The following is a 72,089-nucleotide window of genomic DNA, read 5'->3' as shown; positions in this document are numbered from 1 at the left end:
GTGAGGGCATCAGTGGCAAGGCCTGCATTTATGTCTGTTCCTAATTTATGTTGCTGCTCATTTATGACGTGCACGTCTTTGGAATAGTCCTGACTTGTGGTCCAACATGACATCTAGCTGATGTTCAGTATTTCAGCTGTTCAGATTTGTAATATTCAACAGCTTGCCTGTACCCTAACTTTTTTGGCTTTCCAGTATGACTTTTGCAAACACTTAGTTGCCTCTAGCTGTAGAATTGCATTGGCAACAAATTTTATAGAACACCACTTCAGCCTATCAAATTCATCTGCCAAAACAATAATCTACATTGGGGAAAACTAAGCATAGACTTGGTGATCGCTTTGCAGAACATCTAGATGCTGCCAGCAAAAATGACCGAGCTTCCCCTTGCCTGCCAGTTTAAGACACCACCCTGTTCCCTGGCCAACATCTGACTCAGGCTTACTGCAGTCTTCCAGCTTGAAGACCCTGCAGCCCTCTGGCCTCAATGGAGAGTGCAGCCCCTAAATTTATTGAACTCAATATCCTGCCCCCCACACATCAGGCCTTGTTATCTCTTAGTTTGCCATTATGCACTAGCCATTATTAGCAATTTAAAGCTATTCATTCTCCTTTCCAGATCATTATCAGCTCTTTTTGCCCAACTGTTCTTCTCTCCTGTTTGTTTGAACTCTAATCCCACCTATTGTTTTACTCCTTACCTCCTCCTCTTACCCTATCTTTTGCACATACCTGATGATAACTAGAAAAATCTCAGTTTGAGAAGGGGCACCAGACCCAAAACACTAACTTTGATTTTTTTTTCTTCTCTGATACTGTCAGACCAGCTGAGCTTTTCCAGCAACAACTGTTTTTGTTCCCAGTTTACACTTTACTACACTAGGTCCAAAACTTTTGAATGTAATGAAATTTCAGGTGCTTGTGCTGGAACTTCTTATAGATTTTTGTGCCTGTACTAACTACCCCCTCCAGGCAATGTATTGTAGATCCCCATCATCCTGTCAAAAATTTGTCTCCTCAAATCTATTCTTGACCTTTTTTTTGGCTTTCCACATATCTTAAAATTCCCCTTGTCATTTCCCCCTTAAACTAAGGAGAACAAATGCTTTTTACCTACCCTGCCCATGCCCCTCAAACCTTTGCATCTCAATTAGGATACTCAACTTTCTCTGCTTAAAAGAAAACAACCTGCTTTATCCAGAAATAGTAGGAACTGGAGAATCTGAGATAACAGGCCGAGCAGGAAAGCTCGTCTGCTGCTTGGCCTGCTGTGTTCATTCAGCTCTAAACCTGGTTATCTCCTGAGTTTATCCCGCCTCTTTGTAGCTGAAGTATTCCATCCAAGGCAGCATCCTGGTGAATCTCCTCTGATACAATCACACTGTCGTCTAGTGTGGTGACCATCCTGCACACTACTCCAGCTGTAACCTAACCAAAGTTCTTTACAGCTCCAAACATAACATAACCGCTCTGCTCTTAAAACTCATGTTTCAACTGATAAGGCAGTATACAGGACACACCTTTTTAACTATTAGCCTACCCTGACACCTTAACAAATTTGTGAACAAATACCCTAAGATGTCTCTTTCTCTGAACTTGACTGCCCTACCATTCTCTTGAGTGCTCCCCTTGTCTTGTTACTTGTATTACATACTACTTATCAGGGTTACATTCTATTTGATCAATACACTTATTTCCTTTTGAAACCTAAGACTTTCATTACTGCTAACAACCACAAACTGAATTACCACCTCTTTTCCTTATCTCATAATCCCTGTGCCACATGACCTTGTAATTTATAGTGGTTGCATATATTGTGACAAATAAGGAAACCAGGAATGATCTCTGGTGTGCTGTTGGACTCTGGCTTCCAGTCACACAAACAGCCTTCTGCCCGCTTTGGATCCATCCTGCCAAGTTATCTTGGATCCCATGAGTTTTTACCTTCTATATAATGTGTAGGTCCCAGCAAAAGCCTTAGTGTAATTGATATGGATTCCAACATCATCTGCACACTGTCATCACCTCCTTTGTTAGGCATGTCCTTCCTCTAAAAGCTATGCTTTCCCCAATCAAACTTTGCCTTTCAAGTTGAAGATTAATACTCTCCAAATTTTTTTCAATTAGTTTACTTCCACTGAGAGACTCACTGGCCCATAATTCCCTGGTTTATCTTCACCACCTTTCTTGAAAGTGGAATTGCACTAACCTGTTCTCCAGTGCTTTGCCACTTCTGTTGTGGCAAGAGAGGAGTTAACAATTTGGGTCAGGGTCCCCAGGGACTTCCTCCTTTGTTTACTGGCATATAGGAAGTAACCAAGAAGATTAATGGATCCGGATAGATGTAAGACATTGTTTAATTGAACTTAAGTGGAGCCTTTGAAAAGGTCTCAGACTTTTTAGTAAAGTCTGATTACCTGGAGTATGGGTGAACTTGCTAATTCGATACAAAATTGACTTAATGGCAGGAGATTGTGTGATGGTGGAGAGTTTTTTTGTTTTGGGACTGAGAGGCCTGTGACCAGTGGTGTTCCATGGGGATTGATAGTGGGGTCACTTCTTTTCTTTGTCACTTATAAAATGATTTAGATGAGAAAATGAAAGGCATGGTTAGTAAGCTTGCAGATAACAACAAAATTGATGGTATAGTGAACTGTGAAGAAAGTTATTGAAAATTACAAAGAGATCTCGATCAATTGGGTTGATGGGCTGAAGATTGGCAGATGGGTTCAATTTGGATAGATGAGCTGTTGCATTTTGGTGAAACAAATGAGGACAGGACTTGTACAATTAAAAGTAGGGCCTTGGGTAGTGCTGTACATCAGAGAACTAGGCGTTCAGGTGCATTATTCTTTGGGGGTTTGCATCATGTGGGGTCATTTTAAGGTGTTTAGTATTGCCTTCATTGCTTCAACCTTTTTTAGAAATTAGGACATTATGTTGAGGTTGCACAAGATGCTAGTGAGGGCTCTTCTGGAGTACGGTGTCCAGTTAGAACATAGAACGTTACAGCACAGTACAGGCCCTTCGGCCCTCTGTGCCGACCTGTCATACCGATCTGAAGCCCGTTCTGGATGCCTTGTTTCGGGAAGGATATTATTAAGCTAGAGAGGGTTCGGAAGAGATTTACCAGGAATGAAATGCTCAAGTTATAAGGAGAGGCCGGATAATCTGGGATTGTTCTCACTGGAGCATAAGAGGTTGAGAAAAGATTTGCCTTTTTGAGGAGCTGTTTCCAGTAGTCGGATCAGTCTGATTAAAATAAAATCATCTGCCTTCCCCAATCTATAAAAGCTGCTTTTTCCACAGATCATCTTTCTCCATTACAAATCTAAAATGTGCAATGTTGTGGTTGTTATCGATAAAGTGCTCACCTACTACCACTTCCAGCTGCATTCTCCAGAATGAGGTCCAGCACTGCATTATTCCTCATCAGACCAACATGTAATGAGGAAAGCTTTTTATATCCATGTCAAGAAATCTGTCCCCTTTGACCTTTTGTTATCGATTATCCCAACTAATGTGGGATGTTGAAATCTTCTAATTACCCTAATTGTTTTCGCATACCTCAGTAAGTTGTCTGCATATCTGCTGAATTGCCTGCTGATAGTCTGGGGGCCTGGAATACATTTGAAAGTGTGACTGTCCCCTTTCATTCCTAAATTCTACCCACATAATCATCTAGGGTTATATTGCTTCTTTATTCCACTAACTAACTCTTTATTAATGCCATACCCTCCCTCTTTCTGTCTGACGATTCTATACTCCAGAATTTTGACTTGCCCATCCTGTCTCATTCAATCACGCTGCTCTGGTAGTGCATTGCAGTGCAATGTGTCAATCATCTGTCATCTTAACTCCTCTGTCTTTATTAGAGAAAACCTTTTGGTTCTGGTATTGTGTGGGTCTGTTTCTAATTCAATATTTGTTTCTTTTTATTCATGAAATGCTGGGAGAATTCCAGTAGCTGTGTTTTTTTGTCATAAACTTCAACTAAGTCCCTTCATCTTGAGTGTGTTTAGTGAATTGGTCATAGAATCCCTACAGTGTGGAAACAGGCCCTTCAGCCCTACAAATCCACAGCGAACCTCACAGCATCCCACCCAGACCCATCCCCCTAATCTACACCTTCCTGAATTAAGCATGACCAAACCACCTAACCTGCACATCTTTGGACTATGGGAGAAAACCAGAGGAAACCCACGCAAACACGGGGAGAATGTCTGCGCGGAGTTTGCACAGATGCCAGAGGCTGGAATCAAACCCGGGTCCCTGGCGCTGTGAAGCAGCAGTGCTAACTGCTGTGCCACCGTGTCTCATCTAGGCTAATCATGCATTACAGGTCAGTTATCTCAGTCACAAGATATCAAAGCTAAGAATGTATCCAAAACTGAATTCTATACTCTAAACACCATTTGTTTTAATTAGAGTAGCCCTTGCTAGTATGATGAAGCCCAGAAAAATCCAGAAACCCTGTTTTTGTAGAGCTTATCTTTAATGACTGTATAGAAGCAATAGATCTTCCCTTCCACCCATTATTGCTTTCATATTTTCATCACTACATCCAATATACGTTTACAATTTTATTAGGTCATTACCCCTATCTTGCACTTTCCTGTATCTATGAAATAGTGAATTGGAGTAGGCCATTCAGCCCTTAAAGCCTGTTCTTTCGATGAGATCATGGCTGATCTGTGATCTAACTCTCTCTACCTACCTGCCTTTGGCTCATTTCCCTTATTACTTTTTTGTTTGACAAAATTATCCATCTTGCAGTTAAATTTAACAAGTGACCCAGCATCCACTGCCATTTGTAGAAGAGTTTCAAACATCTACCACTTGAAGTAGTGCCTAATATTTCTCCTGTATGGTCTGGCTCTAATTTTTAGACTATACCCCCTAGTTCTAGAATCTCCAACCGGTGGAGGTAGGTTCTCTATCTATTTTGACGTTTCCTGTTAGTACTTTTTAAATCTTTGATCACATCACCCCTTAACCTGCTAAATTCTAGGGAAAATGGGCCTAATTTGTATAATCTCTCTTCTAATCCCTGTAGCTCAGGCATCATTCTTGTGAATTCATTGCAAGGTCAATATATCATTCCTAAGGTGGAGTGCCATATCTGTTCCCGGTACTCCATGTCAGCTCTAACCAGATATTTATAACTGCAGTGTAACTTCTGCATCCTTGTACTCCAGTCCTCTAGATGTTAAGGCCAGTATTCCATTAGCTGCCTTGATTATTTTCTGCACCTGTTCGTGACATTTAAAGAGCTATGCCAGTGAGTGATGCAAACATACCTGTCGGAGAAAGGTGCTAAAAAGACTAAGATGGTCACAGGTGCATGTTAGTTGCAGGAGTATGTCACTCAGCCCTTCAAGTCTGTACTGCTGTTTTAATAAGATTATGGTTGAATGATTTGAAATTTTCTCTTCTTTTCCACCGACCCCTGATAACCTGTTTTAACTCTGCCTTAAAAAATCCAAAATCTATGCTCTCACCATCCTTTTTAGAAGGAAGCGTTCCAAAGATGTTTGACACCAAGAAAAAATTTCACCTCAGTGCCTTAAGTGGTGACCTCCCATTCTAGATTCTCCTACAGGAAACATTCTCTCTTTATCCACCCTGTCAAACCCCTCAAGAATGCATCTTTCAAGTGAGTTTTTTTATTTGTCTAAACTGCAATTAGTATCAACCCAGCCTGACTAAACTATCCTTAGAAGGTAACTGTCCCATTCCAGTTAATAGCCTAGTAGCTGTCTTCTTCTTTGAAAGCATTCTGACATACTTGAGTGATTGCTAAAATAAAGATGACCAGTATTGGGCTTAGCACTTCAAACGTGGTCTCGTCAGTGCACCTCATAGCTGAGGCATAACATCTTTTATTCAATTTTCCATGCAATAAATATAACATTGTTATCACAGAATCTCTATAGTGTGGAAACAGGCCAGTCAGCCCAACAAGACCATACTGCCCCTCTGAAGAACATACCACCCAGACCCATTTCCCATGTCTAACCCAAACATACCTGAACATTATGGGCAATATTGCATAGCCAATCCTCCTAACCTGCACATCTTTGGACTGGGAGGAAATAAGAGCACCTGGAGGCAACCAGTGCAGACTCAGGGAGAATGTGCAAACTCTACAAAAACAGTTGCCTGAGGCTGGAATTGAACACAGGCCCCTGGTGCTATGAGGCAGCAGTGCTAACTGCTGAGCTACCATGCAGCCCCATAGTTTAACTAATTACTTGCTACACCTATGCACGAACCTCTTCTAATCCAGGTTTGAGGGCATCCAAATCCTTCTGCATTTCAGAGCTGTACAAGTTAGGGGTTTTTTATTTTTTTTGTTTATTCTTAGCAAAATGAACAATTTAATATTTTCCTACACTCTGATTTGTTGGTCAGTTTGTTGCCTACTTACTTAACCTGTCTATATCTCTGTTGTCTCCTGATTTCCTTTTCGCAACTTACTTCTTGGCCTTTACCATTTTTGTGACCATATCTGTGTCCCTTCATTATTTGTAAATAGTTGAGGTCCTGGCAGTCATTACATCTTACCTACAAGGAGGCAATCCATTTATGCATATTTTCTCTTAGCCTGCCAACAATTCTATCAATGGACAACATGCTACCCCCTACGTTGTAACCTTTTGTTTTCTACAATGACCTTTTGTGGCACTTTATCAAATGCCTCCTTGAAATTTAGGAACAGTGTCCATTGTTTTCCTTAGCCCACAGTACAAATGAGCCCCTCAAAGAACTCAAGTATATTGGTCAAATTTGATTTCCCTTTTACAAAACCATGTTGGTTCTGCCTGATTACTGTAATCTTATCCAGGTACCTTGTTAAACTTACTTAATGACAGCTTGTGATATTTTCCCTATGATAGATGTTAAACTAACTGGTCTATAGTTTATTAAGATTTATCATGATTCAATCTAATTAGACCAGTCTGAATAAAATGAGCTTTGGAAATATAAAACCAATTATACTAAATTTATAAACCAAGTATATTGCTAGCTACTTTTATTAAAAAAGACAATAGAAGGGCCTTTTGTCAATGTGTGGTTCTAACAATTTGCTCAGGAAAATCACAATCACCAGTCAAGAGATACTGTGTTTCTCCTTTGTATTCAATTTCAGATTTATCTTTAATTTTGCATCTGCCATCGTTACAGAGCATTCAAACAACATGCCAGAAATTAAGAAATGACAGATGCGTTCAATAGATTTTCCATTAATAATTCTTCATTCTCACTTCCTACATGACTAATGCTAACATTGTTAATTCTTCAAATATTTATATATTGGCTCAGTCTTATATGGTTTGCCTTAGAGTCAACTGGATTGAGGTTTTGTTTTACTGTTTCTTGCCAAGAGGCCAAGCAAATTCTCTTGCCATATCTTAGTGTATTAGCTATGTATTTTGCTCCTTTAGTGTCTCTCTCACATGATTCTATCTCCATTGTACTGTGCACTATTCCCACAACAACACACCCTGCAGTAAATATCTGTTAAAAGACTGGCATCGCTGATATCTATGGTTTTTAAAAAAAGGCAGTTATGTACCCAGATAAATGTTAGTATGCCAGTACAGGGCAACACTGGATATGTAAATGCACAGTACATGTGAAGCTATGCTGTTCAGAGACATACAATCTTATTCTCTTGCTATTGCTTAGCCACCAGGCCACGTAGGTTGCAGCAAAAGACAGGTAAACTATCTAAACATCCAAAGTCATCACCATTTGGTTCCCCAGTAACCACAGGAGATCTGCAGCTCATCATTGTCCAGTGGGAGACGTCATATATAGGCACGCAATTGGACAACTCCAAACTGCTTGTATTTCCAGCCAGCAAAAACAAATACAAACAAAGAGAGGCTGAAGGTCACCCCCATAAAGCAATTATGATGGCCAACAAGAATTTTACATTCTACAGTGGCTTGCTGAACCAGCTTGAGGCAGCAGAAACTGGGTGTTGGGTAGGTTCTGTATGGTTTGTAGTGCCCAGTGCCATTGAGCTCTGCCATTTACAAGGACAGCTCCTCTCTCTCCCCAGTGTCCGTGTCTGCCTCTTAGAATGTTGCTCTGGGTCTCTCGTTTCATGAGCCTCTATCACATCACCATGTTGCCTGCCATAATTGTGCAGTGCACAGCACACCCAGGGTGATGACCAGACAGTGTAGCACTACTCTGACGGGCTTCAAAGCCAACATTCAACTTTTTACGTCATTCCTGCTAACTTCCACATCATTTGAGGTGCCAATATTACACTTGCAACCAAATTGCCTTTGACCAGCATTTGAAGCCTAAGCACAGTAACTCTGCGTGTGGTGCAAATGGTTGAAGAAATTGCAGGAAATTAAATGTAGCTGGAGTTTGCAAACAGCTCTTAAGGTACTTACTCATTCAATAGCTTAATGACTGGCAGATGTGGATTCCACATTCTCCCATCAAACTGACGCTGTCTCCACCTACAATTGGTGTTATCCCAGCCATTTTCCAGTTGCAGTTAGCACCTAGTAAACGTCAAATGTCAGCAGGAAAGACAGTTTGCAGTGGATGTATCAGGACCAGTCCCATTTTGGTTGCCAGGTACACCTTCAGAGCTTCTGTGTCCCTTATCTTGCACTGTCCTGACAGTCCACTTTGAACAACCTTTTCACAACCAGCCCACCCACCCCACTCCACTGCCATTTGGAGACCTTTTGCATTGAACTTTGCCTGCTGCTGACCTTACTGTCACCTGATCCCCAGAATTATATTTTAATGATGCCCATCCTTATCCACCATGCTCCTCCAGTGGAGGTCACTGCTAATGAACCCCACCACCGCTTATCACACCCTCAGTTGCTGTTCTGCCTATTATCCTGTACCCGGAGTTACAATCGATTCCATCATTGTCCTTGTCCCCACCTTTTTCCCCTGCTGTCTTGACTGCCCCACCTCTGTTAGTCAATGCACAGACCCCAAAGACTATACTTGTTCCACACTTCTGACTTGATTTGACAGTTGTCTTTACAGCTCCGTTATGTGATTACCCTGACTTTGTGAGATTGGATATATGAGTGGAAGGATGGATTAGTAAGTTCACGGATGATACAAAGGTGGGTCAAGTTTTGGATAGCATGGAGGGCAGTTCTCCGTTACAAAGGGACATTGAAAGGACGCAGAGCTGGGCTGAGAAGTGGCAGATGGAGTTTAACCCTGAAAAGTGTGAGGTGATTCATTTTGGAAGGACAAACTTGAAAGCAGAATACAGGGTCAATAGAAAGATTTTTGGCAGTGTGGAGGAGCAGAGGGGTCTTGGGGTTCATGTCCACAGTTCCCTAAAAGCTGCCACCCAGGTGGATAGAGTTGTTAAGAAGGAGTATGGTGTATTGGCTTTCATTAATAGAGGGATTGAGTTCAAGATCCTTGAAGTTATGCTCCAGCAATGCAAAACCGTGGCTTGTGTATTGTGTGGAAAAGTTGGAAAATGTGCAGAGGAGATTTACCAGGATGTTGCCTGGAATGGAGGGAAGGTCTTATAAGGGAAGATTGAGAGACCCAGGGCTTTTCTCTTTTGAATGATGAAGGATGAAAGATGACTTGATAGAGGTGTACAAAATGATCAGAGGTATAGATAGAGTGGACAGCCAGAGACCTTTTCCAAGGTGGAGGTAGCTATTATGAGGGGGCATAGTTTTAAAGTGAGACGAGGTAGATATAGGTGAGACAGCAGAGATAGGTTCTTTACTCAGAGTGGTAGGGGCGTGGAATGCATTGTCAGAGAGGGTAGTGGAGTTGGCCTCATTAGAGGCATTTAAGTGGCTATTAGATAGGCATATGGCTGATAGTATAAGGTAGGGGTAGAGATTAGCTAGACCTTAAGTTTAGGGTAAAAGTTCAGCCCAACATCGTGGGCTGAAGGGCCTGTACTGTACTGTATTGTTCTATGTTCTAGGTAAATTTGCCCTCATCATACCAAACCATAGGCTACCTTCTTGTTACATAAGGATAACTAATGATGGTTTAACCTGGACTTTTCCAGCATCTAAAAATTGAGGTTTAACCCCAATGCATTCAGTATCTCTGTAGCTACTTCTTTTGACATCTTAGGATGCATCCCATTGGGTCCAGGTACCTTATCAATCTTTAGCCCCTGTTAATGTCCGTTAGACTTTTCTGTAGTGATAGTTATTGTTGTTATTTCCTCTCCTTTTGCCCTTTGATTGTTCAGTACCTTGAGATGCTATTGGTGTGTGGTACTGTGAAGACTGATGGGTAGTTTCATTCAACTCTTCCGCCACTTCCTGGTTCCCTGACTCCTCAACTATTTCTGCTGCTAAACCCCTTTCCCATTCCACTATGGCCAGCTTTGCCTTCATTTCTTCGCAATTGCCATTGTTTAGCACAGTTGCTTCCAACCCAAGTTCGCCCTTTTCAAACTGTTAAATTCGGTGATATTATGACACAGTTTCCAAGTGGATACTTTACTCTGATATCATTTTATTAAGCTTGCCTCATTACACATCACCAGATCCAAAATAGCCCTATCCCTAGTTGGATCTACCACATTATGTTCTAGGAAATTATGCTGAATACACTCTGAATTCTTCCTTATGGCTTCCTTTGCCAATCTGACTGTCTCAATCTACAAGAAGATTAAAGTCACCCATGATTTACCTACTCTTTGTTACATGCCCTCATTACTTCCTGATTTATTCTATGTTCTACCATTCTAGTTCCAGTTAAGGGGCCTGTAGACTACTCCTGCCAGTATCTTCTTGCCCTTTTTATTTCATATCTTCCATCTGGATTCTACATCTTCCAATTCAAGATCATTCCTTGCTATCATATGTACTCTATCCCATACTAGCAATGCTATTCCACCAAACTTTCCTCACAGCCTGTCCTTTTAATAAGTCATATAACCTGAACATTTAGTTCTCTTCTTTGATCTGTTTGTAACCATGTCTCTGCAAAGGCTATATTATCATACTCATTAACCTGGATTTGTGTGGTTAATTCATCTATTTTGTTTCAAATACTAATTCCAGATACTACACTCATTCAAATAAAGAGTCATTAATTTTGACTTTTTACCAGTATTTCCACTTTAAACCATATTTACTGCTATTTTTCAATGTTTGTGTCCTCTGGTCCATCCTGTCCCAATTTGGATTTCATTATCCAATTAGCTTCTCTGTCATTCTGCCAGATCCTCTTACTTTACACCGATCTCAAGCCCATCTAACCTACACTATTCCATGTACGTCCATATGCTTGTCCAATGACGACTTAAATGTACCTAAAGTTGGCGAATCTACTACCATTGCAGGCAAAGCATTCCATTCCCTTACTACTCTCGAGTAAAGATTCTGCAAAAAAAAATTCCCTAAAGGTTCTTGGAAGATCACTATCGATTTAAATTCAGTTTGTCTGTCATTTTTTCCTTCAACATTTTAAAATTTCTTGCAAGTTTGCCTTCATAATTTATTTTTTTTGTGGCCTTCAATTTTATTGTGATATTGAAAATGAAGTGTGTCCCCAAGGAAATCATACAAGTCTTTAGATAAAAACAGAAAGTATACCTAATGTCACCCTCGCTCATTTGGTTCAAGTGTAATTATTTCTGCCTTTTAAACCATTTACCGATTCTGTTTATACCACTTTTTTTTCTTTTGAGGAGAGAATTCCAAAAACTCATGACCCTCTGTGAGGGGAAAACACACTCCTTATCTCTGCCTCAAATGGGTGACCTCTTATTTTTAATAGCAACCTCTAGTTTTCCCTCCTCTTGCAAGAGGAAACATCCTTTCCACTGTTATCCTGTCAAGACCCTTCAGGATTTTGTATTTTTCAGTCAAGTCACCTTTTACTGTTCACTGGAGTTAGAAGATTATAATTACACGGGGGAGAAAAACAAGTTTTTGCTGCCACTCGAACACAGACCATTCGTGCTGCTGATGGTGGAAGAATCAAATATTTGTCTTTTGGGTGAGCACTAGTGATGTAAAGGTGCTGTACAATTGGTTGGCTAATGAGGTATGGATACTGGATTGGTGAACTAAGGTCAGAAAATTGACCTTTTTTTCTTTTGTATAGCCTTTTAATCTTGCATCCAGATATTAGCATTTTATTAAATTACATAGCAGCAGAAGGAGGCCATTTGGCCCTTTGATCCTGCTCCACCATTCATCATGATCATTGGCTGTTCAACTCAATAGCCTAATCCTGCTTTCTCCCCATAACCTTTGATCCCATTCACTTCAAGTGCTATTTCTAGCTGCCTCTTGAATACATTCAATATTTTGGCATCAATTGGTTCCTGTGGTAATTAATTTCACAGATCACCACTCTTCAGGTGAAGAAATGTCTCCTCATCGTTGTCCTAATTGACTAAGTTCAGGATGGTTACTTGGTTAGGCAGCCTCTGACTAATCAGCATTATACACAAAATAATGAACTACAATATTGGTTTAACTTAACAGAGCATTAAATAAATTGTTCCACAATACACTTTTAACTGACTGTTGCTTTGTAGATAAAAGTTAGAAATTGTCACTGTGTCTCTGCCTTTTCCTGGCTAGATTTAAAATAAAACAAACTTCTACAAACAGTCTATTTTTTAAAAGCGTTGTTGCCAATTGGGTTAGCTAGTACAATTACACTTTTTCAGCAGTCTGCCAAATGGGATGAAAATAGTCTATACCTTGGAAGCATGAAAGACTCCATCTTATATAAATTCACACCAAACTGAAACTTTTCAAATGTTTCTGGAATAGGACATCAAAATGCAATTACTTGTTTGGAAATAATAACTGTTGCTGACACCTAAGTAATAGAATCTTTCTCGGATGAATAGAGAATTTTGACAGCTATTTGCTAAGAAGGAAAGGGGTTAAGACAATGTTGTACTAACGAAAGGTTGAGTTGTTGTCTCGCTCTTGCTCTTTGGAAGTGGTGTAACTGGATCTTCAAAAGCTATTATCCCTGATAGAAACAACCACATCCAGGTCAATAGCTGAACAGAATGACCACAAAATCAAACTCACCGTATCAAGTCCAGCAAAGAAGCAGTTAAATGTTGACCCCTTGTTTTAACTCATGGCTTATAGTGACTCATAGTCTATCTTCTCACTCTGCCAACTTTACTTGTGCATGCGTGGGCCCAGATTTGTGTGAATGGTGTCATGTCACTTGATTTTTTTTTTCAATTTGGAACACTTTCAATAAATTTTATGATTTTTGTTGAAATTAAGGAAATGTGAAATTCTTCATTGCCTCAAAATTAAAATAATGGAATACTTACAGAACTGGCAAAATACGTTCTCTTTACATTCTAAAACACAAATCTGTTGCAATCAAACAAGCAGTGGAAGGATAAGGTAACGTAGTCATCTCATCCCTTTTCAACTGTTTGTAACAGTTTTCATGGACAAATTTTCATCAATTCAATTCAAATGTGTTTGAATGGATGTTGAGTGGAGTAGGACAATTTGTGTGAAACAAAGGGAGACTCATGATTTACTATCAGAGACAATGGGAACTGCAGATGCTGGAGAATCCAAGATAACAAAGTGTGAAGCTGGATGAACACAGCAGGCCAAGCAGCATCTCAGGAGCACAAAAGCTGACGTTTCAGGGCTAGACCCTTCATCAGAGGGTCTAGATGAAGTGTCTCGGCCTGAAACGTCAGCTTTTGTGCTCCTGAGATGCTGCTTGGCATGCTGTGTTCATCCAGCTTCACACTGTTATCTCATGATTTGCTTTCTTCCTTGTAAAGATTTATACTTAATTTTTGAAATGGAATAATTCCAAAGCAAATACATGAGTGAAATTGGTTATCGACAGAAAAAAATAAATAGATGAAAATAAAAATTGCTGGAAAAGCTCAGCACGTCTAGCAGCCTCTGTGGAAAGAAACCAGTTATTGTTGTTTTGGTAGAGTGGATTGGTTAGGCCACTTTTGGAATGCTGTTGCAATTCTGGTCTTCCTGCTATGGGGTGTTGTGAAACTTGGAAAGGTTCAGAAAAGATTTACAACGATGTTGCCAGGATTGGAAGGTTTGAGCTATTGGGAGAGGCTGAGGGGTGACCTTTTATAGATGTTTATAAAATTATGAGGGCATTGATTGGGTAAGTAGGCCAGATCTTTTCTCTGGGATGGGGGAGTCCAAAACCAGAGACCATAGTTTTAAGGTGAGAGGGGAAAGATTTAAAAGGCCTTAAGGAGCAACTGTTTTACAGAGTGGTTTGTGTAAGGAACGAACTGCGAGAGCAAGTGGTGGAGGCTGGTACAATTACAACACTTAAAAGGCATCTGAATGGGTATATGTTTAAGAAGGGTTTAGAGAGATACGCTGACAAATGGGACTAGATTTTATCTAGGATATCTGATCAGCATGGACAAATGGGCCTGAAGGGTCTGTTTCCATGCTGTGCATCTCAGAGTTCTGATGAAGGGCTTTCCCAGCAATTTCTATTTTTGTCTCTGATTTACAGCATCCACAATTCTTTTGGTTTTTAACCAAACAAGTGGCTATTAATTGGTGGTCAGCTGTACACCTTGTTCAATATTCTTCTCCATTTTAATGATTTGATCTTGTCCCTTTGTCTGACTACTTCAAACGAATTCCAAGCCTCAGTTTATTTGGACACTTGTCACCAGTGTGAACAACATTAACATAATTCTTTACAGACGTGTTTGAGTAAAATGAGTTAAAGAAATAATGAAATAATTTTAGAAGTAAATGCCTGAAAAGTCTCTAATTTTCTAAGTCATGATCCCGCAAGAAAACTGTAACTTCAGGATTCTGAGAGTTAAGAAAACCACATGCTGAATTGAGTCAAGCATGGAAGAAAATTTAGTAATATAGACATATCTACTTCAGATGGGATTCTCATACAGTTTACACTTCTGTACTGAGCACAGTCTTCTTCATTTAAATCTATAGATCAGTCAGTATTGTTTCCAGTTATCAGTTTTACAAGCTGCAGGGGGCTTGAAAGTTCATGCATTAGCTTCATGTTTCTTTACAAAGGAAAGAAATTCATCAACATCATCAGGTGATCCCATAATGAGTGGAACCCGTTGATGAAGAGACTCTGGCTTCACATCAAGTACTGGCTGGTTTCCTGTAGTGGCTTTTCCACCAGCCTGTTCCATTATAAAGGCCATTGGGTTGCATTCATACAGAAGGCGAAGCTGTGGTTAACAAACAGTATATTTAAATTATTTATTAAAACATTTGCTGTTATACAGATATCAATTATTATAATATGTAGCAGTGAGCTTGAAGCATATCATTAACTTCAATGAGGAGATAATAAGAGATTCAAGTTATTCCTGGAAATTACTAGTATATTCAGGGTACATGAAATATTTGGAACAAGAGCTGGGCAGTAAGACAATTGAATCTATCTACCATTCAATTAAGACAAAAAAAATTTAAATTGCAATTGAATATGCACACCTTAATTCACCATTCATTGACATCCTTTGCCTAGCCTACATTCTATCACAGTAGCCAAAATCATCAACAGCAGCCTTGTCTTTGACATTGGCACAAAAATATTATTGTTTCATTTGTGTCCTCATTAATGTAAATTGACATCCTTTACTTGAATAGAAACTTCAAGAGAACCACCTCCTTCAGTGGTTCTTGGCCTCCACGTGTTGTAGATCTCATTTATATTGCAGTAATGCTGATGAAGTCAAAGCTACTATCAGTGGTGAATTGAAATGGCTCTGTAATAATATTAGCAACAACTGTCAACTGAATGTTCTCTCATTGCAACAGAGTATGAATGACTTTCCTTGCAATCTAGGCAGTATTTGATGTGAGTGTGGCATCAAGGAGCCTTAGTAACTAAGAATTCAATGGGAATCAGTGGAAAGCTCTCCACTGGTTGGAGTCATACAAAGCGCAAAGGAAGAAAGCTGTGGTTGTTGGAAGTCGATCATACCAGCCACAGGAGTTCTTCGCATTAGTGCCCTTGCCCCAATTTTATTCTTCTCCTTAATCAATGGCCTTCCTTTGAGGTTGGAAGTGTGGATGGTTTGCTGATGATTGCACAATATTCATTACAATTCACAACTCCTTACATATTGAAGCAGTCAATGTCCAAATGCAGCAAGACATGGGTAACATCCAATCTTGAGCTGAGAAGAAGCGAGTAACATCTGTAGCACACAACTGCCAGGTAATGACTATCTCCAACAAGATAGAATATAACCATTTTTCTTGACTTTCAGTGGGATTGCCATTGCTGAATTCCAAACTACGAACACCTGGGGGTTACAATTAACCAGAAATGGAACAGAACCAGTCAAGTAAATGGTGTGGCTAAAAGGATCAAACAGGGACAAGGAATTTTACACAATAATTCACTTCCTGTCTCCCCAGAGCCTCTCCACCACCTACAAGGCACAAGTCAAGAGTGTAATGCAAACTCTCCACTTTCTTGAATGGATGCAGATCTGGAAACATTCCAGATGCTCACCATCCTCCAGGACAAAACATCCCACATGTTTTAAACCTCATCAAATGCCTTGAACGTTAATTCCCTCCACCACCAATTGGCAGTGACAGCTGTATGTAACTTCTACAAGATGCCACAATTTATCAAGGATCTTTAGACAGTCCCTTCTAAGCCTGCAACCTCTAACATCTATAATGACAAGAGCTGTAGCAAGAGCAGTAGATGCATGGCAGCACTATAATTGGCAAGTTTCCCTTCAAACCACACACCATCTTAACTTGCAACTATATTGCTGAGTCAAAATCCTATAACTCCCTTTCTAATAGCTGTGATATATCTGTCCCTGGTGGACAGCAGCTGTTCAAGAAGGCAACTCACCACCACCTTTTCAAGGGAAATTAAGGATGGGCAATAAATGCTGGCCTAGCCACATTCCCTGAACAAAGAAAAGGGCCGGATTGCTAATGACAGTTTGTAAGAAGGTGTGGGAAAAATTACTGCAATCAGAAGTACAAAAACACTAGTGAAACAAAAGCATTCATACTCCATTGACTCAGTGGATTAATGCAACACCCGATGCAGAAAGAAGCCACTTAATTTGGAAAGGATGCAGTTTTATGGCCTGTGCTAAATTGGCTGATCTTAGATTAATTGGCCATGTCCTGGTAATGGAAACGAATGTTCAGCCAGGATGAAAACAAAAACAGAAATTGCTGGAAAATTTCATTAGATCTGGGTGCAACAGTGGAGAGAAATCAGAGTTAATACTTTGGGTTCAGTAACCCTTCAGACTGAGGGTAGCAAGAAGGATGATTTTTATACAGAAGATGGGGGGTGTGGTGTGCAGAGTAAAAGACAGGTGGAGAAAGAGAGAGAGAAACAGATGGACAGCCAAAGGAGTGGTTAAAGGTCAGTCGGGGGGTGGATGAATAGCTGCTAATGTGGACAATTAGTAGCTGACAATGGGTAGTAAGTATTAACAGCCCAAGTAATGATGAACACTGTTGGGTAGCAGTGGGGAACAGCATGGGGAAAGGTGCTGAAGCCCTAAAATTGTTGAACTCAATATTTCAAGTCCAGAAGGCTTCAGCGTTCCCAAGCTGAAAATGAGGTGCTGCTCTTCCAGCTTGTACTGAACCTTGCTGGAGAAGTGCAGCAAGCCTGAGACAGAGAACACATGGGTGTGTTTAAGTGACAAGCAACTGGAAGTTCACAGTCTGATCTGTAGACAGAGCTTAAGTGATCTGCGAGGCGGTCACCCAGTTGACACTTAATTTTCCCAATGTAGAGGAGACTACGTTGTCAGCAACGAATACAGCAGACTCAATTGAGTAAGGTGCAGCTAAAGAGCTGCTTCACCTGCAAGTTGTATTTGGGAATTTGGATGGAAAGGAGAGCGGAAGTATACAGGCAAGTGTTACACCTTCTGCGATTGCTGGTGAAGGTGCTGTGAGGGTGTGGGGACATGTTGGGAGTGAAGGAGGAGTGGGCTAGGATGTCCTAGACAGAATGGTCCTTGCGGAAGCCTGACAAGGGAAGGGAGGGGAATATGTCTCTGGTGGTGGCATCCCACTGGAGGTGGCAGAAATAGCAGCCAATGATTCTCTAGATTCAGATACAGGCAGGATGGTAGGTTTGGACAAGGTGGGCTCTGTCGCTGTTGTGGGAGGGAAGATGGGCAGTGAGGTCTGAAGTGCATGAGATGGGTCGAACCTGGGTAAGGGTTCTGTCAATCACCATACTGGAGAATTCTTGGTTGAAGAAGAAGATGGACATTTCAGAAGCCCCCTTCTCATAGTTGGCGTCATCGGAACAGATAAGACAGGGATGGGGAATCTGGGAGAAAGAAATACAGTCTTTACAGGAAGTAGGACATGAGGACATATAACAATGGGAGTCAGTGGGTTTGTAGTGTATATTGGTGGCCAGCCTATGCCCTGAAATGCAAACAGAGATGTCGAGAAAGGGAGGAGTTAGAGATGGACCAGGTGAACATGACAGCCGGATGTAAATTGGAATTGAAATGGATAAACTTTTCTAATTCTGGATGAGGTGAGGAAGCAGCATCAATGATGTCATTGATATACCAGAGAAAGAGTTGTGAGTAGGGGCCGAAGTAGGAACAGAGCAAGGTTCTATGTACCCCAATAAGAGATGGCATAACTGGGGAAGATGCAGGTACCCATTGTCATCCCTTTGACCTGAAGTAGGCCAGAGGAGTTAAAAGAGGAGTTGTTCAAGGTTAGGGTGAGCTCACCCAGGCAGAGGAGGGTAGAAGTTGATGCAGATGGCTCATGCCTACTTGCCAGAAAGAAGCAGACAGCCTTGAGACCATCCAGGTGGGGATGGATGTGTAAAGGGATGGCACATACATGGTGAAGAGGAGGCAGCTGGAGCCTGAGAATTGGAAATTCTAAAACCAACAGAAAACATCAGTGGGATAGTGGATGTAAGTGGGAAGGGACTGGGCCAGGGGAGACAAAATCAAGTCAAGGTAGGGAGCAATGAGTTCTGGGTGCTGTGTTCAGGGTTAGGAACTGTGTAGAGTTCTGGGCAGAAGCAGGAAGAAACAATTGGTCTCCCCAGACAGTCCTGTTTATGGACTTTGAGAACAAGGTAGAAGAGGGCAGTGCAGGCTTGGGAGACTGAGTTTGGAGGAGGACGAAGGGAGATCACCAGATGAAATAAGGTTTATGATCATTATGGACATGTTCCATGGTGGGGTCATGGTACAAGGGAGATAGGAGAAGGTATCTGAGAGGTGGCACTTAGCCTCTTCAGTGTAGGGGTAAGTATGCAAGACAACAAAAACACCACCCCTGTTAGAAGGCTTAATTACAAATTCAGGGTTAGATTTGCGAGCATGGAGTGCAATCAGTTCAGAAGGAAACAGGAACAAAAACAGAAATTGCTGGAAAAGCTTAGCAAGTCTGGCAGCATCTATGAAGAAAAATTGGAGTTAATGTTTCGGGCCCGGTTCTGAGGAAGGGTCACTGGATCTGAAACATTAACTCTGATTTTTTTCTTCACAGATGCTGCCGGACCGGCTGAACTTCCAGCAACTTCTGTTTTTCTTCCTGATTTACTGCATCCGCAGTTCTTTTGGATTTTTTCAGAAGCAAACAGGAAGCAAATGAGGGAACAGACAGAGAAATTGAAGCAACCAATGTCGCGGCAACAATTCTCAATGACAGGTCAAGTGCAGGTAAAAGGCCAGAGGGAGGAGTACAGGTGGAGGGAGAGTGTTGTAGGTGGGTGAAGGGGTCTGTCGGATGGGGATAGGACTCTGTGACTTGATGTTGGACTCTTCTTCCATTGCCTCTGCTGCCATACCATTTCAGCATGGTGGCTCAGTGGTTAGCACTGCTGCCTCACAGCACCAGGGGCCTGGGTTCAATTCCAACCTCAGGTGATGTCTTTGTGGTGTTTGCACATTGTCCCTGTGGCTGCATGGGTTTCCTCCAGGTGCTCCAGTTTCCTCCCACAGTCCAAAGACGTGCAAGTTAGGTGGATTGGCCATGCTAAATTCCCATAGTGTTCAGGGACGTGTAGGTTAAGTGCAGTAGCCATGAGAAGCACAGGGGTAGAGGGGTGGGTCTGGGTGGAATGCTCTTTGAAGGGCCAGTGTGGACTTGTTGGGCTGAAAGACTTGTTTCTACAAGGTGAGGATTCAGTGATTTTGGAAAAGAAGAGCAAATCACTGCAGATGCCGGAATCTGTACTGACAACAAAAAACAAGAGTTCTCTCCTTGATTTCTGCTAACTACATGATGCAATAAATGTTTGTGTTTACAAGCCATATAAAGTACAGACATAAGAATGTGCAATTACAACAGGCGAAAATGTACCTTTCCTTTTGGACTTTTCTTGTTGGCAGGGTACATGAAGATGCCTCCATATTTTAATGTACGATGAACATCTGCCACCATAGACCCTACATATCTTGAACTGTATGGAGCACTGCCATCCTGCACAAAGGAAAGATAATGTATGTGAATGCAGTTAGCCTAAAGAATAGTTAAATACTCTGTAAATTCAATTTCAAATTAAGCCTCGATCCTTCATATGTTTCTCATTTATCACTAGAAGGGAATAGTTTTTCAGAAACCAGTTTCATGGGTGCTGATCTCTCTGCAGCACCTCCTTCAAATGATCATCCTTAGTTAATGAACTTAGATATTGAGATTGAGAACTTGTTCATTATGATTTACATTGAACTTTTAAAAACTGCGATACTGTTGGTGGAAAGAGAAACAGATGTATTTTCCTCATAAATCCATTGGTTCAAGTATTGGCGATATGATATCAATGCAAGTAACTGAGCCAACAGAAAACCTCTAAGCAATCTTTTAACGTAATGTGTTTTTCAGTCAAACATTGTGGAACATGCAGGCAAGACAGAATTGGTCATGCTCTCTCAGGTTACTTGATCCGACCAATTTTTTTTAATCACACTTGAACAGAATTCTGAGAATATATAAATTTTCAGGTGAACTGATCTGTTTTGATAGAAAATTTCCATGTAATGGAAATTAATAAGCAAAGTATGCAAAATATTTAAAGCTCACAAATCTCCCATTTTTACATGATCAGGTGATGCATACAGCATCACACAGATTTTCACATGTTTGAACCAGTGTGAAAAGGGGAGCTAAATCCAGTGACTGGCAGTTTGGAAGTGCTGTCCAATTAAACCTATGTCCCTGCTTTCCTTTCATGGTCCTAGAGATGTTTTCTTTTCAAATACATATATAATTCCCTTATTGAAATTTACAGATGAGCAGGTTTCCCCAACTCTTTAAGGTGTTGTATTCAAAAAGTAACATTATGAAAGAAAACCTCATCTTCCATCTGTTTCACAAGCGATACAAGTTAACTAAATTTGAACTTCCTCACTAAAAATTATTCCATTGATGTTCTACCACTTCTCAGAACAGTAAGAAATTCTACATTGAATGTTAAATACTTAATGTGGAGGGTACTCAACCCTAGCTTGATTCTGTCCAAGCCGACTTTGAGTAGCGTTTTCGTTGTGCAGTCCTGCGCAGCTACTGCCTCTGCTCTTTGATTTCAAGTACCTCTGGACATCAGAGTTCATCTCAGAAAAATAAACAAGTAGCAAAATTCACAGCTGACCTTGGAGAAGCCTGTAATGGCGAGCTCGTTGCAAGAGAACAGGTAAGTAGCTTTTTTTAAAAATCTACAATAGTGAGTAGAGTGGATTCTTTTTGATTATGTGTTTTTATTGAGGTCTGTCTCTTAGTGAAACTTTAAAAGTATTACTAAGTTAACCTGGAGCAGTTTTTTTTTAAAGAGTAGTGCTACTTCATGGGTCTATAGACTACCAAGGTAAAAGATGACCTTTAGTAGAATGATGTGCTCTTCCTGTCGGATGTGGGAGATTAGGGAGAGTTTCCATGTTACTGATGATTGTGTCTGCAGGAAGTGTGCTTGGTTGCTCATCATTTGGATCGTATGGATTGTTTGAAGTGGCAGTCAGAGGCAATGAGGAAATTACTGGAGCTAGGGGTGTGATGGATGACAGCTGCAGGAAGGGAGATAAACTGAAGATACAGTCTGGTAGATGGATGACCTCCAGCGAACATAAGAGAGGGAGGCAGGTAGTGCTAGAGTCTCCTATGGTTTTCCCCATCTCAAACAAGTATGCTGTTTTGGAAAATGTTGTGGATGATGGACTCTCAAGGGAATGTAGTACTAATATGCAGATTTCTGGTACCAACAGGCCCAAACATAATGAGGAGTATGTCAGGTTCCAAGCAGTCAATTGTGATAGGGGACTCTCTAGTCAGAGCACAGACAGATGTTTCTGCTGCTAACAAGACATCAGAATGGTGTGTTGTCTCCCTGATACCAGGACCGAGGATATTTCGGAGAAGGTGCAGAATATTCTCAAAGGCAACAGGGACCGGCAGGAGGTTGTTGTACACATTGGAAGTGATGTTATAGGAAGAGATAAGGGATGAGATTCTGAGAAGAGAATATAGGAAGTTTGGCAGGAATTTAAATAGGAGGTCCTCGAGGGTAACAAATCTGGATTACTCCCAGTGCCACAAGTGAGACAGGGTAAGAATAGGGAGATAGAATAGATGAATCAGTGGCTGAGAAGCTAGTGCAGTGGAGACTGATTCACATTTTTGCATTATTGAAATCTGTTTTGTAGTAACAGTGACCTGTATAAGAAGGGCAGTTTGCACCTAAAATCAACGGGGACTAATATACTGAGGGGGAAAATTGCTAGAGCTGTTTGGGTGGATTTAAAGTAGTAAAGCGTGGAGGGAGAACTCGGGGAGATAGTGTGAAAGAGAGCAGTCTGAGACTGACATATTTAGGAAAAGGGGCAAGCAAACAAAGCAGAGAATGACCTAGGACTGATAAATCAAACTGCGTTTAGTTCAATGCAAACAGCCTAACAGGTAAGGTAGATGACTAAAGGCGCAGTTGGGAACATGGCACTGGGATATCATGGCAATTACAGAGATGTGGTTCAGGGATGGACAGGACTGGCAGCTTAAAGTTCCAGGGTATAGATGCTGTAGGAAGGATAGAAAAGGGAACAAGAAAGGAGGGGGAGTGGGATTTTTGATTAAGGATAACGTTACTGCTGTACTTGGGGAGAATGTTCCAGGGAATACATCCAGGGAAGTTATTTGGGTGGAACTGAGAAATAAGAAAGCAATGCTCACCTTATTGGGATTGTAATATAAACACCCCCAATAGTCAGCAGGAAATTGAGAAACAAACTAAAAATGAGGACTCTGTGAGAATAATAGGGTGGTTATGGTAAGAGATTTATAATTATCCAAATATAGACTGGGACTGCCATAGAGTTAAGGACTTGGATGGGGTGGAATTTGTTAAATGTGTACAAGAAAATTTTCTGATTCCATATGTGGATGTACCCATCAGAGAAGGTGCAAAACTTAACCTACTCTTGGGAATTAAGTCAGGACGGGTGACCTGCTGAGTCAGTGGGGGGGCATTTTGGGTCCAGTGACCATAATTCTATTAGTTTTAAAATAGTGGTGAAAAAGAATAGATTGGATCTAAAAGTTTAAGTTCTAAATTGGAGGAAAGTCAATTTTGACAGTATTAGGGAAGAACTTTTAAAAGTTGATTGAGGGCTGTTGTTCATAAGGAAAATGATGGCTGGAAAATGGGAAGCCTTCAAAAATGAGATAACGAGAGTCCAGAGACAGTATGGTCCTATTAGGGTGAAGGGCAGAGCTGGTAGGTGTCGGGAATGCTGGATGACAAGAGAAATTGAGGTTTTGGTCAAGATAAAGAAGGAAGCATATGTCAGGTATAGACAGCAGGGATCGCGTGCACCCCTAGAAGAAGGCAGTAGGAGTATATTAAGTGGTAAATAAGGAGGTCAAAGAGGGGAAATGAAATTGCTTTAACAAATAGGGTCATTGAGAATCGAAAGGGATTCTACAAATACATTCAGGGCAAAAGGGTAATTAGGGAGATGATATTGCCTGCCCCTTAAAGATCAGCAATCACTGGAGAGGTTGGAGATACTGAACGAGTATTTTGCCTCAGTGTTTACTGCGGAGGATGATATAGAAAATATGAACATGGGGAAATAAATAGTAACATCATGAAAAATGTCCGTATTACAGAGGAGGAGGTACTGGACATCTTAAAATGCATAAAGGTGGATAAATCCCCACGACCTGATTAGGTGTACCTAAGAACTCTGTGGTAAGCGAGGGTAGAGATTGCTGGGCTCCTTGCTGTGATATTTGTATCATCGACAGCCACAGGTGAGGTACTGAATGACTGGAGGTTGACTAATGTTGTGTCACTATTTAAGAAAGGTGGTAAGGAAAAGTCAGGTATATATAGACTGGTGAGCCTGACATCAGTGGTAGACAAGTTGTTGGAGGGAATCCTAAGGCAGGATTTATATGTATTTAAAAAGGCAATGACTGACAAGGGACAGTCAACATGGCTGTGTATGTGGGAAATAGTGTCTCACTAACTTGATTGAGTTTTTTGAAGAAGTAATGAAGAAATTGATGAGGGTAGAGTAGTGGACGTGATCTATATGGACTTCAGTAAGGTGTTCAAAAAGGTTCCTCATTGTAGACTGGTTAGCAAGGTTAGATCATATGGAATACAGGTAGAACTAGCCATTTGGATACAGAACTGACTCAAAGGTAGAAGACAGATGGTGGGCTAGAGGATTGTTTTTCAGACTGGATGCATATGACCAGATTGGTGTTAGCTCCACTGATTTTTGTCATTTATACAAATGATTTTAATGTGAAAATGGGAGGTATGGTTAGTAAATTTGTAGATGACAACGAAATTAGAGGTGCACTGGACAGCGGAGAAGGATCCCACAGAGTATACATAATCTTGATCAGATGGACCAATGGGCCAAGGAGTGGCAGATGGAGTTTAGTTTAGATAAATGGAAAGGAAAATCAGGCAGGACTTATACACTTAATGGTAAGGTCCTGGGGAGTGTTGCCGAACCAAGAGACTCTGGAGCACAGATTCATTGCTCCTTGAAAGTGGAGTCACAGATAGATAGGATAGTGAAGAAGACATTGGTATGCTTACCTTTATTGCTCAGTGCATTGAGTATAGCAGTTGGGAGGTCATGTTGGTGCTGTACAGGAGATTGATTAGGCCACTTTTTGAGTACATTTCTGGTCTTCCTGCCTTTGGAAGGATCTTGTGAAACTTGGAAGGGTTTGAAAAAGATTTACAATGATATCTCTAGGGTTGGAGGTTTGAGCTGTAGGGAGAGGCTGAATAGGCTGGGGCTATTTTCCCTGGAGCTTCAGAAGCTGAGGGGTGACCTTATAGAAGTTTATAAAATCATGAGGGCCATGGAGAGGGAAATTGCGGGGGAGTCCAAAACTAGAGGGCATAGGTTTAAGGTGAGAGGAGAAAAGATTTAAAAGGGACCTAAGAGGCAACATTTTCACACAGAGGGCATTACGTGTATGGAATGAACTCCTAGAGGAAGTGGTGGAGGCTGGTAAAATTACAACATTTAAAAGGCATATGGATGGGTACACAAATAGGAAGCATTTAGAGGGATATTGACCAAAAGCTGTCAAATTTAAGCACCTATTAGATAGGCATATGGATGATAGTATAAGGTAGGGATGGAGGTTAGATAGACCTTAAATTTAGGGTAAAAGTTCGGCACAACATCATGGGCCAAAGGGCCTGTATTGTGCTTTACTGTTCTATATTCCATGTTCCAAATGGGGCTAGATTTATTTGGATATCTGTTCGGCATGGACGAGTTGGACTGAAGGGTCTGTTTCCATGATATATATCTCCATGACTCAATAGCAGTGTTCCTACCTCTGGGCTAGCAGTCCTGGCTTCAAAACCAAACTGCCCTGGATGCATGATATAACATGCTTAAACAGGCTGATTAAAATAACTACTATCCACTCAGGTACTTTTCCATGAGTGGTCACTTGACAGTGATCTGTAAAGGAAGCCTTTCCCCGCTCTTGGCCTGCATGCTCAAGAGAATGAGGACTATAAGTGAAAACAATTTAGCACACTTACATGATTATGTCTGTGGTTTAAAAGCACAGAATGCAAAAGCCATAAGAAGAGACTTTCGATCAATATTTTCAGAAGTCTGACGGTAACTAATTAATTCTACTTCCTTCAGTTACTTCGATTAGCTGAACAATAATAATTTATTAATCATCTGTTGTGAATGGTAACAATATCTAAATCCTCGGATGTAAAAACCCACATTCAGCATAATACCCAATGTAACTGGGTAATAAGATGCAAGCTACATGAAGGCCTTTGATTATCAACACGTGTCTGCAAGTTGCTCAATGATAAAAATAATTGCGACCATGAGTGGAACAGATATTCAGTGAAGGTTGTTTGTTTTTCATTTCTCCTTTTTCATGAAAGCTTGAGATTGCAAATCCACTTTGTGTCCATCTTCACTAGATTATGGATTATATAGATATGAATTTGCAAGGACTTACTCACCTTCTTCAACCTGCTCTTTCACATGACAGGTGCTCCCAGCATCGACTCTCATTGGCCTTTTATCAGGCTGTGCTTTCTCCCCACTCATTACAACCTCTATTCAAATATTCAGCTACCACCAGCTGAACAAAACAAAGCAGGCATTAAAATAGGGTCATAGACTCATAGAATTTTAAAGCATGCAAGGGCCATTGTGTCCTCACCAGTCACTGTCCATTGATGGATTCTAATCCCTTTTCCAGGACTTGGCTTGCAGCCTTGTATGCTATGTTGTTTGAAGTGTTCATCTAATAGTTCTTACATGTCTTGAGGGCTCCTGCTTCTAACACCATTTTAGGCATTGAGTTCAGATACCCATAACTCTCTGGATGAAAAAGAAATTTCTAAATCCCTTCTAGTCTCTAACTTAAAACTGTGCCCCCAGTTACTGAACCCTCTACTAAAGGGAAAACTTACTCCCTAATGACCCTGCATATGCCCCTCAGAATATTGTACACCTCAATCACATCCTGTCAGTCTTCTCTGCTCGACGGAAAACAAGTCCTGACCATCTAATCCTTCTTTATAGTTGAATCACTAGCCCCAACTGCTTTCTGTAGTAGAAAATTCCACAGGTTCACAACTTTCTGAGCAAAGAAATTCTTCCTCATCTCTGTCATAAATGCTTATCCTTTATTCTTAGACTGTGACCCATAGATCTGGACTTCCCCATCATCGGGAACATTCTTCCTACATTGAGCCTGTCCAATACCATCTGGATTTTTTACATTTCTATGAGAATCCCCCTCTTCTTTCTAAATTCCAGGGAGTACGAGCCCAGTTGGTCCAGCCTTTCTTCTTATGTCAGTCCTACCATCCTCAGAATCAATCTGGTGGACATTCACTAGCCTCCCTCAACAGCAAGAATGTCCTTTCTCAGATTAGGAGACCAAAAGTGGCCACAAAACACAAGGTGAGGGCTCACTAAGGCTCTGTTTTACTGCAACAAGACATCTCTACTTCTGTAATCAAATTCTCTCGCTATGAAGACCAGCATGCCATTAGCTTTCCTCTCTGCCTGCTGCACCTGCATGCCAACCTTCAGCAACTGTTCCACCATGACACCCAGCTCTAAACTGCCATCATTCAGATGATAACAAAGTGTGAAGCTGGATGAACACAGCAGGCCAAGCAGCATCTTCAGAGCACAAAAGCTGACGTTTCAGGCCTATGCTCCTAAGATGCTACTTGGCCTGCTGTGTTCATTCAGCTCCACACTTTGTTATCTTGGATTCTCCAGTATCTGCAGTTCCCATTGCCATTCAGATGATAATCTGCCTTCCTGTTTTTTCCACCAAAATAGATAACTTCACACATGTCCACATTGCATTGCATTTCCCAAGTATATGCCCACTCAGCCAGCCTATCCAAGTCACCCTGCAGCCTCTTAGCATCTTCCTCATAGCACACACTGCCACCCAGCTTAGTGCCAAGTGCAAATTTGTAGATACTGCATTCAATTCCTTCATCCAAATAGTTTATGTATATTGTGAGCAGTTGGGGTCCCACCATTGAACCCTGTGTTACCCTAGTCACCACTGCTTCCCATTCTGGAAAAGACCCTTGTTTCCAACTCTCCATCTCCTGTCTGCCTACCAGGTCTCTACATATCAATATATTACCAATGATACCGTAAGCTTTAATTTTGCTTACTAGTCTATTGCGTGGGACCTTGTGAAAAGCCTTTTAAAAGTCCAAATACACAATATCCACTGATTCACCTTTGTCCATTCTACTGGTCACATTCTCAAAAAAATCCCAGAAGATTTGTCAAGCATGATTTTCCTTCAGTAAATCCATGCTGACTTGAACTGGTCCTGTCATGGCTTTCTAAATGCTCAGTTATAACATCCTTAATAACTGACTCCAGCATTTTCCGCACCCCCAACATTAGGCTAACCAGCCTATAATTTCCTGTTTTTCTCTCACTCCTTTTTTAAAAGGTGGTGTTACATTACCTACTCTCCAGTCCATTAGAACTCTTCCAGGGTCTGTAGAATACTGGAAAATGATCACCAATGCCAATATCTCTAGGGCCACTTCTTCAAGTACCCTGGGATGCAGAGCATCAAGCCCTGGGGCCTTTTCGGGTTTTAATCCCATCAATACCCTCATTACTATTTCCTGACTAATAAGGATTTCCTTCAGTTCCTCCTTCATTCTTGACCCTCTATCCCCTAGCATGTCAACAAGGATACTTATGTCCTCCTTAGTAAAGAAGATCCAAAGTATTTGTTCAACTTGTCTGCCATCTCTTTGTTGTCCATTATGAATTCACCTGATTCTAACGGTAAGGGATCTACGTTTGACTTCACCAGTCTTCTTCTCTTCGCATAGTTGTAGAAGCTTTTGCAGTCAGTTTTTATGTTTTCTGCAAACTTACTCTCATCTTCTACTTGCCCCTTCTAAATTAAATCCTTTGTCCTCCTCTGCTGCATTTTAAATTTCTCAGGTTTGATGCTTTATTTGGCCAATTAATAGGCCTCCTCTTTGGCTTTAACACTTTAATCCCTGATTTCCCTTGTTAACTATGGTTGAGCCACATTCCCTGTTTTGCTCTAACATCTGACAGAGATGTACACAAATCTAAAAATATCGCTTGAAATTAACACAGCCTGAGATTGTCATAGTTATTAGTTGGTACAGAGACTTAAACACAAAGGCTATTTTTCTGGCTTGTTGGCCTAGTGGTCTGATGCTCAGTTCAGGAGGAGGGAAAGAAAGCATGAAGTTCCCACATTAAACTCCCAGATAAGTTCTCAAACAGGCTCTTGTGGCACAATGGTAGTATCCTTACCTCTGGGCCATCACGTAGCCTAGTTCAAGTCCTACCTACTTCGGAGGTGTGTAATAACGTCTGAGAATAGCTTTTTTAAAAATGTCTTTTTTCTTCTTCCTTCCATCACAGTTTTCTCCCTATTTCTTATGAAGGCACTGATTCTTGATGGCACCCAGTTTAGTATGTACAAGTAACTGTGTGAACCAAGACAGTGAGGGTTAACAAGCTTCGCAACTGTGTGCATCACACTCCCTCTGGCTTGTCTTAACAGGTTGTACACGTATCATTAGTGTCATGCATGCCTCTGAGTCAGAAGGTTGTGAGTCCATGTCCCACTACAGAGACTTAAGTGCATAACCTAGGCTGAGATATTACTGTAATATTGAGGAAGTTCTGCAATGCCAAAGATGCTAATTTAGATGGATATATTGACGACATTGCACAATTAAAGTGTGGAGGTTTATCGCAACATCCTGACCAAGATTTATCATCCGACCAATGCCTAAAATAGATAACTCATTCATTTATTAAGTTGAAGTTTAGCAGAGTTTGCTGTGTGCAAATTGCCTGTTGCATTTCTTTCATTAGAACTGAGACTGCATTTCAAAGGTAATTCATTGGCTCATGTGTTGGAAATATCCTGAAATTGTAAAATGCACCATATAAATGGACATTTTTCTCTCCACCTCTTCACAACAGGATCAATATCACACTGTTTCATGCTATCTGTAGCTCCATTTCTCTTCTTAATTCCCTGTTACCTGTGTCCTTATTTACACAGATAAAAAAACTTAATAAGACCATACTCCAACAAGAATGCTTGCCTTCAAAAGAAAAAAAGAGAACACTGAAACAAAATCATGGTCTTTTTACACAAAAAAGGCAATTTAAAGAGAACCTTTTTACTAATTTAGAAAGTCAAGAGAAAATAAATAAAGACTTATATCCGTCTAGCAAAATTCATGACCATTAGGCAGCTCCAACCTAGTGATTTCCAGCTAATGAAATACTTTTGGCATTGTTACTGTTGTGATGTAGGAAAAAATAGTTTGAATAAAGGAGTGCTTAATATCCTTTTATTATAAACATGGAGGCATCAGATAGGAGAATGAAAGACATTTTCAGCCTTTGTCCCCAGTTTCACTATCAAGCTCTCTTATATCAGGCATAACACGCTCCCTGGATTACACAGCACTCTTATAGACGAATCTACCAGCATGTGCTCCCAAAAAAAGTTACTGAAATTATTTTAGAATGATGTATAAGAATTTATTCCTCCCTTGCTGTTGCTGCTTGAGGGGTAAGAACAAACAGATCAGAGCAGCGGGATTAGAAACTACACAAAGAATTGGCAGTATTCGCAGATTATTGCATGGGTAATAACGTCATGAATTGGATCACATGCCCTTTGTTCAAACCTCCTCACCCTTTTTTTCTGCTGATGTCAATAGAAACCCCTCAGGGAGTAACATCCACTACTTAGACATACTTATGTAGAGAACTCTGCTTGCCTCAAACACTATTTTAAGAGTTATAATATTTGGAAGTCCATGTAGAAAGTTTATCATGACATCTAGGAGGAGCACTTCAGATGTGGTAAATCTTCCATTCATTAGCTCATATGAAAGGTTAACCTAAAGTTTTTATTCTGCCAACTGGTGCTCAACTATTATTTTATTTACATCGACAGCAGTAATTTCCTTTGAACAGCTCCTGATTGTTTTTTTACAGTAGCTTCACCGAAAGTATGGTGGAAACCACTTTGGAATGTGTATATTGGTTTTCCAATGTACTTCTGCCAAATATATGGCAGTGAAGTAAGGACAGAGATAACCAGTCTGCTGCATGGGCTGATTTAAACATCAAGGGCTGCATCTTACGACTTCTTGTGGATAAGTGTAAGTTGTGCCGAGTTATCTTGAAGGAATTATCATTGCAAAGTCTAGCAGGATTTTTCACTGTATCTTGCCAAACCTATAGTGTCCATCATGTCTGAGCCTATCCCCATCTTACCACCTGCAAACTCCCAAAACGACTTGCTACTCTCTGAATATCCGCCAATAGACCAGTGATTTTCACCTGCATCTTCTTTAAAAAGCCACTGTTCACATGGACAAACCAGAAAAAGAACCACACTCAGCTCTCTCAGGAGTCTCCACTCAGGATACTCCACACATGGTATGCCTTGGAAGTTATGCTGAGGCAGATCCACTTGCATCAAGCAAGAAGACCCTTGGCATGGCTGGCTCATCCAGGCACAAATGTTCCCAGGGTTTTCCAGACAAACTTCCAGTCCACTGGGTTCCACTGCCTAGCAGTTTCCCTTTATTGCTGCTGCAGAATCAAGGGCTACGCTAAGACATTGTGGGAGCGTCAGGCAGGAGGAATTGAGTCCTATATCTCCCTTATTCTTTCCTTGGCTTGTATGTCCAATAGTGTTGCAATGAATGAATCTGTTAACACTGCCTGGAGCAGGAAGGTGCACAGCAAAAATGGAGCAAATGGTCAGGGAATAGTTACCTCAGGTCAATATCCTATACTCTGTGTGGGTCTGTGCATAATTTCCTTTAGAAGGACCTCACATCAATGGATCCTGCAACCTCACCCCTCACAGGTCAAATGTCTGACCCTTCACTCTGAGTGTGGTCACAGTCACTTTCTTCTCCATAGTGTGTAGAACAATGAATGGTGGCAGTGAACACATTTCAGTCAGTAGCTTCTAGAATTCACCTCCAAGTGTTGGCGTGACCTTGAGCATCCAGATCCCCTTCCTGGTAATGCCTCCTGTGAATTCCATGCATTTCACACCTCCTTCCAGACTGCCACCAAACCCATTCTAATAAGCTTGCCCCTGCCAACCTATCCTTCCAACTCCCGACGTAGGAAGTTGCCATGCCAAATGTGTTCCCTGCTTGCCCGATGATGTCAGGGTGGTCCTGAGTGTGGGCAAACCCCTTTCCCGCATGACCTCCTTCTCATCCATGCTTTACTGTATCCCACACCCCCTTAGAATACTGTTGCCCCCTTCTCCCTAGCCCACAGCCCCCCATCCTGAAGAGCAACTCGCCAGGTCTTCTCCTTGCAAGTCTCTGCCCATCATTTCCCAGAATTGTTTGACCCCTCCAATTCAGTTTCTTCCCCTGCCACAGTGCTGAAACACTTCTCACCAAAGCCACAAATAACATCCAACGTGACTGTTACAAAAATGTCTAAAAAATTAAAAACAGGTAGAGACGTGGTCAATTTTAGTGGACAGGTGCTTTGCCCAGACTTAATCGATTTGAACTTGTTAGCTTTATATTTTGAAAAATTACTAGAACACCCCTTAAGCATATTAAAAATTCATACCTCAGGGAATTTTTTCTTCTGTATATATTCAGTAAGTGCAGGATCGAAGTATTTGGCGTAACCTTCATTCAGACTGTATATTTTCCCCTTCTTCTTTATTTTCACATTCCTTTCCACGAGAATAAATTCACCTACAGCCTAAATAAAAAAAAGAGAATAATAACAATAGTCAAGCAATACGAGCTTTAGTTCATTAGAATTAAAGCCCAGGAACTTGTGGTAATTAAGGTTTATGTTTTTCTTCTGGGTTTAACAGATTGTAATTAATCTGAATTGAATTTACAATAAGTTTGTTCAACTATCTACAAGCTTATTAATTAACACGTGACAACTGAGAGAATTTTAATTAGCTTTATGCATTTTAATAAGTATTCATTTTAGGATTCCATTTGACAAGATATACAACAGAAATAAAACATGATTGTGCTGCCAGAATGCCTCTGAGAATGTTCACTTGTACTTGAAAAGGAAAACCACAAATTAACAGGGAGCTAATTGTTTATTAATATTTTGTCCTTTTTATCGCTTTTGTTTTCCCCTTCTTACCTGAGGGTGTTGACTTGTTGTTGTGATGCTATTGTGATGTACCTCCAGTGTCTTGTTGAATGCTCATTGTTTATTTTGAGCATTCACAGTGAGTTTTGGCTGACGATTTGCCCAAGATCATGGTGCACACAGGAGTCATGGGGAGGAATGAAGTGTGAAAAGAATTTTAGCTTCCTAAAAAAACTGGATAAATGCTTGAAGTCTTGGGAATCTGAATTCTGACACCAACCCAACCAAATCTCCAAACGGAGACTTGTTGCGGTTTCATATATGTGTGGGCAGTTTACCTGTTCCCAGGAAACAATCTGGCAATTGAAGTATCACAATGAGGCTGCATGCTTCATAATATACATGGTTTTAACTTTTACTCTGAACTGAGTTTCACAACTGATTGATACGAATAGATGAACAAGGAGCAGGCACTTCTGTCCTTTTAGCTCATCGAGAATACTCTGCCATTCAATAGGATCCTGGCTGATCTGATTGTAACCTCAAATCTATATTTCCACCTACCTATGATAACCTTTAACCCCCTTGCTGAACAAGAAATGATACACCTCTGTCTTAAAAATATTCAAGGGTTCTGCTTCCACCACCTTTTGAGGGAAAGAATTCCAAAAACTCTCAATCCTCTCGGATAACAAAAAAGCCTCATCTCTATTTTAAGTGGGTAACTTCTGATTTTTAAACAGTAATGCCCATTACCTTATTCTCCTGTAAATGGAAACATCTTCTCCCCATCCAGCTGTCAAGACCTCTCAAGGTATTATCTGTTACAATTTAATATGATTCAATTTCAAGTTGGTTCTTTCTCTTCCAAGCTCTAGTAGATCTAAACCTAGCTTGTTGAACCTTTCCTCATAAGATAGGCCATCCATTCCAGATATCAGTCTGGTAAAAGTTCTCATAACATGCATCAAGTGCATTTATATCCTTTATTAAAAGAAGTGACCAAGATTGTACATAGCACATGTGGTCTCAGCAATGCCATGGAGAAGTGAAGCACAATCTTCCTACTTTTGCATTCAATTCACAATAAATTACAACATTCTATTAGCTTCCTAATTACTTGCTGGATCTGCATACTAACATTTTATGATTGACGCATTTCACAAGTAATGTGACATTGCTGTCAAATGAACATTCATAAAACTTGAAGGTGTTTAAGGAAATTCGAATTTCAGGCACCCCTCCCCTACCACTCCAAGAAGGTCAAAAATTTTAAACCTTCTTGTAGCCTGTTTTAATAAGAGCAAATAAGCATTGGAATTAGGAACACGGGTGGATCATTTGGCCCTTCAAGCATGAACCATTACTCAATAAGATCATTGTTGATCTGCTTGCATTTTGAATTCCACATTTCTATCTAATTCCAATAACTTTTGATTCCCTGCCCAAAAGAATCTATTTACCTCTGCCTTAACATGAAATTGTCTTATGTTGCCACAGTCTTACCAGATTATAGGGCTGCTCTTTCATTAGAGAGAAGTGACTGGTGGTGTCTTAACCTTAAGGCCAACATATCTAAGGTGAAGTTGAGAAGGAGAGTCTTTCATGGCAACCTCAGCCAGTGATGGAATTGAACCCATGCTGTTGGCATCGCACTGCTTTGCAAACTAATCATTTAGCCAACTGACTATGAACATGCTGATTAGGTCAATCAGGAATTGGCCATTGAAAATGAAATGGAAGTATACTGCAAATAGTTTGAGAATAATGAGAAACAAATGTTGAGCAAGGGCTTTGGCCCATCTTTGGCCATCTGTAATACAAAGAAAGAAACATAATGCTTGAAGACTGATGTGGTCTAGCTCCAGTCAATTGTTTGGGGAGGAGATAGTTTGCATTCAAGTACATCACGACCTCTGCCCAGAGAAAAGGTAGAAATTAGCTTCAGGTTTCATAGTACTTTCCTGTGTATCTCCTGGTGACTAGTAATAGTGATGCATGTAGCATATGGTAGGAGAAACAGCAAGGGAAGCAAATGGAAGTACAGAGAAAGTGGAAAAATGCATCCTGGTTTAATCAAGAAAATTTTATTTTGTTTGTTGCTTTCCAATTAAAGATTGTGGGATGATGTGGGGTCCAATTCAATATTCATGTTTTCAGCACCTTAAACACATTATTTTCTTTTACTGAATTCACTGTTAATGTTCAGATGGGATCTGAACTGAAGTCCTACTCTCACAAGCAACTCACATTCTTATATTTTCTCCATTCTCAAAATAGTGACAAGGTAACTATGATGCAATATATTATTCTAGTTCTTTCAACTGTTACAAATACTTGCATCCGATCAGAAATAGTAATAATTTTTTGAGCAACACGAGCTACATACTGGATCCAACATGAAGAAGTTGACACCTTGTCCAGTGGATAGTGCTACCAGGGTAGCACTGCCATACAGTGCATAGCCAGCGGCTACCATAGTTCGTCCAGGTTGAAGAGCAAGATTTTCGGTAGGCTGCTCTCCAGAATCCTAGCAAAGGCAAAACAAACGGTCAGTTACAGTGGAATCTATTCACTCTTCGTGTAACAATTTTCCACATACCCAGTAAAACTTAATAATTGAGCAATCATGACTAACAATTCTTACATAAGGAATATATGCCTTTTGGTGATATATAGTAAGTGATCTTTAAGTGACGTTATAACAAAGTTGCCTGCTACTGCGTTTGGAAAGATTGAGAATTCCAGTTTAAGCAACTAACTTCAATTATATTCTAGTCAGCAACAGCATATTCATACATGCATGTGATTTTCATCCTAGGCTCTTGTAGTATTTAGTGAAGTCAAGCCCAGCATGTCCAATCTTTCCTCCATCTAACATGTCTCATTGGACCTACCTGAGACACATTCACAACATTCCTCAGATAAGGAGACCAAATCTATATGCAGAATTTGAGAGGGGGTCTCACAAATGGCCTGTACAACTGACGCATGACTGTCTTATTTTTATGTTCAATTTATGTTGTAAGAAAGGATGCCATTCCATAAGCCTTCTTATAACCACACATTGTACTTGCATTGTAACTAATGCGCTAGAACCCCTGGATCAGTTGCACCTCTGAATTCTGCGGTCTCTCCTCATATAAATAATACCCTCCTTTATTACATTTGCTGTCAAAATGAACAATTCCAAATTTTTCCACATTGTACTGCATCTTCTAGATTTTTGCTCACTAAATGAAAGTATCAATCTGCATCCTTGTTATGCCATATTTCCACCTTTCTTTCTTCAAGTAGCAATTTTTCATAAACACGTTAAAACTTAATGATTGAGTAATCATGACTAACAATGTAGTCAGATGTAAATGTAGTCACTATACCTTTCATCCTCTCATTAGTATAAATTGTAAATATTTGCGGGTCCAGCACAGATCCCTGTAGGAGCACATTTGTCTCATCCTGTCAATCTGAATGGACCCATTTAGTATACTCTCCAGCTCTTTGTGCAGTTTTTTTTTCATGCAGCACCTTGGTATATTCCTTTTGGAAGTTAAAGTATAGTGTATCAGTGGGTTCACTTTATCCAGAGTGCATATCGTTCCTTCAAAGAATTCTGTATAAATTTCCCTTTTGAAAAGCTTTGCTGACTCTTCCTCATTACTTTGTGTTTTTCCAAGCATCCAGTTATAACTTAACTATTGATCAATTCTAACATGTTCTCTACAATGTCAAGCTAACAAACATTTAGTTTCAGTTTTCCGTCCCCCTCTCTTCTTGAATAGTCTGTTTATGTTTGCCAACCTTTCAAGAATTTAGAGAATTTCAGAAAATTAATGTCAATGCATGTGCTACCTCATTAGCCATTTCTTTTAAAGCCTTTGGATGAAGTCATTTAGGACCCGGAGGCTTATCATCCCTCAGGTCCATCAGTTTGCTCAATATCACTTCTGAAATGAATTTCACTAAGTTTCTCTCTTCCTTAATTTACAGATATCATTTACAGATATTAGTGGGATCTGCTTTGTATCCTTTAAAGTGAAGGTAGAGCAGGATATTTATCATTATATCCATCATTATTTCATAATTTACTTTCCCCATTCTCACCCTTTAGGAACTAATTTTCACTTTATTATTCCTTCTTTTTAGCTGCCTATAGACACTCTTGCTATGTGATGTTACATTCCTAACTAAGTTGCTCTCATGCTCTAATTTATAGTGACTACATTTACATCTGACTACATTGTTAGTCATTTTGACCTTTCAGTCATTTTCTGACATTCCTTATATTCTTCATATTCTGACCAGTCATTTGACCTACGATTCACCTTTATGCAATTATATGTGTTTCCCTTAAGTTTGATGCTTTCCTTAACTTCTTTAGTTAACCATGAACAGTGGATGCTCCTTTTCAAATTTTATATAGGAAACATGTCTATTTTGAGCTTTCTGAAATATCCCTTTAAATGTCTGCCAATACTTCTCTATGAATCTATCTCACAGACTAATATTCCCTTTCACTTCCGTTAACACAGCTGAACCAGGTAGTTGCCTTTTTGTAAGTTTAAAGTACTGGTCTTGTCCCTTTCAAACTTGACGTAAAACTGGGCCATACTGTGGTTGCTGCTACCTTGAGGTGTCTATACTCTAAGGTTATTAATTAATTTCATCACATTACATAATGTCAAATCTAACATAACCTGTCAATACATTTTCTGAAGAAGGCTCTAGGTCCGAAACACCAGCATTCCTGCTCCTCTGATGGTGCTTGGCCTGCTGTGTTCATCCAGCTCTACACCTTGTTATCTCTGATTCTTCAGCATCTGCAGTTATCTCTAATATAATCTGGTTGTTGTTTTAAGAAACAATTATGAAAACACCCCTTGAGCTCTTCATCATTGTGATTATTGCAGTGCGATTTTGCAAGGTTATTTGTAGATTAAAATCACCCATGATTATTGTTGCCCCTTTACTGCAAGATCCCAACATTTTTTCTTGTATCATTCTTCCTACACTTTATCCACTACGGTGAGCTAACTTTAAGGAATTAAGAAGCTAAGAAAGAACTATTCTTTAGCAGATTTTGGCTTCATATAGCAGAATTCTTTGGCTGTGTAAAAAGTCAATATTTCCTCCAATTTTTACTTTCTGTAACATTATCAAATTATACAGTACCTTTAGCTTTATTGAATAACTCTGGGTATTTCATTAGAGGATTAAAGAAAGTAGGAACCAAGGCCTTTTATGAAGCCTGATGTCCAAAAACTCCATCAAAGGGGTTTTAGGAAGTGTTGTAAGAGTGGAAAATGAGATAGGGAAGTGGAGGGCAACGGGGAGGGTATTTTGGAGTCTGTTGCCCAGCCCCCTCAAGACATGATAACCAATGCTAGAGCAATTCAAATTGGGAATGCACAGGAGAGAAAGGTCATAGAGAGATTTGAACACAAAGATAAGAATTTCAAAACAAAGTTGCTATGTGATCAGGAGCCATTGGAATTCAGTAAGCACACTTCCTTTCTCCCACCTATCCACTCCTCCCACCACAACCCCTACCTCCACCTCCTACCTACCAGCCTCATCCACGCCTCCTTGACGTGTCTGTGTCCCCTCCGCCTATCTGCTCCTTTATCCATCTTCCATCCGCCTCTCCCTCTCTCTCTAATTATTTCAGAATCCCCTTCCTCTCTCCCATTTCTGAGAAAGGGTCCAGATCCGTAACGTCAGCTTTCCTGCTCCTCTGATGCTGTTTGGCCTGCTGTGTTCATCCAGCTCTACACTTTGTTATCTCATTTCTTGTTTTTTTTTCTTTGTTTCAGTCTTGAACTGAGTTGAACTTAATTAGCTTCATTGTCTTGTTATTTTGAGCACCATGTCTCTCTGATGAGAACAGACAACAAACCAGCTTTCAAGCTTCTGCTATTCAATTTATTCTTAACAGGTCTGCAAAAACGATGCAAACAATTCCACTATACTCTGTTACTTACTGCACCTGACTTCTGCAGCTTCCTGCTATATTGGCACAGCTGACATCGGACTTTGTATGATATTAAGCAATTCCAATGTCCAGCCAGAATCTACTCGTCATTATCCATGTTGAAACAGCTTAGCTACCATGATGTTGACTGATACTTCCTGTCATCAGCTTGTGCTGACTCAGAACTCTTCCTGCTTCCCCTCCCTGTTATGTGCTCATTACTCTCCTGAAGACAATAACTTGCTGGGTTGCAATTCTACAAACACCACCCTCTGGTCCCTCAAAAAATGAGTCTGTTGTCTTCATGCAAGCCTAGTCAGTAGGCTGTGTGGCTATGGGAAGTGTGGGGACTTATAGCTCTATTCTATTCTAATCAACACTCACAGAGATCCCATATATATCCTATATATATGCACACATACATTGTCACAAATGCAGTTCAGTTCCTTACAGTGGCATATCAAGAAAACAAACAAATATTAGAGTTTGACTCTAGCCAAATAAGCCAAAGGCATCTCATACCTGAACCAGACTATATTTACATACATTTGAGGCACCTGGAGAGTTCAATAACTGAACGGACCCCCATTTAACTTCAGCAGAAGGACCGCAGACAGTGGCCATTCCCCACTGTTCCTTGGCAACAGCTGGTCCAAGCTTTAGTGCATCTCTAAGCATGTAGTCCTGGACCTTGGAATATGGCAGTCTGTAGCATATGGTTGAGGTCAACTCTTTGCAACAAGTTTTGAACAGACCGAAGAGCTTCTTTCACTGAGTTGATGGTCCTCCAGGTGTAGTCAATGTTTGTATTGGAGTTCGTCTCAGGGAACAAACTACAGAACACAGAGTCCTGCATCATGGAGCTGCTTGGGATGAACCTCGACAAAAACTGTTGCCAGACTCAACTCCTTTGCAAAGGTACATTCCAGAAGGAGATGTGTGGCAGTCTCAAATCCCTCTACAGCCACTTCCAGGGCAGTGTGCAGTGATGCAGACAGACCAGGGATACAAGAAGGATCTCACAGGCAGTGCCCTTCTCACCACCAGCCAAGAAATGACTTGGTGCTTGTTGGAAAGTTCTCGTGATGGGGCATTCTGCCAAATGGCTTTGACAGTCTGCTTAGAGAACAACCCGGCAGGATTCATCCTCTCCTTTTCCCATAGGGTCTTGAGGGTGATACATGCTGACCACTGCCTGATGGACTAGTGGTCCAAGGTGTTTTTCTTTGCAAATTTCTCCACAAAGGAAAGGTGATACAATACAGTCCAACTACTTGGAGTGTCCCACTGCAATGAGACCAATCTCACCCTTCACAACATCAGGGACAGAAGGAATCTCAGTACCTAATGATACTTGGTATTTGTATACCGAGGGACTATGCAGAGCTTGATGCAGTCACACACAAAGGTGGCCATCAGGATGAGTGTGACATTGGGCATGTTCTCCACCCTCTTGTCCAGAGTTTTGCACATGGTGTCCCTGCAGACCTAGTCCATCTTAGACCTCTAGATGAAGTGGAAGATGACTTGGATGACTGCAACAGTGCAGATTCGGGAAATGGGCCAAGCCTGCTCCAAGTACAACAGACAGAGAGCCTTACACCTGATGACTGGTTTGTTACCTGCAATGGAGAGGAAACGGTGCTCCCAAAAGATCACTTTCTGCCTCACCTTGTGATGCTGTCCTCCCACCATTTTGTGCATGTCCAGGCCCCTCCAAACTATATTCCCAGCACCTTCAAGTAATTTGTCCTGACAATGAAGGGGATAAAGAATCTGTCAGCACAGTTCCCAAAGAACATGGCCTTGCTCTTGCCTCGATTCACCTTGGCCCTCAAGGTCAGCTTGAACTCATTGCAGATGCTCATGAGTCCATGCACTGACAGCGAATCCAAGCAGAAAACAATGAGGTCATCCATGTACAGAGATGCTTTGACCTGCAGGCCTCTGCTGACTAGAATAGTCACCCCTCTCAGGCTCACATCCTTCCTGATGGCCTCAGTAAACAAGGCAGGAGAGAGTGGGCAGCTCTGTCTGACTCCAGATTTGATCAGGAAACTTTCTGATTCCTGCCCATTGTTTGAGACTGCACTAATGATGTTGGTGTAGAACACTTAGATCCAATCATGAACTGCGTCCTCAAAGTCCATTTTGGAGAGCATGTAGATTGTGATATCCTGTTAATGGCCTTCACTGATCCCAGAGCAGACCTGACCCGGTTGGTCAAGACCTTAGACAGGATTTTGAAGTCACTATTCAACAATGAAACTGGTCACCAACTTCTTTAATTTCCTTCCTCTTGCCCTTCTGCTTGTAGATGTGGGTGATGATATCTGCCGAAGCATACTGCCATACATCTGCAGCGGACACTGGCCAACTCCCATAGGGCTTAAACAACTCAGACCATAAGCCGCTGCTTCCGGGAGTTTTATTCTTTTCTAAGGACTTCAGGGCCTTCATCAACTTATCTGGAGATAATGGCTGGTCCAGCCTCACCCACATGCTGTCCTCTAAGACCTCTAGCTGTGTTATTCTAGCTGTGTATGTTGTCTTCCCTTTTACAAAGCGCAGTTGCCAACAAGCCATTAAAAATATGAGCCATCCCCAACCAAGACCCATGTCTCTGTAAGCCTTGCCATCATCTAAAGACACAATTGGTACATTTGGGTTACCATCAGAATTGAATGATTCTCTTTGAAGGGTCTCAGTAGAATCAAAAGGGGGGACTGTGAAATATTGCATTTTCTTTACTAACACACTCACAAACACTTTGTTTACTATACTGCGTTTCCATTCATTCATTTATAAAACTGCATTTCCAGCATTCATAAAACTTCTTTTAGTACATTTTACTTTTACAAGATAGGCTAAACTAAACATCCTCTCTTAGGCTGCCAAACCATTACTGTTTTTTCACACCTTTCAATTCTTATCCATCCCATGCTGCAAGCAGTGTTGAGACTAGCGTCTGTATCAAAGGCTACCCTTCTATAAATGTTAATACTGTAACCTACTCAGAATAATGCTATCCCCCATCATCGTGTCTCCATAACTCACTCAAAACTATAGAAAGATTATAATATTATTTAGCCCTTAGTAACCGTCTCTCTGGACCTGAATAGGCTGCAGGACATCAAACAGTTTCCCATTATCACAGTTTCCTCTACAAACATGTCTCTACAGTGTGTAGAGCTGAATGAACACAGCAGGTGGAGGAGTATCAGAGGAGCAGGAGGCTGATGTTTCGGGCCTAGGCCTTTCTTCAGAAAGAAGGGTCTAGGCCTGAAACATCAGCCTTCCTGCTCCTCTGGTGCTCCTTCTCCTGCTGCGTTCATCCAGCTCTACACCGTGTTACCACAGATTCTCTAGCATCTGCAGTTCCTACTCTCTCTGTCCCTAGAGTCTGCTGCTTGTTATCTCTTTGAAATTTCCTTCTACACTACCTATTTCTATAACACTGTAATATCTTTTTCTAACTTTGATTTAGGATCAGCATCTTGTTCTAACAAATGGATTTATGCTTTTAAAATACAATCAAATAGGGCCACTGTCCCCTTTAAGAAACTTACTATCGAAACAGCGGTTCTGTGAAACTGCATGAATAAATGTGTAAGAACTGTTAAAACCGGTAACAGTAAATGAAATCTCACAACCCAGCTGCAGGAGATAAGTTTAATATCTTCTATACCTTTATTTAGTACATGTATAATTTCTCGTCTATTTCGGTCATATATGTCTAGTATATTTACCAACACTACCAACTTTAAAGACAAAAGGACCAACACCTCTTAATTATGCAAACTAAGACCAGACAAACATTCTAATCCCATCAGGAGTTACATTTAGCAAGTGCTTAGACCACTTACTGCTTCCCCAGGACAGATGTCACACAAACTTGTGTTCAATAGATACAACTATGTGACACTATGGTGCTAAAATTATAATGTATTAAAAACAGTGTATTAAAAAGACTACTGTAAAACTGTACTTTGGATTCCATCACCACCTTGGACTTTGCCACTGCGGATGGTCAACAAAGAGACTATTTTCACCACTCACCAATCTCAGTCATCATTGAACGCAATCCTACAGCGGCGTAAAAAGGATTTGCTGATCAGACTGATATGACGTTAATAAGCCACCTTCTTCCTTCATGCTGCTGAGCACAGAGCTCTCCTTGTGCACCTGCTGGAAGAAGTAATCCAAGCGCACCTCATCCTCTTCACACTGTGGATGCTGGAGCAAGGGATTATCTTGGAGGTAAAGAGCAAGGCTTACTGGCTCTTCACCTCTGGCAGAGCCTCCGTGACGTCAACTCCCGCCATCTGCAGCAGGAGTAGGTTCTGCATGGTTTTCTGAAGTTTGGACAGTTTTCCCCCACGTCTCTCTTGCCTTTGGAACACCTTTGAGGATAAAGAATCTCTTGATGTCCACTTGATTGTCTCCCACCAGTCTGCTGGAGACTCAAAGAGGGGCTTTATGTCTCCAACCTGTGAAATGTCTATTGAGCTCCTCAATGTTTTCTATGGTTATCAGTTTCACATTCAGCTTCCACATACCCTTGTTGGTCCATTAGTTGTCCTGTAGGTGGCAGTCAGCCAGCAGGAGACAGTAGTCAGAGAAAAACACCGGCTTGGCACTGGTGGACCTGACTGAGAGTGTGCGGGATGTAAACAGAAAGAGTATCCTTGAGCAGATTGACCTGTCTGGCAGCGCCTGGATGTATCTGCACTGAGCTCTGTCTGCAAAAATGCTGAAGACATCATGCAGCTTGGTGACTTTAACTGTTTCCCTCAGGAATCTGGACGTGGCTTCAGCCCTTCCAGATTGTCTAACCACATCGATGATGCCCTGTGCCCTGGCCTCCCACAGGTTTGGCACACTCTCGGTTACTCCACACTTGAACAGCGGGTGGAGGATGCTCCCACTGGTGTCCACCTTCAGGGTCACTTTGACCTGCTGCTGGCAGCTCCAGCTTCCAAAGTGGTCCACTACAATGCTGCTGCCTCCTTCAAGCTGTACATACCTTGCTATGAAGGTCAGGACATCTGCTGCCAGGATGTGGGGGTGGTACATCTGGATTGTAACAATTTGGCTCCTCTGAGCAATGAAACTATGACATTTGCTGGCAATGTTCTCATCGGCTTAGTAATTGTAATGGTTTGTAGTACAGGGTTTTTGGATAACTCAACTGCACACCCTTTCATTTGTGAGGAGCTGACAGAAAACAAATCACAATAAGTGGAAAATTAAAAATAATAGAGAAACATATATTCTGGGCCTCACCACATGACTTGAAAAGTTGATCCCTTGTGATTGTGTGAGACCCCACATGATTGCCCCAGATACTGCGGAGAGGGTACAATGATTGGATGAGGTTTGAGGGGATTTGGGGAAAGTTTCTACAAGATTGTTTCTCCCAGTTTGAAGAAGAATTGCCCTTTAAAAAGCAAATGAGAAATCCATCCATTGAGCAATGTTGATGGAGGACAGGCAACAGAGGACAGTGGCCAGAGGAATGCTGTCCCTTTCTGACGATCAGTTGTAGCAGAAGAAGTCAAGGAGGTTCCCTCCTGTCAAGAACAGGCTTGAAATATCTGAATGGTAGTGATGGAGCGAATGAATGCAATTTCCAATGTCCTTGTTTCTGAGACCGGAAGAAAACACCTCAAGTCTTAGGAGGATTACCAAAGCAAAACTATGTGGAATTTGCCTGCCTTTATGAGCGCAGGATGCATGTCACATGAGATTGTTTTCAAACTGAATGCGCCAAGTTTAGCTGTTGGGATGGGCCAGCAAAAAAAAAGTTTATTTTTGGATTACCACCAACTACACAAGAGCTATGATTTTTGAAGTGGTAGCACTAACACAACAATGCAGCAACATAAAAATATCTAAACTCAACATGCACAGTGGACTCTGCTGGAAGTTATGGAGTATTGCATGCCTGGTAATGTGCTTATTGTTGGGAGGAACTGGGGAAGAAGGCAGAAGACTGAGAAAATCTCATCTAACAACTAAATTGGTCTTCTATTGCATTAAAAAAAACTGCAACACTTTTCCTAAATCTAATTATAAAGAATAGGCTGACTTTTGTTCATATATTAAAGAGGCCCAGCACGCAAGAGAGTTTTGTTTAGTCAGTTCAATGCAGTCAAAAATACGGGAAAAATAAAATGATTGCAACATCTTTTAAGTCTTTAATAATACCTTGATTTACTTAATGGGGAGAGAATTTTGCCAACATTATATTTATGCAAGTATATTTGAGGTATGTGAGTATAAGGGGCACTTTGGTTATGGATTTAATAGAAAGAACAAACAGAAATGATCAAATTACAAGCCAAGTTTCCCAAGAGGGCACTGGTGCCTTGCAGCACCAGGGACCAAAATTTGATTTTAGCCTTTTGCAATTGTTTGCATGGAGTTTGCACCAAGTCCCCCAGTCTGCATGTGTTTCCTCTGGGTTTCCTCCCACTGGCCAAAGATGTGCAGATTAGGTGGATTGGCCATGCTCAATTGCCCATAGTGTTCAGGGATGAGTAGGCTAGGAGGATCAACTGTGGTAAATATGGGGTTACAGGGATAGGGCAGGATGCTCTTCAGAGGGTTGGTGCAGACTGATTGGGCTGAATGGCTTCTATCTGCACTGCAGGGATTTTATGATTCTAACAGAAAATCTAAGGCCTGAGCCCCTATTTGTCAGGTGAGCTCACTGCGGCTCTCGTAGGATTTACATCTGACCTCTGCACTACTGGGCCAAGTGATGGTGGGGGAGGTGGGATGGGGAATCAGATAGCAATCTTACTGATCAATTCAAATGAAAGATCATCTGCCTGAAACATTAACTCTCCGCAACTACTGCCTGACAAGCCTAGTGTTTCCAATATTTAGTGTTTTCAACACAGGCTTTTAGAATCTTAAATTCTGTCTTTGTGCCTCAGAGATTTCACTCCAGACTTCTATTCAATTATCAGATTTGGAACTTTCTGTTAACTTTATTTCTTTCAGAAAATATAGGTGTTAATCTAGGATCATAAAATCCCTACAGTGCAGAAGGACATTTGACCCATCAAGTCCACACACAAACCCTCCGAAGAGGATCTCACCAAGACACAGACCCTACTCCATTCCTGTAATCCTGCACTTATCATGGCTCAACTACCTAGCCTGCAAATCCCTGGACACCAGAAGTCAAAAACCAGAGCAAAATTGGGAGGAAACCAGAGCACCCAGAGAAAACCCACACAGACACAGGGAGAACGAGAAAACCCCACACAGACAGTCACCCAAGGGTGGGGTCAAACCTGCTGCTATGAGGCAACAATGCTAACCAATGAGCTGCCATAAACAGCAGCATTTAGGACAGTATTTATTGCTCATCCCTAATTGCTCACAGCAGTTAAGGGTCAATGATATCGCTATGGAGGTGGAGTTACATGTAGGCCAGAGCTGTTATAGGTGGCAGATTTCCTTCCCTAAAGGATAATTAGCGATCCAGATAGGTTTTTACAACAATTAACAATGGTTACATATTTGTCATTAGACTAACTTATAATTCAATAATTTTATTGAATTCAAAGGTCACCTACTGTCGTGGTGGGACTAAAACGCACATTCCCTCCACATAATACGCATTGTCCTCCGGCTCTGGATTATTAATCCAGCATCATTAACACAATGGCACATCCAGCAGATTCATGGGCTGAAATTTTATGGTTCCTTTCCCCATCTAGGTAAATTGGTATGGCCTACACTGCAGTAAAATGGGAGCAGCTTTAATTGCTTCAAGGTGAGACTTCCACCTTTCTGTAGAAGGCCTGCCTCAGAGAGTGACTCCCTTGTTCACTCCACACTGTCCTCCAACCCCACCACACCTGGCACCTTCCCCTGCAACCGCAGGAAATGCTACACTTGCCCCCACACCTCCCCCCTCACCCCTATCCCAGGCCCCAAGATGACTTTCCATATTAAGCAGAGGTTCACCTGCACATCTGCCAATGTGGTATACTGTATCCATTGTACCCGGTGTGGCTTCCTCTACATTGGGAAAACCAAGCGGAGGCTTGGGGACCGCTTTGCAGAACACCTCCGCTTGGTTCGCAATAAATAACTGCACCTCCCAGTCGTGAACCATTTTAACTCCCCCTCCCATTCCTCAGATGACATGTCCATCATGGGCCTCCTGCAGTGCCACAATGATGCCACCCGAAGGTTGCAGGAACAGCAACTCATATTCCGCTTGGGAACCCTGCAGCCCAATGGTATCAATATGGACTTCACAAGCTTCAAAATCTCCCCTTCCCCCACCACATCCCAAAACCAGCCCAGTTCGTCTCCTCCCCCCACTGCATCCCAAAACCAGCCCAACCTGTCTCTGCCTCCCTAACCTGTTCTTCCTCTCACCCATCCCTTCCTCCCACCTCAAGCCGCACCTCCATTTCCTACGTACTAACCTCATCCCACCTCCTTGACCTGTCTGTCTTCCCTCGACTGACCTATCCCCTCCCTACCTCCCCACCTATACTCTCCTCTCCACCTATCTTCTTTTCTCTCCATCTTTGGTCTGCCTCCCCCTCTCTCCCTATTTATTCCAGAACCCTCACCCCATCCCCCTCTCTGATGAAGGGTCTAGGCCCGAAATGTCAGCTTTTGTGCTCCTGAGATGCTGCTTGGCCTGCTGTGTTCATCCAGCTCCACACTTTGTTGTCTTAGATCATGGTAGACCAGTATTGCTGTAGTCCCAGCAGCAAAGGACAGAAAGGTTAGTCTGACGGCAGGCAGTTCCACCACATTGAGGAGACCAGGTAAATCCAGAATCAAGAGTCTCATTAAGGAAGATGATGGCTCGTTAGAATCCCTAGTTTCCTGTTAGAGATAGTTTGCTGTTGTTTCCAATGCCTATGTCAATGACTATTGATCTATCTGGTTTCAATCCTTTCTTTAGATTTTGTATTTTTTTATATACAATGGAGTCCTGCTAGGCCAGTTAAAAGGCAATTAAAAGTTAACCTCATTGATGTGGATCTGAAGGCACATGAAAGCCAAACCAAGTAGGGTGGCAAATTGCCTACTGGTTTGTATTTTACAACAATTGGCAATGGCTTCACTAAGCTAATTTTTAACTAAACATCTTTTTATTAAATTCAATTTTTGCCATTGGCTGTGATGGGGTTCAAACACATGTCTTCAAAGAATTAGTCAGAGGTTCTGGATTACATTTTACTGGTAAACAACTTTTATTCAATAACACTCTGGAGCACCATCTTGTGGTCACTCTAAATATTATCACGTACTCATCTCTTTCTTGCAGAAGTTAGCGGCCATGATTTTGGTTAATTATTCCTTTTGTAATGCAGAAACTGAGATTAAATCACTACTTGAGTTAAATTTACCCCAATAACAAGATCTTTGCATAAATACCACCAAATTTTTTCTGGGCAAAAATTCCCAACTCATGATGGATTTGTTTTCCTTTATTTAAAAATAAACTTAAGACTTTTTACAGAAAAATCTAGGTCAACAGCTTTTGTGTTTATCCTTTTAAAAATAATTTGTTTGTTCCTCTGAACAAAAAAAGTTGAAGAGCTGTGGATGCTGGGAATCAGAAACAAAATCAAAAGATTCTGGAAAATTTCAGCAGGCCTAACAACACCCATGGAGAGAAAGTAAAGTTAATGTTTTGGATCTGGTGGACCCTTCTTCTTTATAATAGAGAAAGGAGTCTGTCTAATTTACCCTGTTTGCATGAAACCATTTCCACTCTGTTATCCACTGTGATATTTTGCAGTGACGGAATTTTATTCAGTATAGAAAACAATATCACTGACCCTGCAATACCTAGACTCTGCAATATTTGTGTTGATGTGCTGATGCTTGAACCATTTTTTGGGAACACTAATATTCGTGGACCACATCATATTAAAATTGATAGATCAATCAAAAAATGAATATACCAATTCTCTGCTATGTGTTGGGCTCCATGCTAGAAAACATGCAGGGTACTTGAGCAAAATGCAATGCATTAGGGAAGTCTAAATATGATTTCAAAAGTCTAAAGCTAAAACACCAGTCAAACTAGTAACAGTCAGACGTTTGCCTCATTAAATGTGTTTGTATTACAATACTGCAACTGATGAGGCCCATACTGCATTTGACTGCACTCTGAATTTCAATTGACTAGTATTTTATAAACTAAAATTTTGTAAAAGGAACCTTATAATTTGTGTGTAAACTGCAGTTACAATACATGGCCTGCAAACAAGATTGGAAGTTAGAAGAATGCATCCAATCTGATCAGTCTTTGTCAGTTACACATAACCTTAAGCCATTTCATCATTTGGTCTGTGCAGATTCAACAATGCGTTTGCAGATCAGGTGGGTATAGTGGGATCTGGTGTCAGTTGTAAACCTCTCACACTCACACAACCTCATGGGTCAATGCTCATGAAGATATATGCCAGCTTTTGAAAGCAAGTGGATAGGAAGAGTTAAAAAGTAGAGGGAGAGAAATTCTTCCAGCATAACATACTGCGTCAAGAATGACTATTTATGAGTCACGTTGATTATATCCTCATTGTTAAAAATCTGAAATCAGTTACAGCAGGATGGTGTACTGGACTGAAAAACAAGAGTAAGAAGAGGTTTAGATCACTCTGGTATGTCACTTGGCAGCCATTTAGGCTCAAAAGAGTCCACTAAAACACTATCAAAAACAAGGGAAAGTGAGACTTCAAACACTCGTTTCTTTTTCAGAAATGGCAACCACTTATAATTAAATCATTATTTGATTGTTCAGGCTGAATGTCACGATTAAATCTGTTTTACATTCTGATAACAATAGGAACACTTACATTCCTGTAAATGCCGAATATAGTTCCAATAGATACCAAGCAATCGATATTAGAAGAACCATCCAATGGATCAAAACAGACCACATATTTACCCTGAAAAGAAAGCAAATATAAATTCAATGGACGAATGCCTATTTGTATGTAAAATGCTTTTACAAATCTATTCCAAATCCTCTCTTCAACCACGTATTTCGCTTCCCTTTGCTTACTCCTATCCGCTTTTATTCCTCTAGCTTTGTATCTATTGCATTGATTTCTGAGGGTTAAGAATCTTGAGAGACAATTTGGCTCATACATAAAAGTGTAAGTTAGAGCTGTATTTTAATGTTCCTCATGCTCAATACAGATAAATGATTAATTAAAAACAATATCCTAAACATCTGTGGGGACTGTTTCTTCTTAGTAATGTGTATGAAGAATGTTATTCAGTAAGAAAAAGCATTGAGAGTTATCCATTTTCAATATTAGAAGTAAATTCACTCACTTGATCAGGAACAATTTCTGCAGAAAACTAGCCCTGAGGGACCCTGACTATCTTTTTATTCACTCACTGGAGCATTGCATTTACTTATTGCCTATTCCTAACTGATAATAGGGCAGATAAGAATAAAACACATTGTTGTGGTCGGGAGTCACGTGAAGGCCAGACCAGGTAAGGATTACAAATTCCCTTTCCTAAAGTACATTTGTGAACCAGATGGGTTTTTTCAACAATTGACCACAGTTTCCTAGTCATTATTAGTCTCTTATTTCCACATTTTAAAAAAATTCAAATTCCATCATCTGCCCATGGCAGGATTCAAACACAGATCCCCAGAACATTATCTAAGTGTCTGAACTAATAGCCTGGCAATAATATCACCAAGCCACTGCCTCCGCATTTGCCATTAAGAATTAAAAACAACAAAAATAAGCATGTAGAGTGGTGGATAGATTGAAGCAAGTTATTGGCCCTCTGACAACCAACTTTCTCCCTACCCCATCCCTCCCCAATCACTTCTCCTACCAAAGTATTTCCTGAGATGATACAGCTAACAAAGACGAAGCTCTTTGGCGCATGCCACATTGGCAGTGCACTAACTTACTGAGCCATTGAGGCCTCACTACCATACAATTTAAACGTTTTTGCAGAATTCATTCCAAAAGATTTTGTTGTGAAATTATTTTCTTCCTAATTTGCCCAGCACCATAAGGGCTTCTGATGTTTAATAGGTCTTAACATATTTCTCATTTTGATGTGACTAGTTTTTGCAATCTGTACAATTTTACTAATGCATCTAGATTTGCCTCTCTCCAAGAAGGTACCTCACAGATAACAGATAATAGGTAAAATATTGACCCAACTTTGTCGATTTTTTTTGTGTTTGTCCAGTACTTCATGCCCTTGATTATAGGGTTAAGTTCACACTTTTACATTACTGGCAAGAAAGCTCAGCCAGTAACTCTGGTCCTATAATTTATAATATAAATGCATAAGTAATCATCATTATGATTACTGAGAGAATCAGCAAGGGCACACAGGAAACGCAAATATAGACCAATCCATTAACGACATTTGTCCTACACTTACTCTTCTCTCAGGTTCCACAATTATTGCCTCTTTGTTTTCCTCTGTCACTAATACAGAAGTGCTATAGGATGATTTCAGCAGATTAATGATGAGGTCGTTTGACAGAACATCCAACTTCTTGACTTCATCCCCAGTCACATTCACAGTCCCTGCAATTCCATACCTGAATAAAATAATACGTGTTGGAGATTTAGCATTTTTTAAACAACATGCATCTAAATATATAGCACAGCATTGGATGTAAACCATTTGGTCTGTGATATTTTGTAGTTTGACCAAATTATCATTTAAAAATGGTAATGCATAATGACACAAAATTGTTTTTTTGAAAGTATCTGTTTAGAGATAGCTCTCTCTCCTGCAGAATTTTAAGTTGTTTTCAATTCATTATCCTCCTCTACAAAGAACATCATGGGAAACCTGCCAGTAATGCATTTTATTCAATTTTCTTTGCTTTAATTTCATTTATTTCCAACTTCATAATTAAATGACTTTGCTTCTTTTAATTCCTTTGCACCTAATGCCCACATTTTTTGAAGTGCTCAGGGCCTTCTCCTGCACCTAGTTCCTATGTTTTATCGCATTTTATCTTCCATTTTCCTTGCAATAAACACCAATATTTCATTTGCCTCCTTGATTACTTGCTGAACCTGTCTGCTAACTTTGTGATTCATACACTGGGATACCATACCTCTCTATATCTCCGAGATCTGCATTCTCTCAGTTCTACAAACTTTTTTTTCCTGCGGAAGTGGCTAAGTCCACATTTTTCCAAATTGTACCACATCTACCGACTATTCACCCACTCAGTAACTTTCTATATGTATTTGAAAGTCATGAATGCAGACTATAAATAACTGAGACTCTTGTGCTTATCCTTGTGGCATTCCATTAATTGCAATTTGCTTACCCAGGAAAGATCTAATTGTTCTTATCGTCCTATGTCCTGTGAATTAACTAATTCTTTATCCATCCTAATATTATTTCTTACATCATGTGCTTGTGTCTTGTGTAAGTAATCTTTGATATAATATCTTAAGAAATGCCTTTTGGAAATTCAAGTTCACTTTGCTTATCCTCAAAATCTCAAAGAGGATTAGTTAAATATAATTTCCTTTTCACAAAATCATGTTGATGCTGCTTGACATTATGTTGTTCAGAATATCTTGCTACAACTTTCTTAACAGTGGCACCTTATAACTTCCCTGTGACACATGTTAGAATTAGAGGCTTCTAATTTTCTGCTTTCAGTTATCTTTATTTTTGAATAATAGTGAAACATCAGCAATTTTTCAATCCAGTTGTAGAATCCAATCCAATTCTACCCTTGTAGAAGCTAAGTAAATTTGGAATGCTTTCAAGCTTCTACTATATCTGCAACTACTTTTAAGATTTTAGGATGCAGACGATCTGGTTCTGGGGACATTACATTTTACATCTAATAGTTTTCTTAGCACTTTGTCTTTGGTGATTGTTTTAAGTGCACTCTTCTCTTTAATCATTTTATTTCCAAATGTCTTTGAGAATATTTTGCAAGTCTCGACGGCAGATACAAAACATCCATTCAATTCCTCTACAATTTCCTTACTTTCCATTATCAGTTCCCAGGCTTGCTCTTTTGAGAGGATTAACAATGGTTTTAGTTACTCTTCTATTTAAATAATAACAGAATCTCTTACTATCATTTTGATATTACTAGCTCCTTCTTTCATACTCTCCTCTTTCCCCCTTATTTTTAGTCATGCATTGTTGGTTTTGAAATCAGTCCATATGCTAAACTACCACTAACTTTCACAAAATTGTGCATTGTTCCTTTTAGTTTGATGCTATGCTTAACTTTTCTATTCAATTGAGTGAGATGCATTTCTCAAAGTGATATTATTTTCCATGAGGATTAATCTTTACTGAGGTTGGAAAATGCATTTGAAAGTCATCCAATTCAATTGCAGCGAAGCCCTCATCCCACGAATGAATAAAGAAAAAGAAAACCTTTTGGGTGAAATTATTCTCTCATTACCGTACTGTAAGGAAATGCATTCAAGCTGGAGAACTCGGGGAAATAGTGATGTCTTGAAAGGAGTCCACATTACAGGAGAGGAAGTGCTGGAAGCCTTTACAGCACATCGAGGTAGATAAATCTCCAGGACCTGATCAAGTATATTCCCAGGATATCATGGGAAGCTAGGAAAGAAATAGTGGGGTCTCTAACAGAGATATTTGTATCATCAATAGCCACATGTGAGGTGCCCAAAGACTGGAGGATGGCTGGTGCTGTGCTACTGTTGTGGGTAAGTTGTTGGAGGGGATGATGAGAGACAGGATCTATATGCATTTGAAAAAGCTACCTCTGATTAGGTACAGTCAGCATGGGTTTGTGTGTGGGAAATCATGTCTCACAAATTTGATTAAGTTTTTTGAGGAAGTGATCATGAAGATTGATGAAGACAGATCTGTAGATGTTGTCTACATTGACTGTGGTAAAACCTACAACAAGGTAGATTGGTTAGTAAGGTTAGATCAATGGGATCTAGGGAGAGGTAGCCAATTGAATACAAAATTGGCTTGAAGGTGGGAAATAGAGGCTGGTGGTAAAGCGTTGTTGTTAAGATTAGATGCTTGTGTGCTACAGGGATTGATGCTGGGTCTACTGTTGTGCATCATTTACATAAATGGCTTGGATGAGAATATAGGTGACATGGTTAGTAAGTTTCCAGATGACACCAAAACTGGTAGTATAGTGGACAGTGAAGAAGGTTATCTAGATACAACAGGATTTTGATGAACTGGGCTAGCAGGCCAAGGAATGGCACATCGGGTTTAATTCAGATAAACGCAAGGTGTTACATTATGGTAAGACTAACCAGGGCAGGACTTGCACAGTCGATAGAACATAGAATAATGAAGTATACAGCACAGGAACAGGCTTATCGGCCCACAATGTTGTGTTGAACATGACACCAAATTAAATTAATTCCTTCTTCCTGCCCTTGGTCCATATCCCTCCATCATTCCTTGCATATTCATGTGTTTATCAAAAAGTCGCTGAACACGCCTATCGAATCTACCTCCACCACCACCCCTCGCAGCAAGTTACTACCACTTTCTGCATAAAAATCTTTCCCCTCACATCTCCTTTGAACTTTCCCCCTCTCACCTTAGTTCTAGTCACCTCAACTCTGGGGAAAAGATTCTGACCTATCTATGTATCTCATAATTTTATAGACTTCAATCAAGTCTCCCCTCAGCCTCTACCACTCCAGAGAAAACAACCTGAGTTTTTCCAGCCTCTCCTTATAGCTTGTACCCTCTAATCCAGGCAGCATCCAGGTAAACCTCTTCTGCGCTCTCTCTAAGATCTTCACATTCTTCCCGAAATGTGGCAACTGGAATTGAACACAGTACGCAAAATATGGCCTAATCAAAGTCTTACAAAGCTGCAACATGACATCCTGATTCTTGTACTCAATTCCCCAACCAATAAAGGCAAGCGTGTCATATACCTTCTTTAGTTCCCTGTCTAATTGCACTGCCACTTTCAGGGAGATAAGGCTTGAATCTCAAGATCCCTCTGTACATCAATGCTGTTCAGGAGCCTGCCATTAACTGTATGCTTTTCTTTAACATTTGATCTCCCAAAGCTCACACTTACATCGATTAACCTCCAACTGCCATTTCTCTGCCCATATCTGCAACTGATCCATATCCTGCTATATCCTTTGACAACCTTCTACATTAGACACAGCCCCACCAATCTCTGTGTTGTCTGCAAACTTACTAATGCATCCAATTACATTTTCATCCAAGTCATTTATATAACTCACAAACAGCAGTGGCCCCAGTACCACTCATCACAGACCTCCAGCCACAAAAAACCCTCTTCCACCATTACCCTCTGCCTTCTACAGGCAAGCCGATTCTGAATCCACGTGGCCAAGTCACTGTGGATCCCATGCATCTTAATCTTCTGGATGAGCCTACCATGAGGGACCTTGTCGAAAGCCTTAATATAATCCATGTAGACAACATCCACTTCTCTACCTTCATCGATCATCTTTGTCACCTCCTTTAAAAATTCAGCAGGCCAAGCAGCATCAGAGGAGCAGGAAGGTTGACATTTCAGGCCTAGACCCTTCTTGCTCCCCTGATGCTGCTTGGCCTGCTGTGTTCATCCAGCTCTACACCTTGTTATCTCAGATTCTCCAGTATCTGTAGTTCCTACTATGTCTTAAAAAATTCAATCAAGTTAGTAAGACATGACCCTCTCTTCACAAAATCATGCTGACTGTCCCTAATTAGGCCATAGTTTTCCAATGTATGTAAATCCTAAGTCTAAGAATTCTCTCCAATAGCTTCCAAACAATAGTCGATAGTTTCCTATAGATAATCCCAATATTCCTTCTTGCTTTAGCTAGTTTCCTGTCCTCTGGGACCTTTCCAGTGGCTAGCGAGGACGCAAAGATCTTGGTCAAGGCCCCAGCAATCTCCTCTCTTACCTCTTTCAAAAACCTGGGGTAGCTACTCTTGGGCCCCAGGGACTTATCCACCTTATTGCTCTTCAAGAGACTCGACACCACTTCTTTCTCTATCTGAAAATGCCCTAGCATGTTAGCATGCTTCACACAAATCTCACTATCCTCCTTATCCTTCTCCTGAGTGAATACTGATGCAAAGTATTGCTTAGGATCTTGCCTACAACCTCTGCCTCCAAACACAAGTTCCCTCCTTCATCCTTGAGTGCTCCTACCTTCTCCCTAGTTATCTTTTTGTTTTTAATGTATGTATAGAATGCCTTGGGATTCTCCTCTTGACAAAATTCATAACCCCTCTCATTTACCAAGGGTCCTTTACGTCTAAAACTCAGAATGTTGAGCAGCCAGTCCTGTCACTCTCTCAACCATGGCTCTGTACCTGCCGTAACGTCATAGTCCCACATACTGATTCAGGCTCGTAGATCAACCGCCTTACCTATAATACTCCTTGCATTGAAATAAACACACTTCAGCCTATTAATACCATTGCGTACATTTGCCTGTCTCTTTTTCTGTCCTTTTTCTGATTTACTCCTTCTAACACATACCTTCCCCTCAATCCCTCTACTTGCTGACCTGCCGCTCTGGTTCCCAGTCCCCTGCCACTCTGATTTGAACTCTCACGAGTAGACCTAGAGAACCTCCCTGCGAGGGTGTTGGTTCCCCTCCAGTTTAGGTGCAACCCGTCTCTCTTGTACAGGTCACCCTTGCCCCAGAAGAAGCCCCAGCGATCCAAGAAACTGAAACCCTGCCCTCTGCACCAGCTCCTTAGCTACACATTCATCTGTCCTATCTTTCTGTTCCTAGCTTCACTAGCATGTGGCACTGGTAGTAACCCAGAGATTACTATTCTTGAGGCCCTGCGTTTCAGCTTGCTTCCAAGCTCACTGTATTCTCTCTGCAGGACCTCACCCCTCTTTCTACCTATATTGTTAATGTTGATGGTAGGGCCCTGGAGAGTATATTCAAACAGAGAGACCTAATAGTTTACTGAAAGTTGCGTCACAGGTAGGCAGGGTGGTGAAGAAGGCATTTCGCAAACTTGTCTCCATTGGCCAGAGCATTGACTACAAGAATTGGGATGCCATGTTACACCTGTGCAAGACAGTGGCAAAGCCACACTTGGAATATTGCGTAGAATTCTGGTCATCCTACTAGATGAAGGATATTATTAAACTGGGAAGGGTGCAGCAATTAATTCCAAAGATGTTACTGAGACCGAAAGGTTTGAGTTATAAGGAGAGGCTAGATAGGCTGGGACATTTTCCCACTGGAGGTTAAGAGGTTAAGGGGTGTTCTTATAGAGATTTATAAATCATGAGTGGTATAGTTAGGACAAATAGCCAAGGTCTTTTCCCCAGAGAAGGGGAGGTCCAAAACTAGAGTACATAATTTTAAGGTGATTGGTGAAAGATTTAAAAGACCCCTGTTGGGCAATATTTTCAGACAAAGGGTAGTGAGCAGATGGAATGAGCTGCCAAAGGAAGTGGCAGAGCCAGGTACTATTACAACATTTAAAACGCAGTTGGGCAGGTACATAAATAGAAAATGTTTCAAGGGACATGGATGAAATGCAGGCTAATGCAATCAGTTCAGGTTAGGAAATTTGGTCAGCATGGACAAGTTGGGCCGAAGAGCCTGTTTCCATGCTGAATGACTCAATGTTTCTAACTGAAGAGTTTACAATTTCTGGCATCATAGCAAGAAATAAGTCTGTCTTACAAACTAGTATTCTAACTTACTAATTTAAAGGTGAATTTTATTAAAGGCTCTCTTTCTGCTGAATTTCCCTAAAATTGGTAAGCAATGGTTAGTAATTTTTTAATTTATGTTTGAGATGTGCACTTCACTGGGCCAACACTTATTGCCCATCCCCAATTGCTTGTGAGAAGGTGTTGATGAGCTGTCTTCTAGAACTTCTGCAGTCAATATGGTGCAGGGACATCCACAGCGCTATTAAACACACAGAAGAGAATAAAAAAGTTATGTATTTCCAACTCAGGAAGGATTGAAGTTTGAAAGGAAACTTGAAGGTGGTGTTGTTCTTGTATATCAGCTATCCTTGTACTTTTAGGTTGCAGGCTTGGATCGTACTGCCTAAAGGTCTCTGTTGAATTCCTACGGTACATTTTGTAGATGGTACATACAGCTGTTATTGTGCATTTAATGAATGTTGAAGGTTTTAGGTGAGGTGCCAACTAAATGGTTGCTTTTTTCCTGGATCTATGCACAAATAATACTGTTTCTTTTGTGCCCCTCACATAATATGAGTCTTATTTGTTTGAGCTTTAAAATGTGGTCTCTTCTAAAGTATCACATTTTGAAGATGATACCACTTTATTTGTTAAAAATGTTTTTGGTTAGTTTTGTCAAATATCTTTAATGTTTCAAAACTAGTAATTTTCATCATGTTCAGAAACCCCAGCTGATTCCAAGACAAGGCAGCTGGAGCCATTTCTTTTTATTCAGTCATGGAAGGAGGGCATCTCTAGCTAGACCATCATTGAAGGGCACTTAAGATGCAACAACACTGGTGTGGGTCTGAAGTCACATGTAAGCCAGACCAAGTAAGGATGACAGATTTCCATCTCTAAAGGCTATTAGTGAACCAGATGAATTTTTCCTGATAATTGACAATGATTTCACAGTCTTCTTTGGATTCTTAATTCCAAATTCTGTTATTGAATTTAAACTACACAATTTGCCGTGGTGGGATTTGAACCCTGGTCCACAATAGATAGCTGAGTTTCTAGATTTTAGTAATTTATTTTAGTAATTATACCATTAGGCCACTACATCTTCACTATATTGGCCCTTCCACATGTGTTTCAAATAAATGGTGATGGGTGAAAGTCAGAGTGGATGAGAGCATAGCTGGGGTAATGCTATAGCCAGCTAAGCAATTTGCCTGATTCCAGTAGGGGTTTGGCACAGTCAATCTAGTGCTTGGTTCTGGACAAGCATGGGAATAATGCTTTTCAAGTCTGGGGTGTGAGCCATGGGCATGCCTCCAGGTCAGTCCTGGGATTATGTAGATGTCAATCATAATGCAGTTTGGAGATCTGGGGTGGGGCCATGGGCAGATGGAGCTGTTAAACAAATCAACTGATAATGTGGGCCACAATCTATCATGCAGACTGGATCACTAATGGTCAGTGGGTGTGGTTTTGGTTATTAGGGTTCATGGTATCCTTAACAAAGCAAGACAGCACAAGTGTATGGATGTACTTTATTATACGGGGTCACTGAAAGAATATTCACAGTAAAAGAAGGCAGTAGACTGGGATTTCATAGTGAATGGAAGGGAACTGTGAGCTCTCAATGGGAGTTTCGCTCAGATCGTAGAGTTATACAGCTGTATAGCATGGAAACAGACCTTTCAGTCCAACTCGTCCATGATGACCAAATATCTTAAATTAATCTAGTCCCATTTGCTAGCATTTGGCCCAAGATTATCTAAACCTGCCTATTCATATACCTATCCAGATGCCTTTTAAATGTTAAAATTGCACAAGCCTCAGGAAACAACTTCCTCTGGCAGCTCATTCCATTATGCACTATGCTCTGCGTAAAGAATTTGCCCCTAACGTCCCTTTTAAATCTTTCCCCCTCACCTTAATGCTATGCCTTCTAGTTTTGAACACCCCCAGCGCGGGGAAAAGACCTTGGATAATCACCCTATCCATGCCCCTCATGATTTTGTAAACCTCTATAATGTCTCCCTTCAGTCTGTGATGCTCCATGGAAAATAGCTCCAGCCTGTTCAGCCTCTCCCTATAACTCAAAGCCTCGAGCACTGGTGACATTCTTTCAAATCTTTTCTGAACCCTTTCAAGTTTCACAACATCCTTCCTTTAGCAGCAAGACTAGAACTGCACACAGTATTCCAAAAGTGGCCTCATCAATGTCCTGTACAGCCACAACATGACCTCCTAACTCCTGTACTCATGCACTGACCAATAAAGGCAAGCATACCAAACATCTTCTTCACTATCAAGTCTACCTGTGGCTCCACTTTCAAGGAACAATGAACATGCACTCCAAGATCCCTTTATTCTATGACATTCCTCAGAATCTTACTATTAAATGCATAAGTCCTGCCCTGATATGCCTTTCCAAAATGCAGCCCCTCACACTTATCTAAATTAGACTTCATTTGCCCCTCTTTGGCCCATTGGACTACTTGATCAGGGTCCCACTTTACTTTGAGTTAGATACAGTGTGTCAAGTCCTGATGAAGGGCCCCTCTTTGTTACTTCTTCAATCCAGTTTGTGAGACATGATTTTCCCCAAGCAAAGCCATGCTGACCATCCCTAATTTCCAAATACATGTATATCCTGTTGCTCAGGATTACCTCCAACAACTTGCCCACCACTGATTTCAGGCTCACAGTCTATAGTTCCCTAACCTTTCCTTGCCACCTTTCTTAAAAGTGGCACCATGTTAGCCATTGACTTTTCCATCACTATTTTAAAGCTAATAGAATTATGGTCACTGGCCCCAAACTGCACCCTCACTGACACCTCACTCTCCCCCTGCCTTAGTTCCCAACAGTAGGTCAAGTTTTGCAACTTTTCTGGTAGGTACGTCCACATACTGAATCAGAGAATTTTCTTGTACGTCCTTAACAAATTCCTCTCCATCCAAGCCTTTAACACTATGATAGTCCAAGTCTATGTTTGGAAAATTAAAATTCCCTAACTTTACCGCACTATAATTCTTACAGGTACCTCAGATCCCCTTATAAACTTGTTTCTCAATATCCGGCTGACTGTTGGAGGGCCTGTAGTACAATACCAATGAAGTGATAATCCTTTTCTTATATCTTTGTTTCACCCAAATAATTTCCCTAGACATATTCCCAGGAATTTCCTCCCTAAGGACAACCGTAATGTTGCATCTAATCGAAAATGTCATTCCCACTCCTCTCTTGCTTCCCTCTCTATTCTTCCTATAGCATCTATAACATTAAGCTGCCAGTCCTGTCCATCCATGAGACACATCTCTGTAATTGCTATGATATCCCAATCCCATGTTTCCAACCATACCCTGAGCTCATCTGCCTTACTTATTAGGCCTCTCGCATTGAAATAAGTGCAGTTTAATTTATGAGTCCTGCCGCATTCTCAGCTTGTTTCTACCTGCCCTGACTGTTTGACCCACTCCTTTTCCCAACTGCACCAGTCTCAGACTGATCTCCACCACACTCCCACACCCCCAGCCCCACCACAAGCAGCTCTAGCTAATCTCTCCGCCAGTATATTAGCCCCCTTCCAATTCAGGTGTGATCCGTCTTTCTTATACAGACCACTTCTACCCCAGAAGACATTCCAACAATCCAAAAATGTGAATCTTTCCCCCCTACACCAGCTCCTCAGCCACACATTCATCTGCTCTATCCTTCTGTTCCTACTCTCACTATCTCATGGCACTGGAAGTAATCCAAATATTTCTACCCTTGAGGACCTACTTTTTAAATTCCTACCTAATTTCCTATATTCATGGTTACTGTAGCTTGGGGAAGCTATAAGGTCAACAAAGACATATTATTCATTAGAATCTGGGTGTATTGCAGGCACAGTAATGTTAATGTAAAGACATTCAACTGAAGCAGCACCAAGTTGAAGAGTAATGGACCATTACTGGTGGAATCTGCATGTCACAATGGTGAAAATAAACTTGGAACCTCATCATGTTGGATCAAAATCCAAGCCTTGGAACCACATGCAGAGTGGAAGGAGTAAGTCACTGTTGTTTTCTACATGACCAAGTCACCAACAATACTTTGAGGCCCTGCACAAGGCAATTGCAGGAATCATGCCTTCATTGATTAGGCAGTGCTACCCATCTGCTGTCAATATTAACTTCGTTTAGAGGTTAGTAATTGTCTGAGAATGCAGATAACAAGTTATAGTCTCAAGCAATCATGAGCTTTACAAAACTGATTGCTTCTTTATCATCTAAGCATAATAAGTCTATTGTAATAAGGAGATTAAAAGCTGAATGTGATTTCCTGATTTGGCAACAATACTGCATAGCATGTTCTGGAAGACAATTCATTACAGCTGCCATGTCATCACAATGAAAATTAGCCTACAAGGGCATGGTCTGTTATATGGCAGGGACATCTTTGGGTGTGATGTTGGATGAGGGGGTTGCATTTCATGATGGCTTACTGCCAGAAGTGTACTCCCAAAGGAGCGTAGATATGTTAGATGTCCACTGTGCAATTTGATAAGATCGCATACATCAGAGTTCCATTTCAAGGCATTAAAATATTTCCTTGGGAAGCATCCATACCACACTGCGCGAGGGCATAGCATTCACAATCAATGTGATTATCAACAATGTGACGGTTCAAATGTCTCTTCAGTCACACTGCATCATTTCTCTGATTTTCCCCACACATTACATGCTCAAGGTAAATGTGTCTCCTTCCTACAGACTAAGGGGGTGGCCATGGGCACCCGCATGGGCCCCAGCTATGCCTGCCTCTTTGTAGGCTACATGGAACAGTCCCTCTTCCGCACCTACATAGGCCCCAAACCCCACCTCTTCCTCCGGTACATTGATGACTGTATCGGCGCCGCCTCTTGCTCCCCAGAGGAGCTCGAACAGTTCATCCACTTCACCAACACCTTCCACCCCAACCTTCAGTTCACCTGGGCCATCTCCAGCACATCCCTCACCTTCCTGGACCTCTCAGTCTCATTCTCAGGCAACCAGCTTGTAACTGATGTCCATTTCAAGCCCACCGACTCCCACAGCTACCTAGAATACACCTCCTCCCACCCACCCTCCTGCAAAAATTCCATCCACTATTCCCAATTCCTCCGCCTCCGCCGCATCTGCTCCCACGATAAGACATTCCACTCCCGCACATCCCAGATGTCCAAGTTCTTTAAGGACCGCAACTTTCCCCCCGCGGCCCTTGACCGCGTCTCCCGTATTTCCAGCAACACATCCCTCACATCCCGCCCCTGCCACAACCGCCCTAAGAGGATCCCCCTCATTCTCACACACCACCCTATCAACCTCCGGATACAACGCATCATCCTCCGACACTTCCGCCATTTACAATCCGACCCCACCACCCAAGACATTTTTCCATCCCCACCCCTGTCTGCTTTCCGGAGAGACCACTCTCTCCGTGACTCCCTTGTTCGCTCCACACTGCCCTCCAATCCCACCACACCCGGCACCTTCCCCTGCAACCGCAGGAAATGCTACACTTGCCCCCATACCTCCTCCCTCACTCCTATCCCAGGCCCCAAGATGACATTCCACATTAAGCAGAGGTTCACCTGCACATCTGCCAATGTGGTATACTGCATCCACTGTACCCGGTGCGGCTTCCTCTACATTGGGGAAACCAAGCGGAGGCTTGGGGACCGCTTTGCAGAACACCTCCGCTCAGTTCGCAACAAACAACTGCACCTCCCAGTCGCAAACCATTTCCACTCCCCCTCCCATTCTTTAGACGACATGTCCATCATGGGCCTCCTGCAGTGCCACAATGATGCCACCCGAAGGTTGCAGGAACAGCAACTCATATTCCGCCTGGGAACCCTGCAGCCTAATGGTATCAATGTGGACTTCACCAGTTTCAAAATCTCCCCTTCCCCTACTGCATCTCTAAACCAGCCCAGTTCGTCCCCTCCCCCCACTGCACCACACAACCAGCCCAGCTCTTCCCCTCTACCCACTGCATCCCAAAACCAGTCCAACCTGTCTCTGCCTCCCTAACCGGTTCTTCCTCTCACCCATCCCTTCCTCCCACCCCAAGCCGCACCCCCATCTACCTACTAACCTCATCCCACCTCCTTGACCTGTCCGTCTTCCCTGGACTGACCTATCCCCTCCCTACCTCCCCACCGACACTCTCTCCACCTATCTTCTTTACTCTCCATCTTCGGTCCGCCTCCCCCTCTCTCCCTATTTATTCCAGTTCCCTCTCCCCATCCCCCTCTCTGATGAAGGGTCTAGGCCCGAAACGTCAACTTTTGTGCTCCTGAGATGCTGCTTGGCCTGCTGTGTTCATCCAGCCTCACATTTTATTATCTTGGAATTCTCCAGCATCTGCAGTTCCCATTATCTCTAAATGTGTCTCCTGGCTCCTTTATGGCCTTGAGAAGGCAGAAGATAAAGAGAAAGCAACTACAAGATCTCCAACCAGAACATCCTCCAACAGCCGCCACAAAACATCCAGTGGAGAAGCAAGAGGACAAAATCCACCAAGAAGCTGCAGGAAATTGGTGAAACTCAGGATTTTAGGCTTCACTGCAGTTTCCTGCAAATATCAGAGTGATAACAAGAATGTGTAGTGCAGTTTTGCCCATATGAGAGCCACCATTTGTGTGCGTTTACTTCCATAAGTTCCTTTAGACACTTCCATCATCTGGAACCTTTCAATGCTTCAGGGTGCATAGATACCATCACCCTGACATGTTTGAACACCACACTTAACTTGAGAGAGGCTGCGCTTTTTGCAGCTTTTCTCTACAGACTGCCACAATGTGAGGAACAGTGAACATCTGCCAATCTTTTGCACTCCTTTGCAAAGATCATTGGAAAAAAATCCTTTCCTACAGAAATGTAAGGCTTCATCACCAATTCCATACTATTACTCATTAGGTGGATATAATTGTGGAATGATATTTGCAGGTCAGGGTCTGAAAATTGCCTTTAGCCTTGGTGTCATCTGTACAGGGGCTACAGATATGTGAAGCCAAGTGCAGTCAAAAACTTGGTATGACTTGTGAGAAATGAGAAAAACAACTTTATACATCTTTGGGATGCATAAGGAGGCTTCTTAGTACTTATATGGCTTTGTCTTAACCAGGTTCTATAGTGAAAAGAATACTACAGAAGAAGACGTAACATTGCAAATGAAAATTTTGAGAAATATGATTGGTCATTCACAAAGACATAGCACACATAGCAGCTTTGTGCTCTGTATGTTTCCCTCTTCCTCTCCTTCCCACTAGTCTGAGTGAAGTCCTGAATTTTGTAGTTGAAGAGATTAGTCTGCTCTGTGGTTTGCACCCTTTACTTGGAGGACTTTGTCACTTGTCCCCAGGTAACCCTGGGCCTACAGATCCCAGGCTTAATGAATGTCTCCTGCCCAATGCAAGTTCACCCTTCCTTGGGTGGTACAGCTACAGACTTTGGGATCACAAACAGTGAAAAGGTGGAGGACCAGACCACCTCCAGAGTGTCCAGAGAAGTTTCTGGAGTGTTTATGTTTCACTTTAGACGTAGGTCTAGTTTTGTTTCTTGACTTTGAAGGAGCTTCAAGCGGTGTGAGACATAGAAAATTAGAAAACATAGAAGATAGGAGCAGGAGGAGGCCATTTGGCTCTTTCAGCCTGCTCTGCCATTCTTCATGATCATGGCTGATTGTCCAAATCAATAGCCTTATTCTCCTTTCGCTCTATAAACTTTGAATCCATTCACCCCAAGTGCTACATTTAGCCCCCTATTGAACACATTCAATGTTTTGACATCAACTACTTCCCGTGGTAATGAGTTCCACAAGCTCACTACTCTTTGGGTAAAGAAATGTCTCCTCATCTCTGTTCTAAATGGTCTACCCCGAATACTCAGACCGTGACCCCTGGTTCTGGATACACCCACCATCAGGTATATCATTCCTGTATCTACCCTGTCTAGCCCTGTTAGAATTTTATAAATCTCTATGAGATCCCCCCCCCCTCATTCATCTGAACTCCAGTGAAAGCAATCCTAACCTAATCGATCTCTCCTCATAAGTCAGACCTGCCATCCCCAGAATCAGCCTGGTAAAACTTCACTGCACTCTCTCAACAGTAAGAGCATCCTTCCTTGGAAAAGGAGACCAAACTGCACACAATGTTCCAGGTGTGGTCTCACCAAGGTCCTGTACAACTGCAACAACACATCCCTATTCCTGTACTCAAAACCTCTTGCAATGAAGTCCAGCGTACCATTTGCCTTCTTTACCGCCTGCTGCACCTGCATGCTTACCTTCAGCGGCTGGTGCACAAGGACAATCCATGTCCCACTGCACACTCCCCTTTCCCAATTTACAGCCACTCAGGTAATTAGCTGTCTTCTTCTTTTTGCCTCCGAAGTAAATAACCTCACAATCCAAATTATATTGCATCTGCCATTGATTTGCCCACTCACCCAACCTGTCGAGATCATCCTGAAGGATCTCTGCATCCTTGTCACAGTTCACCCTCCCACCCAACTTGATAACATCTGCAAATGTGGTGATGTTACATTTTGTTCCCTTATCCAAATCATTAATATATATTGGGAATAGCTGGGGCCCCAGCACCAATCCCTGTGGCAACCCACTAGTTACTGCCTGCCAATTTGTAAAGGACTCATTACACTTCCCCCACAGCCATAAATGATCTTGCCTACTGCTATTCTCTTACTGAAGTCACAAAGATGGACACAAAATAAAAAAAAATCACTATGCTTCACCCAGCTTGAATACAAAATGAAACACCATGTTCTTAGGTAGGAATGCAAATTAACTACCTTTTAATTCAAAAATGTTCTTTAATTCGTGGAAAGTAACCTTTCCTTAATAATGGGACACCACTTGGATAACTCATCTATTTTACAGGAATAATTACATACTAGAGACTATAACAGGAGGGTCTGTTCACTGTTCTTGGGCCAAGGATGATCTTGGTGCGTTCAGGTTAGGGTATAGGACTGCCGTGCTCAGATTGGGGCCTGGGTCAGGAATAACTCTGGAGCAGACATCACATCTTAATTTTTTAGCTAAATAAGACCATCTGCCATTATGCTTTTTAACGCAGACATTTTCCAGGAAACACAAGTTATCCGTTAAATTGTAATTGTCTTGAGTTCTGTATCGTTTGCCAGTTTCCAAATACTTACCAGGTTGTTCCTTGACTGAAATTACATTTAAAATTCAACTTTTAAAGCTAAAAAGCTAAATCTATAATCATATGAACTGTAATATAGGCACACAAAAAAACCTGGAGAAGTTGGAAATGTAATAAGTTTTAAGTAGGTGACATGGGGGAGGGGCAGGCAATGTATAAGAGAGAAAACTTGGGGTGAAGACATGAGACATTAGTAGACATGAGAGTTGGTTCCTCAGGCTCAAAAGGAGTGATAATAGAAAAACTAAAAATCAAAAAGTGTAGACCACGGAAGGGTGAATAATACACTATTTCAAAATGACAAAAAAGGACAAAGAAGGGAAACAAAATGGGAGTAAAGATTGTGATTATAATTATTGAACTCAATGAAAAGCTGCAAATTGTCTCATTGAAGGATGAGCTGGCTGATGAAGTTCACGATTCCTTTACAATAGGTTCACAAAATTATAAGACAAGCTTAGAGTGCAATGGTAGTGTCCCTACCTCCTCCTACACTTGTATCATAACGTGTCCAAACAGATTCATTAAAATAACTACATTGAATGGTATTTAATTTTAATGGTATTGTTTAAATATTGCAATGACTTCTTGATTGGCCATGACAAAATCATGGGAATGGAGGGGAAAAGTTAACCAAGCTGCTCATTTTGGATCTCGTTCGGTAGGCTTTTGTTAATAACAGGTGGAAGGGTTGACTATATCTAATATTCAAAATTGCTCTTTCATGTAGTAGGGCCACAATTGTCAGTAGAAACGCAGATATTATCACACACCCTTTTTCCACTTGCAGGCAGATTATTAAAGTTTCCAGTATGACCACATAACCTTGGTAATTTAAAGGGGGAGGTCTTGAAGTGTAGTAGTAGTGTCTCTACCTCTAGACCAAGACACCTGGTTTCAAATCCCACCTTAGTGATGTGACAAGGTGTAAAGCTGGATGAACACAGCAGGTGAAGCAGCATCAGAGGAGCAGGAAGGATGACATTTCAGGTCTAGACCCTTCTTCAGCAATGGATTCTTCATTTCTGAAGAAGGGACTAGGCCCAAAATGTTAGCTTTGTGCTCCTTTGATGCTGCTTCGTCTGCTGTGTTCATCCAGCTCTACACCTTGTTATCTCAGATTCTCCAGCATGTGCAGTTCCTACTATCTCTGCTTTAGTGATGTGTAAGGAGTGGCACTGCTGCCTCATGGCACTAAGGACCTGGTTCGATTCCAACTTTAGGTAAGTGTGTGGAGTTTGCACATTCTCTCTGTCTCTCTGTAGATTTTTGTTGGGTGCTCTGCTTCCCTCACACAGGCAAAAGATGCGCTGGCTAGATGGATTAGCCATGGTAAATGTGGGGTTACAGGGATAGGGTGGAGCTGGGTTTGGGTGGGATGCTGTTCAGAGGGTCAGCACAGACTGGATGGGCTGAATAGCCTCTGTTTGTAATGTCAGGTTTTCATGAAGAGGCTGACTTCCAGGGGCTTGATCACAAAATTTCAGGTTGATGCACAGCTTAAAAAGAAAATTACATTAAAAAGTAGAAAATTATTCTTAAGTACTTTAACTGAAAAAACACAAAGGGAATTCCAAATAAATTCTAAAGAAAATCTATTAAAATAATTATTATCATTTGTAAAACAAAATTCTCTCTCCAATTTTGCATGAAACAAATTGCATGCAAAAGTTTAGGCTACACAATATCTGTTGGTTAATAAAGGCAGTTGACTCACAAATGGGCAAGACCAGCTTTTCGCACAGCACAGGAGATGGCTTTGATTGCAGTTAACAGAGAATTTAGAAGCTGCGTGAATTCCCCTGTTCCTTTTGCTTTCCTTCCCTGTTCCATGACAAACCGAGTCATTGTTTGGACATCTGTGTCAAAAGGCGATTGATCCGACATTGTGCCTTATTTCTTTCTTCTTAACAGAAGTGTTCATGAAGTTCTGAGTGCATGCAGCCCGACCAGACTAGCTATTTAAAGTACAGGTTGGAGAGCCAAATAAATCGAACAGCTGCATGTACATGTGACTAACTTTAAAGTTTACCAGTGATCAGAGCTTAAGTAGATATAACTCTTGGTTACTGATAAAATACAAAAGTTTACAAATTTTGTCAAATTTGACTTTGGTTCAAGATCTCTGATTGATTTGTTCACTGTTGTGTAGGTAGATTTGAAGCATGAAATTTGTTGTTCACAAAATTGTACTTCGTTGTAGTTCTGAAAGGCTTACATGTGTACCGGCTACTTTGATCTAAAAACTAAGGGTAAGAATCAATATAATTGTCCAGACTTGCAACCATTACAAAACCACAAGTTCTGTTGTGCTATCTTGAGAGGTCATGAGTGCAAGAGAAAATTGTGGCATATAAAGGAAATTTCCCCTGACTGAAAATGCCAGAGTTCTCCAGTGACAGGCTGGAAATCTTTAGCCTGAAATAAAATCTTGGCAGAGCATTTAGTTGAGTGATATGTACCAACTGCAGGGAAACATTACCAGGAGCAACTAAGTGATTTGCAAACTCATTTTGCGAAAAGGAAAGCCTGAAATGAACTGATCTTGCATTTCAATGTACAGTGCAGCAGTGGAGGATTTCTCAACGAGTGTCACTGGAGCACAAGCGCTCTTTATTTAAATTTATTTATGCACACAAATACCAGAGCTATCAACATTGAATGAATCCTAATTACAAATTTTCAGATACTATGTGTTGCTATGATCTAATTTAATAATGTTGGAGAAGTCAGGTGCCCCAAAATAAAATCTGGCTTGGTAGACCATTTTGATTTAATTTTAGTAACTAAGTGACCAGTCACTGAAATATAGTCACATGTGGTAATAGAGCTTCTTTAAAAACAGAACAGAAGTTCACTATATAAAAGGTGAAGAGAAAAAGCAAACCAAGCTATCTAAATTTAGAAGACTATTTTGAACATCTTAAAACATAGCAAAACAAAGTTTTTAACCTATTTCCCAAACCATCAATTTACAGAGATTCATATCCAGAGAAGCTATTCCTCTATATAAAATATTTAAGCTCTACCTAACTAATTATCCCTATTCTTTTTTTTTCCATTTTGCATGAATAATCCCAAAATTGAGAGCTTAGCCTTTCTGAAATTCTAATAATCTTAATGTATTTAACCTGTTTGGAAGCTGCACACATGAAACTTTTCCAGTGAGGTGATTGCGTTTTCCTTGAATTTCTGTTATAACAAAACTTGCTTTTGACCTCAGTCATGTCTCCTCCAAACTGCCCTGAAAATTTTAAATTCCTGGGATTTCTAAACTAAAACCAATTTTGATTATTCTGAACTGAAAACAAAGTAACGGCCTTCAATGTTTAACCACCTGTCATACACCACCATAGTATAGGACCTTGATTTCATTTTAGAGAAAAAAGCTCAATAGAAATTAGTTACATTCATCTGCTTAAAATGATATTCAAATATATATAAGTTGTGCATCTTTCATCACATGCTTTCATTATTAAAAAGTACCTGCTGTATCCATCACACTGGGCTGCAAAGGATGTTCAACTCTGTTTAATGGAATAATTTCTCTCCTTTAAAGTTTTTATTCTTTTCTTTGCTCCTTTGTACTGTATTTATTCTTTATTTTACTCTTCATTTCTCTACTTGTTCATACCCTTCCTGCTGCCAAGATTTATCAATTTTTGTTCGGATTAAGGGTGCATTATCAGTGTGAAGGAGACTTCAACTGAATGAGACAAAAGCCTACTGAGTGAACTAGAAATTTGATCCAAGTGGGCATTCAGTTCAAAGGGACAGAAGTGTTTTTTTACCAAGGTTCACTGCACATAGAAAATGCTCCAGAATGATGGGTGACTGGGAGAGGATCAAAGGTGTGAATCAAGTAGGCTACCTGTAGCAAGACCAGTGATGTAGTGACATCATGAACCACACTGTGACGTGAGTGCAGGGGAAGAAGCTGACAGGGGAATAGGATTTAAGACCAAAAGACATAGAAACGGAAGTAGATGATTCTGTCCATGATATCTGCTATTCAATGTCGTCACTATTCAATGAGATCATGGTTGAACTAATAATCCTCAAATTCACAGTCTTTTCACCATGTCCCTTACTTCAGTTACTGATCAAAAAACAGTCTGTCTCAGTCTTGAATATATTAATGCCTCAGCCTCAACAGTCCTCTGCAGTAAAGAAGCTTACAGATTTGGCGTTTTCTGAGAGAAGAAATTCTTTCTCGTTTGTCTTAAATGTGTGATGTCTTATTTTGAGATTATGCCATCTGATCCTCTACTCCCCCACAAGAGGAAACAACCTCTTTGAATCTACCCTGGCAAGTTCGCTAAGAATCTTGTATGTTTCATTAGGGTTGCTTCTCAATTTTTCACATTCCAATGAGTACAGGCCCAACCTACTCAATCTCTCCTAATAAAACAATTTATTCTTCCACGCTGTCAGCCTAGTGAACCTTCTCTGAAAAACTTGCATTGTCAGTGTATTTTAGATAAGGTGCTCAATCTGTTCGCAGTATTCCAGGTGTGATTTAACTAGTACTTTGCATAGTTTTTGCAAAATCATCCTTTTCTGTTAAATTCCCATTGAAATAAAGGCCAACATTCCATTTGCTTTCTGTCTTACCCAATAAAATTCAATTAAAATTTCTAGTGTTTAATAATAAGGTCTTTAGGACTTCAGTGATATTTTTTCTTAAAAATAGTTTGTTAAGTGTAACATTGATATTGGCAATTTTCTTTTTGAAACAATATCTTTACAAGTAAATGACAGGGAATCTAGAGTAATTAATTTATGAATTAAACCAATATAACAATAATGGCAGCACAGGTAATGTTTTGCTGCTGCAGTATTTGGAAGCTGCTGAACAGCACCTTAATCTAGAGTAAACATATCTGAAGTACATGCTTGCAGCTCAAGGAACGTTGGACTTGAGTTGAGAAGCTGGAGTTTGTGCCACAGACATTGCATCATATCAGGGACGGGAAAAAAACTTGGACAAAAACAGAAGTTGTTGGAAAATCTCAGCAGTTCTGGCAGCATCTGTGAAGAAAAATCAGAGTTAATGTTTCGGGTCTGATGACTCTTCCTCAGAACTGATGGTAGCCTGGGAAAT

At 41.0% G+C, this 72,089-nt stretch overlaps 1 protein-coding gene across 2 annotated transcripts; it reads right to left on the bottom strand.

Annotated features, from left to right (window-relative positions):
- Positions 1-14,632: 14,632 nt before the first annotated feature.
- LOC125450032 (fructose-1,6-bisphosphatase isozyme 2-like) lies at positions 14,633-68,937 on the bottom strand. Of its 2 annotated transcripts, none has more exons than XM_048525987.1 (7): positions 68,703-68,937; positions 51,549-51,711; positions 49,979-50,071; positions 35,544-35,684; positions 32,660-32,797; positions 20,331-20,450; positions 14,633-15,205 (listed from the first exon to the last, which is right to left on the bottom strand). In XM_048525987.1, the coding sequence occupies exons 1-7, from the start codon at positions 68,870-68,872 to the stop codon at positions 15,011-15,013; spliced, it is 1,020 nt and encodes a 339-aa protein (XP_048381944.1). In that variant the 5' UTR covers positions 68,873-68,937; the 3' UTR covers positions 14,633-15,010. The 2 variants fall into 2 exon arrangements, with proteins under 2 accessions (XP_048381944.1, XP_048381935.1); XM_048525978.2 differs by lacking the exon at positions 14,633-15,205 and adding an exon at positions 15,325-16,291.
- Between the last annotated feature and the right edge of the window lie 3,152 nt (positions 68,938-72,089).

The sequence above is a fragment of the Stegostoma tigrinum genome, chromosome 3 (genome assembly GCF_030684315.1).
Source record: "Stegostoma tigrinum isolate sSteTig4 chromosome 3, sSteTig4.hap1, whole genome shotgun sequence".
NCBI lineage: Eukaryota > Metazoa > Chordata > Chondrichthyes > Orectolobiformes > Stegostomatidae > Stegostoma > Stegostoma tigrinum.
Note: the sequence above shows the minus strand (reverse complement) of the source record. Positions and strands in the feature narration are given on the sequence as shown.

Bases quoted from the DNA above. Each gene is read 5' to 3' on its own strand.
- LOC125450032 (XM_048525987.1), bottom strand. From the start codon at position 68,872: ATGTCGGATCAATCGCCTTTTGACACAGATGTCCAAACAATGACTCGG. The intron at 51,712-68,702 runs GTGAGTCAACTG...TATTTTATTCAG, and splicing joins AAAGCTGGTCTTGCCCATTT to GTATGGAATTGCAGGGACTG. The intron at 20,451-32,659 runs GTATGAATTTTT...TCCTTTGTGCAG, and splicing joins AGAAGAAAAAATTCCCTGAG to GATGGCAGTGCTCCATACAG.